Genomic DNA, 72,089 nt, shown 5'->3' with positions numbered 1-72,089 from the left:
GCGACGCCTCTCGCTTAGGACTTGGAAGTGTGCTTATGCAGGACGGAAGAGTTGTTTCGTATGCCTCACGACAACTAAAACCGCACGAATTGAATTATGCCACGCATGATTTGGAGTTAGCAGTTGTAGTGCATGCGCTCAAGACTTGGAGGCATTACCTTATTGGAAACCATTGTGATGTGTACACGGATCATAAGAGTTTGAAGTGCATTTTCACACAAAAGGAGCTGAACCTTAGGCAGAGGAGATGGTTGGAGCTTATAAAGGATTATGAGATGAAGCTTCATTATCATCCAGGCAAGGCCAATGTCGTAGCAGACGCTTTGAGCCGGAAGAGTTATGCTAACACCCTCGTAAGCACAGGATTGCCAAAGGAGTTAGCAGAGGATCTCAGGGAACTTCGATTGGAGATCGTTCCTAGAGGTTTTGTTGCAACAATGGAAGTTCAGTCTACATTGTTAGGAAAGATTCGAGAAGCTCAGAAGGCTGACAAAGAAATGTCCGAGAGAATGAGCAAAGGAAAGGCCAAAGGTTTTCGTGAGGATGAGCACGACACCTTATGGTTTGAGGACCGTGTTTATGTGCCCAATAACACAGAGATCAGGAAGTTAATACTTCAGGAGGCCCATGACTCACCGTACTCGATACACCCCGGAAACACCAAGATGTATTTCGATTTGAAGGAACATTTCTGGTGGACTGGTATGAAGAAGGATATTGCCGAGTATGTAGCCGTATGTGATGTATGTCAGAGAGTGAAGGTGGAACATCAAAAGCCAGCCGGATTGCTACAGCCTATGCCGATACCCGAATGGAAGTGGGATAAGCTTGGCATGGATTTCATCACCGTTTACCCAGGACCAAATCAGGATATGATTCTATATGGGTAGTAGATGATCGCTTGACCAAAGTGGCTCACTTTATCCCAGTGAAAACCACCTATACAAGTGCGAAGTTGGCCAAGATATACATGACCAGGATCGTATGTCTGCATGGAGTTCCGAGGACCATCGTATCAGATAGAGGAACACAGTTTACCTCTAAGTTTTGGCATTAGCTGCACCAGACTTTTGGTACAAGGCTAGAGTTCAGTACAGCATTCCATCCGCAGACCGATGGACAGACCGAGAGAGTCAACCAGATTCTGGAGGATATGTTGAGGGCTTGTGCACTAGATTATGGATCTAGTTGGGATGACAATTTACCCTACGCGTAGTTCTCATACAACAATAGCTACCAAGCCAGTTTCAAGATGGCACCGTTCGAAGCCCTGTATGGACGAAGGTGCAGAACACCGTTGATCTGGGATGAAGTTGGAGACCGACAGTTGTTTGGACCAGATTTGATCAAGGAGTCTGAAGAGAAGGTTAAGTTGATTCGTGATAGACTGAAGGTAGCTCAGTCCAGGCAGAAGAGTTATGCAGATTCGAAATGCAAGGAAGTAACCTATGAAATTGGAGATAGAGCATATCTGCGAGTGTCACCTCTGCGAGGAGTGAAACGTTTTGGAGTTAAGGGAAAGTTAGCCCCGAGATTTGTAGGACCGTACCGTGTTTTGGAACGTATGGGAGAGGTTGCCTACAAGTTGGAGTTACCTGAAGGACTGTCAGGAGTTCATGATGTGTTTCATGTTTCACAGTTGAAGAAGTGTCATGCGGAGATGGCCGATATTCCACTTAGAGATACAGTGCCCTTGGAAGCGATTCAATTGGACAGTGATCTGACCTATGAGGAGAAGCCAGTCAGGATTCTTGAATTTGCCAGCCGAGTCACCCACAGCAAGGTTATCAAGTTTTTCAAAGTTCAATGGAGCCACCATACCGAGGATGAAGCCACCTGGGAACGAGAGGATGATCTTCGCAAAGACCACCCACACCTATTTTCTAGCCAACCCGAATCTCGAGGGCGAGATTCATCTTAAGGGGGGTAGGTTTATAACATCCCAAATTTTCAATTTGGAATGTTATACATAGATCACTCATGCATAGCATATTTTATTTGCATTTCGTTTCGCAATCCTCAAAATTCTAAGCAACTCAAGGACCCTCGGAGAGAACTGGGGATTTCACTATTTTCATATTTGAATTTTATCAAATATTGAAACAAGGATTATTTGTTTTAATTATTTTTCTCTCCAAAAATATTTGATATTAAAATACATGAGAGGAGATAATATGACTTCTTAAAAAAATGAAATATTGGAGGAAAAATATTAAAATCAAATATTTGTTTTTATTCGGATTTTATTGCTATTTTATTTGCATTAGAAAAATTGCATGTTTTCGAAATTGCATTTTAGGGCCAAGAAAATGTTCATCTTGTTCTAAATATTTTATTTAGACAGTGAAAATTTATTTTGGCATTTTTAGATATTTATTTATTTTTCTAGGATTTATTTTCGGCGGAATCTGTTTTTTTGACCCGCCGGACAGAACTGGGCCAAGGCCCAGCTCGCCCAGCCTCCCCGCGCCGCCGTCTCCCACCCGGAGACCGCGACCGCCCCGCCGCCGCTCACCGTGGCCGAGTCGGCCACGCCTCCCCGCCCCCTCCCGCAAGCCACCTCCCTCCCCCCTTTAAAAGCCGACCCGGGGCCCCCCTTGGAGCCCCAAGTCGCAGCCGCCGCCGCAAGTCGCCCGCCCCGCCGCCTTGCGCCGCCGCTTCGGCCGCCGCCCCGCGCCGCCCTCCGCCACCCCGTCATCGCCCGCAGAAGCCACCGCCGCCGATCCAATCCGGAGCCGTTTGGTTTTTTTGGTCTAGGTAAAAACCGTCGGTTATTTAAAAAAAACACTAGTTACGTTTTTTTGGTTCGCCGGTTTTCTCGGTTTAGTTTATTTTGCGGACGTTCGTCCATATGTTCGTTTTAACAAACGGTTTTCGCTCATTAGTTATAGACAACGAACGTTCGTTCGTTAGCCTGTTCGTCAGTTTTTCTTTTTCTCGGGTTTTTCGCGATTATTTTCAATCGCGATTTCTGATCCGATTTTCGTTTTAGTTTATCTTTTCGCTCGTTTATTGGAATCAGGCGATTCACGCGCCTAGATCTTCATCTCGAAACCCTCTTTCTGTTTAACCAACTTGAACAAGATTTTGGTACTGTAAAATTTGACCTTAGTCCAGATTAGTAATCAAATCTTGTTTCTTTCGCAGTTTGAGTTTCGTTGCTCCGTTTGATTTGAGTCTTTTTGCAAACCGGAGTTCTTAAGTTGAATTTTCTGGTTAATTCTTCTTATTTGAGTTTTACCGGTGCATCTATGATTGATTGCTTATGTATGCTATTGTTTGTTTGCGATAGAATTCCCGGAGTGCGAAGCGTGCTACTACGAGTCCCTAGGTTTTGCGGGTCGCCAGCAAGGCAAGTAACACATTGATCATACTCTTTTCATACCCGGTTTTATGCATTAGCTCCAACCCTCAAGCACTGCATGATTAGGATGTGATTAACTTGTGGGTATTGGGAAGTAGTTGATGAGGTAGAACCTATTGCCCTGTTATTATCAAACCCTTGGGAGTTACTTCTACGTATTGCTTATATTGCTATGCTATGCTCGTAGATGTGGTTTTGGTGAGTGAATCCATGACAGATGTGAGATTGTTAATTAATGGTCCAACTTAAGGTGGCAACTTTAATACACATCTGGGTGGATTGCTTGTCGGGCACCTGGAGAATCCAGTGTTGTCCTAGGATATCCCGGAGGACCCGTGCGATAATCCTAAGGTCCGCCACCCAGGCTCAAAGGGAACTGAGATATTTCATGCTAGAAACTTCCGTGTGCAGCCACAAGCTATTATGGGCTCTAGCATAGTTGAGTAAGTTGCATGACCTCTTCCAGTGGTAGGCTAGCAGATGTAGAGGGATGTAGGTTGGTACTGTCTACCCGGGGTTAGAGTTAATGCTTCTGAAAGACTGTGTCTCGGTCATCCGTTTCTCAAACACCATGTAGTGCGAGAAATCCAATGGAGGCGATCGAGTCTTGTGGGGAAAAGTGCGCAAACCTCTGCAGAGTGTACAATCTAATCATGGTTAGTCGTGTCCCCGGTTATGGACATCTTGAGTATCTAGTACTTGGATTATCTTAAGTATCTCATCACTCTAATTTAATATGTTGGGTTGATACTTACCTTAATTGGGATTGAGTTCGAGGAACCTTCTCAATGATGTTTCAACTACCATGATAGTTAAAATAAAATCTATTCCTTTGTTGTAGGAAAAAATTGGCTTTTCGCAAAACTATAATCGTAGAGCCTTTCCACTAGCCAAATATGCATGTAGTGATAGCATTATTCTGTTCTTGCTTTACTATGTTATATTGCCAGCATATTCCATATGCTAACCCGTTTTCGGGCTGCAACGTATTATGTTGCAGACTTTTCAGACGAGGAGTAAGGTTCGTTAGATCATTGCCGTGCAGCTCAGCTATGCCGTTGGAGTTGATGGACTCACTTTATCTTCCAAGCCTTCCGCTGTTACTGTATTAGATGGCCTTAAGCCATATTTATTGTAATAGGTTCTCTTTTGAGACATTCGATGTAATAAGTGTGTGATTGCTACTCTGTTATAAATCCTTCGAGTATTGTGTGTGTCAGCATTACCGATCCAGGGATGACACTGAAGCACAGAGACTTGACCGTTTGAGGTCGGGTCTCTACAATATTGATCTGAATGAAGCTCAAGACCAGCCTGCCACTGTGATGGGTACTCTTCTTGTTAATTCAGTACCAGCTGTTGTTTTATTCGATACAGGAGCATCACATTCTTTCATATCTCAAGATTTTGCATTCATGCATGGCATTAATTACGAAGAGATGCACATTCCACTAGTGGTAAAAAGCCCTGCGGGCCAATGCCAAACCTCCATGGTTAGCCACAACGTCTCAGTTGAAATCAAAGGGTTGGAATTTTTTGCCTCCCCCATTATTCTGAAGTCTTCCAATATTGACCTCATTCTGGGAATGGATTGGTTGAAAGCACATACGGCTTCTATCGTTTGCGCCACTAAAACCGTCCACCTTCTACACCCTTCAGATGAGATAGTAAGCTACCATGCTCAGATTGTTCAAAACGCTGAAGCACGACCTTATGTCTTGAATGCGTTGAACGCAGCACCTCTTGAGGTAATTGAAAAGATTCCAGTAGTTTGCGACTTCCAAGACGTCTTTCCAGAAGAACTTCCAGGAATACCCCCTGCTCGGGCTGTCGAGTTCGTCATCGACTTGAAACCAGGCACCGTTCCTATTGAAAAAACGACCCTACAAGATGCCACCTCATGAACTCCTTGAGCTTAAGGAAGAAATTGACAAATCTCTTCGCAAGGGTTTCATTCGTCCAAGTTCCTCTGCTTGGGGAGCACCTTCTCTCTTCGTCAAGAAGAAGGACGGAATGAACCGTTTGGTCCAAGACTATCGTCCTATCAACCAAGCTACAATTCAGAACAAATATCCCCTTCCTCGGATCAATGATCTGTATGATCAACTGGCTGGTTCATCGATATTCCCTAAACTCGACTTGAGGTTGGGTTACCACCAGATCCGTGTTCGTGAAGAGGATATTCCAAAGACCGCATTCGTCACTCGTTATGGTTCTTACGAGTACACAGTTATGTCTTTTGGTTTGACCAATGCTCCAGCCACATTCTCTCGTCTGATGAACTACATATTCATGGATTACCTCGACAAGTTCGTCGTAGTCTATCTGGATGATATTCTGGTATATTCGAAGAATAAAGAAGAACATGCTGAACATCTTCGTCTTGTTCTGGAAAAGCTTCGAGAGCATCAACTTTATGCCAAGTATTCCAAGTGCGAATTCTGGTTACCTGAAGTCACCTACCTTGGTCATGTCATCTCCAAGGATGGTATTGCCTCAACCCAGAGTGCGTTCAGGCTATTCTTGACTGGACCCCTCCGAAGACTGTCAAGCAAGTCAGAAGCTTTCTCGGACTAGCCAGCTATTGTCGTCGCTTTGTCGAGAACTTCTCCAAGATCGCCAAGCCCCTGACTAATCTGCTTCACAAGGGCGTTAAGTTCGATTGGGCAGACAAATGTCAGGAAAGTTTCCAGACACTCAAGGACAAGCTGACTTCTGCCCCAGTGGTTGCTCCCCCTGATTCTCGCGAGGACTTTGTCATCTATTGCGACGCTTCACAACAAGGATTAGGCTGTGTCCTAATGCAAGAGCGCAAAGTGATTGCTTATGCCTCCTGTCAAGTGCGTCCTCATGAAGAGAACTATCCAGTTCATGACCTCGAGCTTGTTGTGGTTATCATTGCACTAAAGCTATGGCGATAGTACCTTCTCGGTAATCGTTGTGAGATCTTCACCGATCATCAGGGTCTGAAGTACCTATTTACTCAGCCAGATCTGAACCTCCGTCAGCAGCGAAGGATGGAAGCCATTGCTGACTACAACTGCGGTATATCCTATACCCGTGGCAACGCTAATGTAATGGCTGATGCCCTGAGCCGTAAGTCTTATTGCAACAATCACATGGTTTTCAAAGCTCAACCCTGCCTTTATGAAGAGCTATGCAAGCTGAACCTCCAACTAGTTCCACAGGGTTCTCTGAATAACCTTGTCCTGGAACCAACTCTGCTGAAAGCAATTAAGTCTGCTCAAGCCAAAGATGCTCACGTGGATTTGATGAAAAAGGATCTTGCCTTAGAGAAATCCAGAGATTTCTCACTTGGTGAAGATGGAACCTTATACTTCAGAGATCGCATTGTAGTACCCCGGTTCGAGCTTATGACAGAAAAGGTGATGAAAGAAGCACATGACACCCCTCTCTCTATTCATCCGGGAAGCACCAAGATGTATCTAGACATCCGTCAGAAGTGCTGGTGGTCTAAGATGAAGCAAGACATTGCTCGATATATTGAAGAATGTGACGTTTGCCGTCACGTCAAAGCAGAACATCAGAAACCGGCTGGACTTCTACAACTGCTTCCGATTCCTGAATGGAAGTGGGATAAGATCCAAATGGACTTCGTCACTGGCCTTCCCAAGTCTCAGAAAGGTAACGATGCTATCTTTGTCGTCATCGACCAATTCTCGAAGGGTGCTCACTTTCTGCCAGTCAAGGAGACAATCACTGCTAGTCAATTAGCAAACTTGTATATCTCCAGAATTGCGTCACTCCACGGCATTCTGAAGGAGATCAGTTCAGATCACGACAGTTTATTCACTTCAAAGTTCTGGGATAGTTTCCAAGAGGCAATGGGAACTCATATTACCTGGAGCACTGCTTATCATCCCCAATCCCAAGGCCAAGTCGAGCGAGTTAATCAAATTCTTGAAGACATGCTTCGAGCTTGTGTTATTTCTTTCGGCAAGAAGTGGGAAGAATCTCTCCCTTATGCGGAGTTCTCTTATGACAATAGCTATCAAGCCAGCTTGAAAATGGCACCCTTCGAAGTGCTTTATGGACGTAAGTGCCGAACCCCTCTGAATTGGTCACAAACTAGGGAACGGACGCTCATTGGTCCAAACATTATTCAACAAGCTGAAGAGCAGGTTCGCATTGTCCGGGATAATCTCAAGGCGGCCCAGTCCCGCCAGAAGAGCAACTATGACCAGAAACACTAGGGTTCAACTTATCAACCTGGTGAACAAGCTTATCTGCGTGTCACTCCTTTGAGGGGCACTCATCGGTTCGGAGTCAAGGGCAAGCTAGCTCCGCGCTACATTGGTCCTTTCCGCATTCTCTCCCGTCGTGGACTGGTGGCTTATCAATTGGAGTTGCCACCTCAGTTCTCTCATGTTCATGACGTCTTCCACGTGTCGCAACTTCGTCGATGCTTCAAGGATCCGGAACGTGAAGTGGATCCGGAACTGATTGAAGTGCAAGATGTTCTCACATACAAAGAGCATCCGATCTGCATTCTTGAAGAAGCTGAACGTCGAACACGCCAGAAGGTTACCAAGTTCCTCAAGGTGCAATGGTCAAATAATTCTAAAGATGAATCCACTTGGGAATGCGAGGATAACCTCCGTGCTAAATACCCTGACCTGTTCCCTTCTACCTCTTAATTATCGGGACAAGAATTTCTTTTAGAGGAGGAGAGTTGTAACACCCCGGTGTAATGATGCTACAATAATCCCTGAGATCAAGCTAATCATTTTGCTATAACAGTGCTTGGTCACTTTGATCAATATTCCATTTCAAATTCCAGTTGAATTCAATTTGAATTTATGTGTGAAATTCAAAAATGCTCAGACATGAAAACTAAAATGTTCATCATGTGGAACATATTCTTCTGGTAATATTGGTGGTGAACCAACATTTTTGCAAAATGTCTAAGTGGCCTAAAATAGCTAAAATAGAAAAGCTTTAAAAAAGAAAAAGGGAAAGCAAGGAGAAAAAGAAGAAGGAGAAGCCCCCTGCCTCCATGGGCCTTAGCCCATTGCCCTGACCGGCCCACCTAACCCCCCTGTCCCCCTGGACCTCAACCAGCCTGGCCGGCCCAGTCGGCCCAGCTCCCCGCACCGCACCCCCCTTCCTGTTCCTCGGTCGCGCGCCGCTATAGGGCGCGGTCGCCACTGAACCCACCTCGCCGGCGCTGCCCCGAGGGGATAAGGGTGACGCCTCGGGCGCCTCTCCCACTCACCTCACCACTTGCCCTGCTCTGCCTCTCCCTCTCCCCACCAGATTCCTCCTCGCCTCCCCCTCGTTCCCCGTCCACCTCCGAGCGCAGTGCCGCCGCCCTCCATCATTGTCGCGGCCACCGGCGGCCCCGCGCCCGCTGACCCTGTCGGTGAGCTCTGCCGGGGTCGACTCCTTCGACTAGCACCCTCCGCTGGAACCGGAAAGCACCGCAGCCGCCGTTCGTCCTCGTCCCCATCTCCGGCTGCCGTCGATCTTCTTCATCTCCGGCGCCATCTCTGCTGCTACTAAACCTCCGAGGGCCACCGTGCGTGCCGCAAGGTGAGCCCCTATTCCTCTCACATCTCTCTGTTCCCTCTCACGCGCCCTCTAGCTCCCCCTACCGCTACGGCCGAACCCACTGCTGCGCGAGCTCATTGCCGGCATGGCCGCGGTGACCTTTTGGTCCCGTGCGTGCCCCCGTTGCATTCGCTGCATGGTGTAGACGCTGTAGACGCCTCACGCTACTCGTTTAGCGCACCGTAACTCCGAACCCGACGACGACCAAACACCGGCGTCCGCCTCGCTGCTCGCCGCCGTCATTTTAGTCCATCGCCGGTCGTGCTAGTGCCACCGCTGGATGCGCCGTCTCGTGCGCGTTCGAACGCGGCCATCCACGTCCAAAATGATGGCCTATGGCCATCTTCCGGTGGATCCCGAGCCGCGCCGCCGCAGGAAATGGCCGCCAGTGTTGCTCCGGCCGCCACGCTCACCTGGCGCCGGTGGGTCCCGCCCAGTGCCGCTGACAGTGGGCCCTTGCGCCTCTGTCCACAGACTAATGGAGCCCACACCCCTAATTAGGTTAGTCAAATGTTTTTAAAAATAAACTTAATTAGTTAAACCTAATCAGTCACTGACGTGTGGGGCCCAGCTTCTAATTAGCCTTAGTTTAGTTAAATTTAAACTTCTGTTAGTCCACTGTCTCTGACAGGTGGGACCCACTGGTCAGTTCGACCTGGTCAGCCGTCCTGTTGACTGCTGACGTCACAGTGATGTCATGCTGATGTAGTATTTCTTTTCTGATAATTTATTTAATTCCAGAAAATGTTTAAACCTTTAGAAATTCATAGTAATTAAACCGTAACTCCGATGAAAATGTTTTCTACATGAAAGTTGCTCAGAAAAATCCAACGAATCCGGATACGCGGTCCGTTTACCTGTCAGATGCCTCTAACTATCTGAACCTGGAACATTCCCCCTCCGGTCATCTGTCTAACACAGGTCCGGAACCGGGAAAACATTCCCGGTTGACTTCCCCCTTCGCCGGTATCGTGTAGCACCACGTCAGAACACGTCTACCTCTGCCTGTTGTCCTGTTATGCACTTGCTTGCTATGTATTTACTGTTTCTCCCCCCTCTTCTCTTCGGTAGACCCCGTGACGATGCTGATGCCCCTGTTATCGACTACGTCACCGACGACCCCTCCTTCTCGTTTGAGCAACCAGGCAAGCCCCCCCCTTTGATCATCCCGATATCGGCCATTCCATTCTCTCATGCTTGCATTAGATTTTGCTACTGTTATTGTTTGCTCCTATTCGGATGCATAGCCTGCTTTTGTAACCTGCTCATTGTTACCTACCTGCTTATCCTAAACTGCTCAGTATAGGTTGGTTAGTGACCCCCACCTTGTCCTTGTTGCCCCTGCTTCATCATTGAAGACCCGATCAACGGGATCGAAGACCAGGCCCCGGCACCGCACATCACTTTCCCCTTAGTTGCTCGACACTATTGGGTTACTATCGAGTGCCGAGGGTGAGACCTCTACAGCACTTCTGATGTTAACCCTATAGTGTAGCTATTCGGTCGTGGTCATCGGGGGTGATTCCGCCTTAACCACTTCCGATACGACTCTGTCGTGCAACCCCTCAAGTGTGATCCTCGGGGGTAGTTCCTCTTACGTTCACCTTGATGATTACATCGAGTGGAATTCACCACAGGTGATGAAGGAAATATGCCCTAGAGGCAATAATAAAGTTATTATTTATTTCCTTATATCATGATAAATGTTTATTATTCATGCTAGAATTGTATTAACCGGAAACATAATACTTGTGTGAATACATAGACAAACAGAGTGTCACTAGTATGCCTCTACTTGACTAGGTCGTTGATCAAAGATGGTTATGTTTCCTAGCCATAGACATGAGTTGTCATTTGATTAAAGGGATCACATCATTAGGAGAATGATGTGATTGACTTGACCCATTCTGTTAGCTTAGCACTCGATCGTTTAGTATGTTGCTATTGCTTTCTTCATGACTTATACATGTTCCTATGACTATGAGATTATGCAACTCCCGTTTACCGGAGGAACACTTTGTGTGCTACCAAACGTCACAACGTAAATGCGTGATTATAAAGGTGCTCTACAGGTGTCTCCAAAGGTACTTGTTGGGTTGGCGTATTTCGAGATTAGGATTTGTCACTCCGATTGTCGGAGAGGTATCTCTGGGCCCACTCGGTAATGCACATCACTATAAGCCTTGCAAGCATTGTGACTAATGAGTTAGTTGCAGGATGATGTGTGATGGAACGAGTAAAGAGACTTGCCGGTAATGAGATTGAACTAGGTATCGAGATACCAACGATCAAATCTCGGGCAAGTAACATACCGGTGACAAAGGGAACAACGTATGTTGTTATGCGGTCTGACCGATAAAGATCTTCGTAGAATATGTGGGAGCCAATATGGGCATCCAGGTCCCGCTATTGGTTATTGACCAGAGACGTGTCTCGGTCATGTCTACATAGTTCTCGAACCCGTAGGGTCCGCACGCTTAAAGTTACGATGACAGTTTTATTATGAGTTTATGTATGTTGATGTACCGAAGGAGTTCGGAGTCCCGGATGAGATCGGGGACATGACGAGGAGTCTCGAAATGGTCGAGACGTAAAGATCGATATATTGGACGACTATATTCGGACTTCGGAAAGGTTCCGAGTGATTCGGGTATTTTTCGGAGTACCGGAGAGTTACGGGAATACGTATTGGGCCTTATTGGGCCATACGGGAAAGAAGGAAAAGGGCCTCAAGGGTGGCCGCACCCCTCCCCTTGGTCTGGTCCGAATTGGACTAGGGAAGGGGGCGCCCCCTTCCTTCCTTCTCTTTTTCCCTTCCTCTTTTCCTATTCCTTATGGGAGGTGGAATCCTACTAGGACTAGGGAGTCCTAGTAGGAGTCCACACTTGGTGCGCCCCCTCCTAGGGCCGGCCTCCTCCTCCCTTGCTCCTTTATATACGGGGGGCAGGGGGGCACCCCAGAGACACAACAATTGATCCTTGAGATCTCTTAGCCGTGTGCGGTGGCCCCCTCCACCATATTACACCTCGATAATACCGTTGCGGAGCTTAGGCGAAGCCCTGCGTCGGTGGAACATCATCATCGTCACCACGCCGTCGTGCTGACGAAACTCTCCCTCAACACTCGGCTGGATCGGAGTTCGAGGGACGTCATCGAGCTGAACGTGTGTAGAACTCGGAGGTGCCGTACGTTCGGTACTTGATCGGTCGGATCGTGAAGACGTACGACTACATCAACCGCGTTGTGATAACGCTTCCACTGTCGGTCTACGAGGGTACGTGGACAACACTCTCGCCTCTCGTTGCTATGCATCACCATGATCTTGCGTGTACGTAGGAAATTTTTTGAAATTACTACGTTCCCCAACAGTGGCATCCGAGCCTGGTTTTATGCGTTGATGCTAGGCACGAGTAGAACACAAGTGAGTTGTGGGCGATATAAGTCATACTGCTTACCAGCATGTCATACTTTGGTTCAGCAGTATTGTGAGATGAAGCGGCCCGGACCGACATTACGCGTACGCTTACGCGAGACTGGTTTCACCGTTGCGAGCACTCGTTGCTTAAAGGTGACTGGCGGGTGTCTGTCTCTCTCACTTTAGTTGAACCGAGTGTGGCTACGCCCGGTCCTTGCGAAGGTTAAAACAACACCAACTTGACAAACTATCGTTGTGGTTTTGATGCGTAGGTAAGAACGGTTCTTGCTAAGCCCGTAGCAGCCACGTAAAACTTGCAACAACAAAGTAGAGGACGTCTAACTTGTTTTTGCAGGGCATGTTGTGATGTGATATGGTCAAGACATGATGTGATATAATTTGTTGTATGAGATGATCATGTTTTGTAACCGAGTTATCGGCAACTGGCAGGAGCCATATGGTTGTCGCTTTATTGTATGAAATGCAATCACCATGTAATAGTTTTACTTTATCACTAAGCGGTAGCGATAGTCGTAAAAGCAATAAGTTGGCGAGACGACAACGATACTACGATGGAGATCAAGGTGTCGTGCCGGTGACGATGGTGATCATGATGGTGCTTCGGAGATGGAGATCACGAGCACGGTGCTTCGAAGATGGAGATCACAAGCACAAGATGATGATGGCCATATCATATCACTTATATTGATTGCATGTGATGTTAATCCTTTATGCATCTTATCTTGCTTTGATTGACGGTAGCATTATAAGATGATCTCTCACTAAAATTTCAAGATAAAAGTGTTCTCCCTGAGTATGCACCGTTGCGAAAGTTCTTCGTGCTGAGACACCACGTGATGATCGGGTGTGATAGGCTCTACGTTCAAATACAACGGGTGCAAAACAGTTGCACACGCGGAATACTCAGCTTAAACTTGACGAGCCTAGCATATGCAGATATGGCCTCGGAACACGGAGACCAAAAGGTCGAGCGTGAATCATATAGTAGATATGATCAACATAGTGATGTTAACCATTGAAACTACTTCATCTCATGAGATGATCGAACATGGTTTAGTTGATTTGGATCACGTAATCACTTAGATGATTAGAGGGATATCTATCTAAGTGGGAGTTCTTAAGTAATATGATTAATTGAACTTGAATTTATCATGAACTTAGTCCTGATAGTATTTTGCAAATTATGTAGATCAATAGCTTGCGTTGTTGCTTCCCTGTGTTTATTTTTGATATGTTCCTAGAGAAAAATTATGTTGAAAGATGTTAGTAGCAAAGATGCGGATTGGATCCGTGATCTGAGGATTATCCTCATTGCTGCACAGAAAAACTATGTCCTTGATGCACCGCTAGGTGACAGACCTATTGCAGGAGCAGATGCAGACGTTATGAATGTTTGGCTAGCTCAATATGATGACTACTTGATAGTTTAGTGCACCATGCTTAACGGCTTAGAATCGGGACTTCAAAGACGTTTTGAACGTCATGGACCATATGAGATGTTCCAGGAGTTGAAGTTAATATTTCAAGAAAATACCCGAGTTGAGAGATATGAACTCTCCAACAAGTTCTATAGCTAAAAGATGGAGGAGAATCGCTCAACTAGTGAGCATGTGCTCAGATTGTCTGGGTACTACAATCGCTTGAATCAAGTGGGAGTTAATCTTCCAGATAAAATAGTGATTGACAGAATTCTCTAGTCACCATCACCAAGTTAGTAGAACTTCATGATGAACTATAGTATGCAAGGGATGACGAAAGTAATTCCTGAGCTCTTCGTGATGCTGAAATCGACGAAGGTAGAAATCAAGAAAAACATCAAGTGTTGATGGTTGATGAGACCACTAGTTTCAAGAAAAGGGCAAAGGTAAGAAGGGGAACTTCAAGAAGAACGGCAAGCAAGTTGCTGCTCAAGTGAAGAAGCCTAAGTCTGGTCCTAAGCCTGAGACTAAGTGCTTCTACTGCAAAGGGACTGGTCACTGGAAGCGGAACTACCCCAACTATTTGGTGGATAAGAAGGATGGCAAAGTGAACAAAGGTATATTGGATATACATGTTATTGATGTGTACTTTACTAGTGTTTATAGCAACCCCTCGGTATTTGATACTGGTTCAGTTGCTAAGAGTAGTAACTCGAAACGGGAGTTGCAAAATAAACAGAGACTAGTAAAAAGGCGAGGTGACGATGTGTGTTGGAAGTAGTTCCAAGATTGATATGATCATCATCGCACACTCCCTGTACTTTCGGGATTAGTGTTGAAACTAAATAAGTGTTATTTGGTGTTTGCGTTGAGCATGAATATGATTTGATCATGTTTATTGCAATACGGTTATTCATTTAAGTTAGAGAACAATTGTTGTTCTGTTTACATGAATAAAAACCTTCTATGGTCATACACACCAACGAAAATGGTTTGTTGGATCTCGATCGTAGTGATACACATATTCATAATATTGAAGCCAGAAGATGCAAAGTTAATAATGATAGTGCAACTTATTTGTGGCACTGCCGTTTAGGTCATATTGGTGTAAAGCGCATGAAGAAACTCCATACTGATGGGATTTTGGAATCACTTGATTATGAATCACTTGATGCTTGCGAACCGTGCCTCATGGGCAAGATGACTAAAACGCCATTCTCCGGAACTATGGAGAGAGCAACAGATTTGTTGGAAATCATACATACAGATGTATGTGGTCCGATGAATATTGAGGCTCGTAGCAGGTATCATTATTTTCTAACCTTCACAGATGATTTGAGCAGATATGGGTATATCCACTTGATGAAACACAAGTCTGAAACATTTGAAAAGTTCCAAGAATTTCAGAGTGAAGTGGAGAATCATCGTAACAAGAAAATAAAGTTTCAACGATCTGATCGTGGAGAAGAGTTTTTGAGTTACGAGTTTGGCCTTCAGTTAAAACAATGTGAAATAGTTTCACTACTCACGCCACCTGGAACACCACGGTGTAATGGTGTGTCCGAACGTCATAATCGTACTTTATTAGATATGGTGCGATATATGATGTATCTTACCGATCTACCACTATCGTTTTGGGGTTATGCATTAGAGACAGCTGCATTCACGTTAAATAGGGCACCATCAAAATCCGTTGAGACGACGCCTTATGAACTGTGGTTTGGCAAGAAACCAAAGTTGTCGTTTCTTAAAATTTTGGGGTTGCGATGCTTATGTGAAAAAATTTCATCCTGATAAGCTCAAACCCAAATCGGAGAAATGTGTCTTCATAGGATACCCAAAGGAGACATTTGGGTACACCTTCTATCACAGATCCGAAGGCAAGACATTCGTTGCTTAGTATGGATCCTTTCTAGAGAAGGAGTTTCTCTCGAAAGAAGTGAGTGGGAGGAAAGTAGAACTTGATGAGGTAACTGTACCTGCTCCCTTATTGGAAAGTAGTTCATCACAGAAATCTGTTCCTGTGACTCCTACACCAATTAGTGAGGAAGTTAATGATGATGATCATGTAAACTTCAGATCAAGTTACTACCAAACCTCGTAGGTAAACCAGAGTGAGATCCACACCAGAGTGGTATGGTAATCCTGTTCTGGAGGTCATGTTATTTGACCATGACGAACCTACGAACTATGAGGAAGCGATGATGAGCCCAGATTCCGCAAAATGGCTTGAGGCCATGAAATCTGAGATGATATCCATATATGAAAACAAAGTATGGACTTTGATTGACTTGCCCAATGATCGGCGAGCCATTGAGATTAAATGGATCTTCAAGAGGAAGACGGACGCTGATAGTAGTGTCACTATCTACAGAGCTAGAATTGTCGCAAAAAGGTTTTCGACAAGTTCAAGATGTTGACTACAATGAGAGTTTCTCACTCGTATCTATGCTTAAGTCTGTCCGAATCATGTTAGCAATTGCCGCATTTTATGAAATCTGGCAAAGGGATAAACAAAACTGCATTCCTTAATGGATTTATTAAAGAAGAGTTGTATATGATGCAACCAGAAGGGTTTGTCAATCCTAAAGGTGCTAACAAAATATGCAAGCTCCAGCGATCCATCAATGGACTGGTGCAAGCATCTCGGAGTTGGAATATACGCTTTGATAAGTTGATCAAAGCATATAGTTGTATACAGACTTGCGGTGAAGCCTGTATTTACAAGAAAGTGAGTGGGGGCACTACAGCATTTCTGATAAGTACATGTGAATGACATATTGTTAATCAGAAATAATGTAGAATTATTCTGCAAAGCATAAAGGAGTGTTTGAAAGGAGTTTTTCAAAGATAGACCTCGGTGAAGCTGCTTACATATTGAGCATCAAGATCTATAGAGATAGATGAAGACGCTTGATAAGTTTTTCAATGAGTACATACCTTAACAAGATTTTGAAATAGTTCAAAATAGAACAGTCAAAGAAAGAGTTCTTGCCTGTGTTACAAGGTGTGAAATTGAGTAAAAGACTCAAAGCCCGACCACGGCAGAAGATAGAAAAAGAATGAAAGTCATTCCCTATGCCTCGGCCATAGGTTCTATAAAGTATGCCATGCTGTGTACCAGATCTATTGTATACCCTACACTGATTTTGGCAAGGGAGTACAATAGTGATCTAGGAGTAGATCACTGGACAACGGTCAAAATTATCCTTAGTGGAATAAGGATATGTTTCTCGATTATGGAAGTGACAAAAGGTTCATCGTAAAAGGTTACGTCAATGCAAGTTTTGACACTAATCTAGATGACTCTATGTCTCAGTCTAGATACATATTGAAAGTGGGAGCAATTAGCTAGAGTAGCTCCGTGCAGAGTATTGTAGACATAGAATATTTGCAAAATACATACGGCTCTGAATGTGGCAGACCCGTTGACTAAACTTCTCTCACAAGCAAACCATGATCACACCTTAGTACTCTTTGGGTTTTAATCACATAGCAATGTGAACTAGATTATTGACTCTAGTAAACCCTTTGGGTGTTGGTCACATGACGATGTGAACTATGGGTGTTAATCACATGGTGATGTGAACTATTGGTGTTAAATCACATGGCGATGTGAACTAGATTAGTGACTCTAGTGCATGTGGGAGACTGAAGGAAATATGCCCTAGAGGCAATAATAAATTTATTATTTATTTCCTTATATCATGATAAATGTTTATTATTCATGCTAGAATTGTATTAACCGGAAACATAATACTTGTGTGAATACATAGACAAACAGAGTGTCACTAGTATGCCTCTACTTGACTAGGTCGTTGATCAAAGATGGTTATGTTTCCTAGCCATAGACATGAGTTGTCATTTGATTAACGGGATCACATCATTAGGAGAATGATGTGATTGACTTGACCCATTCCGTTATCTTAGCACTCGATCGTTTAGTATGTTGCTATTGCTTTCTTCATGACTTATACATGTTCCTATGACTATGAGATTATGCAACTCCCGTTTACCGGAGGAACACTTTGTGTGCTACCAAACGTCACAACGTAAATGGGTGATTATAAAGGTGCTCTACAGGTGTCTCCAAAGGTACTTGTTGGGTTGGCGTATTTCGCGATTAGGATTTGTCACTCCAATTGTCGGAGAGGTATCTCTGGGCCCACTCGGTAATGCACATCACTATAAGCCTTGCAAGCACTGTGACTAATGAGTTAGTTGCAGGATGATGTGTTACGGAACGAGTAAAGAGACTTGCCGGTAATGAGATTGAACTAGGTATCGAGATACCGACGATCAAATCTCGGGCAAGTAACATACCGGTGACAAAGGGAACAACGTATGTTGTTATGCGGTCTGACCGATAAAGATCTTCGTAGAATATGTGGGAGCCAATATGCGCATCCAGGTCCCGCTATTGGTTATTGACCAGAGACGTGTCTCGGTCATGTCTACATAGTTCTCGAACCCGTAGGGTCCGCACGCTTAAAGTTACGATGACAGTTTTATTATGAGTTTATGTATGTTGATGTACCGAAGGAGTTCGGAGTCCCGGATGAGATCGGGGACATGACGAGGAGTCTCGAAATGGTCGAGACGTAAAGATCGATATATTGGACGACTATATTCGGACTTCAGAAAGGTTCCGAGTGATTCGGGTATTTTTCGGAGTACCGGAGAGTTACGGGAATACGTATTGGGCCTTATTGGGCCATACGGGAAAGAAGGAAAAGGGCCTCAAGGGTGGCCGCACCCCTCCCTTGGTCTGGTCCGAATTGGACTAGGGAAGGGGGGCGCCCCCTTCCTTCCTTCTCTTTTTCCCTTCCTCTTTTCCTATTCCTTATGGGAGGTGGAATCCTACTAGGACTAGGGAGTCCTAGTAGGAGTCCACACTTGGTGCGCCCCCTCCTAGGGCCGGCCTCCTCCTCCCTTGCTCCTTTATATACGGGGGCAGGGGGCACCCCAGAGACACAACAATTGATCCTTGAGATCTCTTAGCCGTGTGCGGTGCCCCCCTCCACCATATTACACCTCGATAATACCGTTGCGGAGCTTAGGCGAAGCCCTGCGTCGGTGGAACATCATCATCATCACCACGCCGTCGTGCTGACGAAACTCTCCCTCAGCACTCGGCTGGATCGGAGTTCGAGGGACGTCATCGAGCTGAACGTGTGTAGAACTCGGAGGTGCCGTACGTTCGGTACTTGATCGGTCGGATCGTGAAGACGTACGACTACATCAACCGCGTTGTGATAACGCTTCCGCTGTCGGTCTATGAGGGTACGTGGACAACACTCTCCCCTCTCGTTGCTATGCGTCACCATGATCTTGCGTGTACGTAGGAAATTTTTTGAAATTACTACGTTCCCCAACAGGTGATTCCTCGGGTTTTCCCCTTGATGTTTGGACACACAGATACTTGGTCTTTACAGCTGTTTCTTGGAAAGGCGGGTCGACCCTGAGGGGTGCCCGCGAGTGATGTGGAGTCGGGTTGACCTGGAAGGTGCCCGCGAGATACTTACGAGGCGTGGCCGGATATTCTTAGCCCTTGCCGCAAGTCCTCGAGACGGGGCAACGGGGTCACATCTTTCCTGAGTCTCTGCTTGTTACCGCGCGTTCCTAATCCACTATGATTTGGATATTTGATCCGAGGGGCCTCTAGTCTGATAGCACTAACCATCACGTGGGCATTGTATGGGCGTTCTGTGTCGTATACATCAGTCGAAGCTTAATAGACGTCAGCGACTGAGCGGGGCGCGTCGGGTTGGACTACGTAAGCACCTGCCTTTTTGAAGGAGGTAGCTAGGTCTGCTCACCGGCCGCCCTCGCAACGTGCAGGAGTTCCCGAGGTGATGGCCCATGACCCCTGGGGGCATAGGTTAGGTCCGGCGTGCTGACCTCTCTATTAAGCCTAGGTCGGGTTGCGGCGTATTGTTTGGCCGAGGCCGGGCATGACCCAGGAAAGTGTGTCTGGCCGGAGTTAATCGAGTGTGGTGGGTAAGTTGGTGCACCCCTGCAGGGATGAAAAAAATCTATCGATAGCCTATCCTACGGTAACGGACACTTGGAGTTGTATCACGATCGATACAACTAGAACTGGATACTTGAGATGAGACATGGATATGAGAAATGGATAGTATGGCTCTGGGATTGCTTTCTCGCAGGGAGTCGAGAAAGGATCTCTGGCTAAGGTTGATAACACTTCTACTACTTTACTTTATGCTACTCTACTCCCTCCTGTTGCTGCAAGATGGTGGTTTCCAGAAGATGCTAGTCTTCGATAGGCTAGGCTTTCCCCTTCTCTTCTGGCATTCTGCAGTCCAGTCCACAGATACAACCCTTTTCATTGATACCGATGCATATGTAGTGTAGATCCTTGCTTGCGAGTAATTTGGATGAGTACTCACGGTTGCTTTGCTCCCCTTTTTCCACCTTTCTTCTTCTTTTTGGTTGTCGCAACCAGATGTCAGAGCCCAGGAGCCAGATGCCATCGTCGATGCCTACTACTACGTGGAGACCGCCGACGACCAGGCGTAGTTAGGAGGCACCCAGGCAGGAGGCCTTGCCTTTTCGATCGTAGATGCTCTTGTGCTGGCCTTCTTAAGGCAATCTTGTTTAACTCATGTCTGTACTCAGATATTGTTGCTTCCGTTGACTCTTGTGTTTTCGAGCTTATGTATTCGAGCCCTCGAGGCCCATGGCTTGTAATATAAAGCTTCTATTATTTTATTTTGTGTCTAGAGTTGTGTTGTGATATCTTCCCATGAGTCCTTGATCTTGATCGTACACATTTGCGTGTATGATTAGTGTACGATTGAATCGAGGGCGTCACATGACGTTTCATAGCACACAAGGTATTCCTCTGTTATTCGGGAGTTGCATAATCTCATAGTCAAAGGAATATATATAAGTCATGAAGAAAGCAATAGCAATAAAACTTAACGATCATTATGCTAAGCTAACGGATGGGTCTTGTCCATCGCATCATGCTCCTAATGATGTGATCCCATTCATCAAATGACAACACATATCTATGGTTAGGAAACTTAACCATCTTTGATTAACGAGCTAGTCAAGTAGAGGCATACTAGGGACACTTTGATTTGTCTATGTATTCACACATGTATCAAGTTTCCGGTTAATACAATTCTAGCATGAATAATAAACATTTATCGTGATACAAGGAAATATAAGTAACAACTTTATTATTGCCTCTAGGGCATATTTCCTTCATCCACGTACCCTCGTAGACCGAAAGCGGAAGCGTTTGACAACGTGGTTGATGTAGTCGAAATTCTTCTCATTTCGACTGATCAAGCACCAAACGTACGGCACCTTCGAGTTCTGCACACGTTCAGCTCGATGACGTCCCTCAAACTCTTGATCCATCTAAGTGTCGAGGGAGAGTTCCGTCAGCACGATGGCATGGTGATGGTGATGGTGAAGTAATCCGCGCAGGGCTTCGCCTAACCACTACGTGAATATGACCAGAGGCGTAAACTGTGGAGGGGGGCGCCGCACACGGCTAACAATTGCTGGTGTGTGTTCTAGCGGTGCCCCCCCCCCCTCATATATATAGGTTGGAGAGGAGGAGAGGCAGCCAAGGGGCGCCCCAAGTAGGAGGAATCCTACTTGGGCACCCCCCAATTCGGCCTCCCCCTTTCCTATTCCTATTCGGAGTAGGAAGGGAAGAGGGGGAAGAGGGAATCCTATTCCCTTTTTCCTTTCCTCCTTCCCCTTTCCTTCTCAATTTTGGCCAGCCCATACGGGGGCGCACCAACCCCTTTGTGGCTGGTGTGTTTCCCCCCTTGGCCCATAAGGCCCATATCTTTTGACGTGGTGCCCGGAACCCCTTCCAGTGACCCGATAAGAACCCGGTGCTTCCCGGAACACTTCCAGTGTCCGAATACTATCGTCTTATATATGAATCTTTACCTCTTGACCATTTCGAGACTCCTCATCATGTCCGTGATCTCATCCAGGACTCCGAACAACATTCAGTCACCAAATCACATAACTCATATAATACAAAATCGTCATCGAACGTTAAGCGTGCGGACCCTATGGGTTCGAGAACTATGTAGACATGACCGAGACACTTCTTCAGTCAATAACCAACAGCGGAACCTGGATTCTCATATTGGTTCCCACATATTCTACGAAGATCTTTATCGGTCATACCATAATGACAATATACGTTATTCCCTTTGTCATTGGTATGTTACTTGCCCGAGATTCGATCGTCGGTATCTTCATACCTTGTTCAATCTCGTTACTGGCAAGTCTCTTTACTCATTCCATAACCCATCATCCTACAACTAACTCATTAGTCACATTGCTTGCAAGGCTTATTATGATGTGCATTACCGAGAGGGCCCAGGGATACCTCTCTGATACTCTGAGTGACAAATCCTAATCTCAATCTATGCCAACCCAACAAACACCTTCGGAGATACCTGTAGAGCATCTTTTTAATCATCCAATTACATTGTGACGTTTGATAGCACACAAGGCATTCCTCGGGTATCCGGGAGTTGCATAATCTCATAGTCAAAGGAATATGTATATGATATGAAGAAAGCTATAGCAATAAAACTGAACGATCATTATACTAAGCTAATGCATGGGTCTTATCCATCAAATCATTCTCCTAATGATGTGATCCCATTCATCAAATGACAACACATGTCTATGGTTAGGAAACTTAACCATCTTTGATTAACAAGCTAGTCTAGTAGAGGCTTACTAGGGACACGGTGTTTTGTCTATGTATCTGATACGTCCATTTTGCATCATGCTTTTATATCGATATTTATTGCATTTATGGGCTGTTATTACACATGATGTCACAATACTTATGCCTTTCCTCTCTTATTTTACAAGGTTTACATGAAGAGGGAGAATGCCGGCAGCTGGAATTCTGGGCTGGAAAGGGAGCAAATATTAGAGACCTATTCTGCACAACTCCAAAAGTCCTGAAACTCCACGAAAGACAATTTTGGAATATATTAAAAATATTGGGCGAAGAAAGCACCAGAGGGAGGCCACCCACTGTCCACGAGGGTGGAGGGCACGCCCTACCCCCCTGGGCGCGCCCTCCTGCCTCGTGGGCCACCTGGAAGCCCCCCGATGCCCATCTTCTGGTATAAGGTGTCTTTTGCCCTGGAAAAAATAAGCAGGAAGCTTTTGGGACGGAGCGCCGCCATCTCGAGGCGGAACCTTGGCGGAATCAATCTAGGGCTTCGGCGGAGCTGTTCTGCCGGGGAAACATCCCTCCGGGAGGGGGAAATCGTCACCATTGTCAGCACCATCGATCCTCTCATCGGGAGGGGGTCAATTTCCATCAACATCTTCACCAGCACCATCTCCTCTCAAACCCTAGTTCATCTCTTGTATCAGATCTTTGTCTCAAAATCTCATATTGGTACCTGTGGGTTGCTAGTAGTGTTGATTACTCCTTGTAGTTGATGCTAGTTGGTTTATTCGGTGGAAGATCATATGTTCAGATCCTTTATGCCTATTAATACCCCTCTTATTATGAACATGAATATGATTTGTGAGTAGTTATGGTTGTTCCTGAGGACATGGGAGAAGTTTTGTTATAATTAGTCATGTGAATTTGGTATTCGTTCGATATTTTGATGAGATGTATGTTATCTTTCCTCTAGTGGTGTTATGTGAACATCGACTACATGACACTTCACCATTGTGTGGGCCTAGGGGAAGGCATTGGGAAGTAATAAGTATATGATGGGTTGCTAGAGTGACAGAATCTTAAACCCTAGTTTGTGTGTTGCTTCGTAAGGGGCTGATTTGGACCCACATGTTTCATGCTATGGTTAGGTTTACCTTAATTCTTCTTTCGTAGTTGCGGATGCTTGCGAGAGGGGTTAATCATAAGTGGGATGCTTGTCCGAGGAAGGGCAGTACCCAAGCACCGGTCCACCCACATATCAAATTATCAAAGTAACGAATGCGAATCATATGAGCATGATGAAAACTAGCTTGATGATAATTCCCATGTGTCCCCGGGAGCGCTTTCCTTTATATAAGAGTTTGTCCAAGCTTGTCCTTTGCTACAAAAAGGATTGGGCCACCTTGCTGCACCTTGTTTACTTTTGTTAGTTGTTACCCGTTACGAATTACCTTATCATAAAACTATTTGTTACCGATAATTTCAGTGCTTGTAGAGAATACTTTGCTGAAAACCGCTTGTCATTTCCTTTTGCTCCTCGTTGGGTTTGACACTCTTACTTATCGAAAGTACTACCATAGATCCCCTATACTTGTGGGACATCAAGACTCTTTTCTAGCGCCGTTGCCGGGGAGTGAAGTGCCTTTGGTAGGTGGAATTTGGTAAGGAAAATTGTATATAGTGTGCTGAAATTTACAGTCACTTGTTACTATGGAAAATAATCCTTTGAGGGGTTTGTTCAGGGTATCTTCACCCCGACCAGTAGAGAAAAGAGTTGCTCCTCAACCTACTGAACCTACTGAAAATGTTTACTTTGAAATTCCTTCGGGTATGATAGAGAAACTGCTAGCTAATCCTTTTACAGGAGATGGAACATTACATCCCGATATGCACCTAATCTATGTGGATGAAGTTTGTGGATTATTTAAGCTTGCAGGTATACCCGAGGATGTTATCTAGAAGAAGGTCTTCCCTTTATCTTTGAAGGTAAAGGCATTGACATGGTTTAGGCTATCTGATGATATTGGATCATGGAACTACAACCGATTGAAATTGGAATTTCATCAGAAGTTTTATCCTATGCATCTGGTTCATCGTGATCGTAATTATATATATAATTTTTGGCCTCGCGAAGGAGAAAGTATGGCTCAAGCTTGGGGGAGGCTTAAGTCAATGTTATATTCATGCCCCAATCATGAGCTCTCAAGAGAAATTATTATTCAAAAAAATTATGCTTGGCTCGATACTTCTTGTACTGGTTCCTTTATGATGAAGACTATTGAATTCAGATGGGATTTATTGGAAAGAATTAAATGCAACTCTGAAGATTGGGAACTTGACGAAGGTAAGGAGTCGGTATAACACCTAAGTTTGATTGTTTTAAATCTTTTATGGATACCGATGTTTTTCATGAATTTAGCACTAAATATGGACTTGGCTCTGAGATAGTAGCTTCTTTCTGTGAATCATTTGCTACTCATGTTGATCTCCCTAAGGAGAAGTGGTTTAAATATCATCCTCCCCTTGAAGTAAAAGTAGTTGAACCTGTTAAAGTTGAAGAAAAGACTATCACTTATAATTTTGATCCTATTGTTCCTACCGCTTATATTGAGAAACCACCTTTCCCTGTTAGAATAAAGGATCATGTTGAAGCTTCAACTGTGGTTCGTAAGAGTAATGTTAGAACACCCACACCCCCTGAGCAGATTAAAGTTGAACCTAGTATTGCTATGGTTAAGGATCTCTTGGTCGATAATATTGATGGGCATGTTATTTACTTCTGTAATGAAGTTGCTAGAATTGCTAGACCTGATACTAAAAATAAAAATAGACCTGTTGTCGGCATGCCTGTTGTTTCTGTTAAAATAGGAGACCATTTTTATCATGGCTTATGTGATATGGGTGCTAGTGCGAGTGCAATACCCCATTCCTTATACAAAGAAATTATGCATGATATTGCACCTGCTGAGATAGAAGATATTGATGTTACAATTAAGCTTGCCAATAGGGATACTATTTCATCAGTTGGGATTGTTAGAGATGTTGAAGTCTTGTGTGGGAAGTTAAATATCCTACTGATTTTCTTGTTCTTGGTTCCCCACAAGATGTCTTTTGTCCCATTATATTTGGTAGACCCTTCTTGAATACTGTTAATGCTAGGATAGATTGCGAAAAGGATATTGTTACTGTTGGTTTAGGGGATATGTCTCATGGTTTTAATTTTGCTAAATTTCGTAGAAAACCCCATGATAAAGAATTGCCTAGTAAAGATGAAATTATTGGTCTTGCTTCTATTACCGTGCCTCCTCATGACCCTTTAGAAAAATATTTGCTAGACCATGAAAATGATATGTTTATGAATGAAAGAAGGGAAATAGATGAAGTATTCTTTAAACATGGACCTATTTTGAAACACAACTTGCCTGTTGAAATTCTAGGGGATCCTCCTCCACCCAAGGGTGATCCCGTGTCTGAGCTTAAACCATTACCTGATACTCTTAAATATGCTTATCTTGATGAGAAGAAGATATATCCTGTTATTATTAGTGCTAACCTTTCAGAGCAGGAAGAAGAGAGATTATTGAAAACTCTGAAGAAGCACCGTGCTGCTATTGGATATACTCTTGATGATCTTAAGGGCATTAGTCCCACTCTATGCCAGCACAAAATAAAATTGGAGAAAGACACTAAACCGGTTGTTGATCACCAACGATGATTAAATACTAAGATGAAAGAAGTGGTAAGAAATGAAATACTAAAGCTTCTGGAGGCAGGTATAATTTATCCTGTTGCTGATAGTCAGTGGGTAAGTCCTGTCCATTGTGTCCCTAAGAAGGGAGGTATTGCTGTTGTTCCTAATGATAAAGATGAATTGATCCCACAAAGAATTGTTACAGGTTATAGAATGGTAATTGATTTCTTCAAATTAAATAAAGCTACTAGAAAAGATCATGACCCTTTACCTTTTATTGATCAAAATTCTAGAAAGATATCTAAACATACACATTTTTGCTACCTAGATGGTTATTCTGGTTTCTCTCAAATACCTGTGTCAAAAGAGGATCAGGATAAGACCACTTTTACTTGCCCTTTCGGTACCTTTGCTTATAGACATATGCCTTTTGGTTTATGTAATGCACCTGCTACCTTTCAAAGAAGTATGACTGCTATATTCTCTGACTTTTGTGAAAAGATTGTTGAGGTTTTCATGAATGATTTCTCCATGCATGGAACTTCTTTTGATGATTGCTTAAGCTACCTTGATTGAGTTTTGCAGAGATGCGAAGAAACTAATCTTGTCTTGAATTGGGAGAAGTGCCACTTTATGGTTAATGAAGGTATTTGTTGGGGAACGTAGTAATTTCAAAACATTACCTACACACACGCAAGATCATGGTGATGCATAGCAACGAGAGGGGAGAGTGTCGTCCACGTACCCTCGTAGACAGTAAGCGCAAGCGTTATGACAATGCGGTTGATGTAGTCGTACGTCTTCACGATCCGACCGATCCAAGTACCGAACACACGGCACCTCCGAGTTCAGCACACTTTCAGCTCGGTGACGTCCCACGAACTCACGATCCAGCAGAGCTTCAAGGGAGAGTTCCGTCAGCATGACAGCGTGATGACAGTGATGATGATGCTACCAACGCAGGGCTTCGCCTAAGCACTGCTACGATATGACTGAGGTGGATTATGGTGGAGGGGGGCACCGCACATGGCTAAAAGATCAATGATCAACTTGTGTGTCCATGGGGTACCCCCCTGCCCCCGTATATAAAGGAGCAAGGGGGAGGCCGGCCGGCCCTAGGAGGGCGCGCCAAGAGGAGGAGTCCTCCTCCTAGTGGGAGTAGGACTCCCCTTTCCTAGTTCCACTAAGAGGGGGAAGGAAGGAGTGGGAGAGGGGAATGGCAAGGGGGGCGCCGCCCCCACCCCCCTTCCTTGTCCTATTCGGACCCAAGGGGAGGGGCGCGAGGCCTGCCTTGGCCGGCCCCTCTCTCTCTCCACTAGGGCCCATCAAGGCCCATTAGCCCCCGGGGGGTTCCGGTAACCCCCCCCGGCACTTCGGTAAAATCCCGATTTCACCCAGAACTATTCTGATGTCCAAATATAGGCTTCCAATATATCGATCTTTATGTCTCGACCATTTTGAGACTCCTCGTCATCTCCGTGATCATATCCGGGACTCCGAACTACCTTCGTTTCATCAAAACACATAAACTCATATTACCGATCGTCACCGAACGTTAAGCGTGCGGACCCTACGGGTTCGAGAACTACGTAGACATGACCGAGACACGTCTCTGGTCAATAACCAATAGCGGGACCTAGATGCCCATATTGGCTCCCACATATTCTATGAAGATCTTTATCGGTCAAACCGCATAACAACATACGTTGTTCCCTTTGTCATCGGTATGTTACTTGCCCGAGATTCGATCGTCGGTATCCCAATACCTAGTACAATATCGTTACCGGCAAGTCTCTTTACTCGTTTCGTAATACATCATCCCGCAACTAACTCATTAGTTGCATTGCTTGTAAGGCTTATAGTGATGTGCATTACCGAGAGGGCCCAGAGATACCTCTCCGACAATCGGAGTGACAAATCCGAATCTTGATCTATGCCAACTCAACAAGTACCATCGGAGACACCTGTAGAGCACCTTTCTAATCACCCAGTTACGTTGTGATGTTTGGTAGCACACAAAGTGTTCCTCCGGTATTCGGGAGTTGCATAATCTCATAGTGATAGGAACATGTATAAGTCATGAAGAAAGCAATAGCAATATACTAAATGATCAAATGCTAAGCTAACGGAATGGGTCAAGTCAATCACATCATTCTCTAATGATGTGATCCAGTTAATCAAATGATAACTCATGTCTATGGCTAGGAAACTTAACCATCTTTGATTCAACGAGCTAGTCAAGTAGAGGCACACTAGTGACACTTCGTTTGTCTATGTATTCACACATGTACTAAGTTTCCGGTTAATACAATTCTAGCATGAATAATAAACATGTATCATGATTTAAGGAAATATAAATAACAACTTTATTATTGCCTCTAGGGCATATTTCCTTCTGTCTCCCACTTGCACTAGAGTCAAAAATCTAGATTACACAGTAATGATTCTAACACCCATGGAGTCTTGGTGCTGATCATGTTTTGCTCATGAGAGAGGCTTAGTCAATGGGTCTGCAACATTCAAATCCGTATGTATCTTGCAAATCTCTATGTCTCCCTCCTTGACTTGGTCGCGGATGGAATTGAAGCGTCTCTTGATGTGCTTGGTTCTCTTGTGAAATCTGGATTCCTTTGCCAAGGCAATTGCACCAGTATTGTCACAAAATATTTTCATTGGACCCGATGCACTAGGGATGACACCTAGATCGGATATGAACTACTTCATCTAGACTACTTCATTTGCTGCTTCCGAAGCAGCTATGTACTCCGCTTCACACGTAGATCCATCCACGACGCTTTGCTTAGAACTGCACCAACTGATAGATCCACCGTTCAATATAAACACGTATCCGATTTGTGACTTAGAGTCATCCGGATCAGTGTCAAAGCTTGCATCGACGTAACCGTTTACGATGAGCTCTTTGTCACCTACATATACGAGAAGCATATCCTTAGTCCTTTTCAGGTATTTCAGGATGTTCTTGACCGCTGTCCAGTGATCCACTCCTGGATTACTTTGGTACCTCCCTGCTAAGCTAATAGCAAGGCACACATCAAGTCTGGTACACAGCATTGCATACATGATAGAGCCTATGGCTGAAGCATAGGGAACATCTTTCATTTTCTCTCTATCTTCTGCAGTGGTCGGGCATTGAGTCTGACTCAACTTCACACCTTGTAACACAAGCAAGAACCCTTTCTTTGCTTGATCCATTTTGAACTTCTTCAAAACTTTATCAAGGTATGTGCTTTGTGAAAGTCCAATTAGGCATCTTGATCTATCTCTATAGATCTTGATGCCCAATATATAAGCAGCTTCACCGAGGTTTTTCATTGAAAAACTCTTATTCAAGTATCCTTTTATGCTATCCAGAAATTCTATATCATTTCCAATCAACAATATGTCATCCACATATAATATTAGAAATGCTACAGAGCTCCCACTCACTTTCTTGTAAATACAGGCTTCTCCAAAAGTCTGTATAAAACCATATGCTTTGATCACACTATCAAAGCGTATATTCCAACTCTGAGATGCTTGCACCAGTCCATAGATGGATCGCTGGAGCTTACACACTTTGTTAGCATCCTTTGGATCGACAAAACCTTCAGGTTGCATCATATACAACTCTTCTTCCAGAAATCCATTCAGGAATACAATTTTTACATCCATTTGCCAAATTTCATAATTATAAAATGCGGCAATTGCTAACATGATTCGGACGGACATAAGCATCGCTACGGGTGAGAAAGTTTCATCGTAGTCAACTCCTGGAACTTGTCGAAAACCCTTCGCAACAAGTCGAGCTTTGTAGACAGTAACATTACCGTTAGCGTCAATCTTCTTCTTGAAGATCCATTTATTCTTGATGGCTTGCCGATCATCGGGCAAGTCAACCAAAGTCCACACTTTGTTCTCATACATGGATCCCATCTCAGATTTCATGGCCTCAAGCCATTTTGCGGAATCCGGACTCATCATTGCTTCCTCATAGTTCGTAGGTTCGTCATGGTCAAGTAACATGACCTCCAGAACAGGATTACCGTACCACTCTGGTGTGGATCTTACTCTGGTTGACCTATGAGGTTCGGTAGTAACTTGATCTGAAGTTACATGATCATCATAATTAGCTTCCTCACTAATTGGTCTAGGAGTCACAGAAACAGATTTCTGTGATGAACTACTTTCCAATAAGGGAGTAGGTACAGTTACCTCATCAAGTTCTACTTTCCTCCCACTCACTTATTTCGAGAGAAAATCCTTCTCTAGAAAGGATCCATTCTTAGTAACGAATGTCTTGCCTTCGGATCTGTGATAGAAGGTGTACCCAACTGTCTCCTTTGGGTATCCTATGAAGACACATTTCTCCGATTTGGGTTCGAGCTTATCAGGTTAAAGCTTTTTCACATAAGCATCACAGCCCCAAACTTTAAGAAACGACAACTTTGGTTTCTTGCCAAACCACAGTTCATAAGGCGTCGTCTCAACGGATTTGGATGGTGCCCTATTTAACGTGAATGCAGCCGTCTCTAAAGCATAACCCCAAAACGATAGCGGTAAATCAGTAAGAGACATCATAGATCGTACCATATCTAGTAAAGTACGATTACGACGTTCGGACACACCATTACGCTGTGGTGTTTCGGGTGGCGTGAGTTGCGAAACTATTCCGCATTGTTTCAAATGAAGACCAAACTCATAACTCAAATATTCTCCTTGACGATCAGATCATAGAAACTTTATTTTCTAGTTACGATGATTTTCCACTTCACTCTGAATTTTTTTTGAACTTTTCAAATGTTTCAGACTTATGTTTCATCAAGTAGATATACCCATATCTGCTCAAATCATCTGTGTAGGTGAGAAAATGATGATACCCGTCGCGAGCCTCAACATTCATCAGACCACATACATCAGTATGTATGATTTCCAATAAATCTGTTGCTCGCTCCATTGTTCCGGAGAACGGCGTTTTAGTCATCTTGCCCATGAGGCATGGTTAGCAAGTACCAAGTGACTCATAATCAAGTGATTCCAAAAGTCCATCAGAATGGAGTTTCTTCATGCGCTTTACACCAATATGACCTAAACGGCAGTGCCACAAATAAGTTGCACTATCATTATCAACTATGCATCTTTTGGCTTCAATATTATGAATATGGGTATCACTACTATCGAGATTCATCAAAAACAGACCACTGTTCAAAGGTGCATGACCATAAAAGATATTACTCATGTAAATAGAACAACCATTATTCTCAGATTTAAATGAATAATCGTCTCGCATCAAACAAGATCCAGATATAATGTTCATGCTCAACGCTGGCACCAAATAACAATTATTCGGGTCTAAAACTAATCCCGAAGGTAGATGTAGAGGTAGCGTGCTGACTGCGATCACATCAACTTTGGAACCATTTCCCATGTGCATCGTCACCTCGTCCTTAGCCAATCTTCGCTTAATCCGTAGTCCCTATTTTGAGTTGCAAATATTGGCAACAGAACCAGTATCAAATACCCAGGTGCTACTGCGAGCATTGGTAAGGTACACATCAATAACATGTATATCACATATACCTTTGTTCACTTTGCCATCCTTCTTATCCGCCAAATACTTGGGGCAGTTCCGCTTCCAGTGACCAGTCCCTTTGCAGTAGAAGCACTCAGTCTCAGGCTTAGGTCCAGACTTGGGCTTCTTCACTTGAGTAGCAACTTGCTTGCCGTTCTTCTTGAAGTTCCCCTTCTTCCCTTTACCCCTTTTCTTGAAACTGGTGGTCTTGTTGACCATCAATACTTGATGTTCCTTCTTGATTTCTACCTCCGCAGCCTTTAGCATTGCGAAGAGCTCAGGAATTGTCTTATCCATCCCTTGCATGTTATAGTTCATCATGAAGCTCTTGTAGCTTGGTGGCAGTGATTGAAGAATTCTGTCAATGACACTATCATCAGGAAGATTAACTCCCAGTTGAATCAAGTGATTGTAGTACCCAGACATTTTGAGTATATGTTCACTGACAGAACTATTCTCCTCCATTTTACAGTTGTAGAACTTATTGGAGACATCATATCTCTCAATCCGGGCATTTGCTTGAAATATTAACTTCAACTCCTGGAACATCTCATATGCTCCATGACATTCAAAACATCGTTGAAGTCCCGGTTCTAAGCCGTAAAGCATGGCACACTAAACTATCGAGTAGTTATCAACACGCGACTCAGGCATTCACAATGTCTGCAGTTGCCGGCGCGGGTGGTACACCTAGCGGTGCTTCCAGGACGTAATTCTTCTGTGCAGCAATGAGGATAATCCTCAAGTTACGGTCCCAGTCCGTGTAGTTGCTACCATCATCTTTCAACTTAGCTATCTCTAGGAACGCATTAAAATTCAACGGAACAACAGCACGGGCCATCTATCTACAACAACATAGACATGCAAAATACTATCAGGTACTAAGTACATGATAAATTAAAGTTCAATTAATCAAATTACTTAAGAACTCCCACTTAGACAGACATCCCTCTAATCATCTAAGTGATCACGTGATCCAAATCAACTAAACCATGTCCGATCATCATGTGAGATGGAGTAGTTTTCAATGGTGAACACCACTATGTTGATCATATCTACTATATGATGCATGCTCGACCTTTCGGTCTCAGTATTCTGAGGCCATATCTGCATATGCTAGGCTCGTGAAGTTTAACCCGATTATTCTGCGTGTGCAAAACTGGCTTGCACCAGTTGTATGTGAACGTAGAGCTTATCACACCCGATCATCACGTGGTGTCTCGGCACGACGAACTTTCTCAACGGTGCATACTCAGGGAGAACACTTATACCTTGAAATTTAGTGAGAGATCATCTTATAATGCTACCGTTGATCTAAGCAAAATAAGATGCATAAAAGATAAACATCACATGCAATCAATATAAGTGATATGATATGGCCATCATCATCTTGTACCTTTGATCTCCATCTCCAAAGTACCGTCATGATCACCATCGTCACCGGCGTGACACCTTGATCTCCATCGTAGCATCGTTGTCGTCTCGCCAACTATTGCTTCTACGTCTATCGCTACCGCTTAGTGATAAAGTAAAGCAATTACATGGCGATTGCATTTCATACAATAAAGCGACAACCATATGGCTCCTGCCAGTTGCCGATAACTCTGTTACAAAACATGATCATCTCATACAATAAAATTTAGCATCATGTCTTGACCATATCACATCACAACATGCCCTGCAAAAACAAGTTAGACGTCCTCTACTTTGTTTTTGCAAGTTTTACGTGGCTGCTACGGGCTGAGCAAAAACCGTTCTTACCTACGCATCAAAACCACAACGATATTTCGTCAAGTATGTGCTGTTTTAACCTTCACAAGGACCGGGCGTAGCCACACTCTATTCAACTAAAGCAGGAGAAACTGACACCCGCCAGCCACCTGTGTGCGAAGCACATCGGTAGAATCAGTCTCGCGTAAGCGTACACGTAATGTCAGTCCGGGCCGCTTCATCCAACAATACCACCGAATCAAAGTATGACATGCTGGTAAGCAGTATGACTTGTATTGCCCACAACTCACTTGTGTTCTACTCATGCATATAACATCTACGCATAAACCTGGCTCGGATGCCACTGTTGGGGAATGTAGTAATTTCAAACAAATTCCTACGCACACGCAAGATCATGGTGATGCATAGCAATGAGAGGGGAGAGTGTCGTCCACGTACCCTTGTAGACCGTAAGCGGAAGCGTTATGACAACGCGGTTGATGTAGTCATACATCTTCACAATCCGACCGATCCAAGTACCGAACACACGGCACCTCCGAGTTCAGCACACGTTCAGCTCGGTGACGTCCCACGAACTCACGATCCAGCAGATCTTCGAGGGAGAGTTCCGTCAGCACGATGGCATGGTGACAGTGATGATGATGCTACCGACGCAGGGCTTCGCCTAAGCACCGCTACGATATGACCGAGGTGGATTATGGTGGAGGGGGCACCGCACACGGCTAAAAGATCAATGATCAACTTGTGTGTCCATGGGGTGCCCCCTGCCCCCATATATAAGCAAGGGGGAGGCCGGCCGGCCCTAGGAGGGCGCGCCAAGAGGAGGAGTCCTCCTCCTAGTGGGAGTAGGACTCCCCTTTCCTAGTCCCACTAGGAGGGGGAAGGAAGGAGTGGGAGAGGGGAAAGGCCAGCGGGGCGCCGCCCCCCCTTCCTTGTCCTATTCGGACTCAAGGGGAGGGGGCCTGCGGCCTGCCCTGGCCGGCCCCTCTCTCTCTCCACTAGGGCCCATTAGCCCCCAAGGGGTTCCGGTAACCCCCCCGGCACTCCGGTAAAATCCCTATTTCACCCGGAACTATTCTGATGTCCAAATATAAGCTTCCAATATATCGATCTTTATGTCTTGACCATTTCGAGACTCCTCGTCATGTCCGTGATCATATCCGGGACTCCGAACTACTTTCGGTTCATCAAAACACATAAACTCATATTACCGATCATCACCGAATGTTAAGCGTGCGGACCCTACGGGTTCGAGAACTATGTAGACATCACCGAGACATGTCTCCGATCAATAACCAATAGCAGAACCTGGATGCTCATCTTGGCTCCTACATATTCTACGAAGATCTTTATCGGTCAAACCGCATAACAACATACGTTGTTCCCTTTGTCATCGATATGTTACTTGCCCGAGATTCGATCGTCGGTATCCCAATACCTATTTCAATCTCGTTACCGGCAAGTCTCTTTACTCGTTCCGTAATACGTCATCCGGCAACTAACTCATTAGTTGCATTGCTTGCAAGGCTTATAGTGATGTGCATTACCGAGAGGGCCCAGAGATACCTCTCCGACAATCGGATTGACAAATCCTAATCTTGATCTATGCCAACTCAACAAGTACCATCGGAGACACCTGTAGAGCACCTTTAAAATCACCTAGTTACATTGTGACGTTTGGTAGCACACAAAGTGTTCCTCCGGTATTCGGGAGTTGCATAATCTCATAGTCATAGGAACATGTATAAGTCATGAAGAAAGCAACAGCAATATACTAAACGATCAAATGCTAAGCTAACGGAATGGGTCAAGTCAATCACATCATTCTCTAATGATGTGATCCCGTTAATCAAATGACAATCATGTCTATGGCTAGGAAACTTAACCATCTTTGATTCAACGAGCTAGTCAAGTAGAGGCACACTGGTGACACTTTGTTTGTCTATGTATTCACACATGTACTAAGTTTCTAGTTAATACAATTCTAGCATGAATAATAAACATTTATCATGATACAAGGAAATATAAATAACAACTTTATTATTGCCTCTAGGGCATATTTCCTTCAGTATTGTCTTGGGGCATAAAATTTCTGAAAGAGGTATTGAAGTTGATAAAGCTAAAGTTGATGCTATTGAAAAGATGCCGTGTCCTAAGGACCTTAAAGGTGTAAGAAGTTAGCTTGGTCATGCCGGTTTTTATAGGAGGTTCTTTAAAGACTTCTCTAAAATTTCTAGGCCTCTGACTAATCTCTTACCAAAAGATGTTCCTTTTGTCTTTGATGATGAATGTGTAGAAGCATTTGAAATACTTAAGAAAGCCTTGATTTCTGCACCTATTGTTCAGCCACCTGATTGGAATTTACCCTTTGGAATTATGTGTGATGCTAGTGATTATGTGTTATGCTTTGGACAAAGAGTTGATAAGAAATCAAATGTTATCCAATATGCTAGTAAAACTCTAGACAGTGCCCAGAGAAATTATGCCACTACTGAAAAAGAATTTTTGGCAGTTGTATCTGCTTGTGATAAGTTCAGACCTTATATTGTTGATTCCAAAGTAACTGTTCACACTGATCATGCTGTTATTAAATATCTTATGGAAAAGAAAGATGCTAAACCTAGACTTATTAGATGGGTTCTCTTGCTACAAGAATTTGATTTGCATATTATTGATAGAAAGGGAGTTGAGAACCCCGTTGCAGACAACTTGTCTAGGTTATAGAATGTTCTTGATGACCCACTACCTATTGATGATAGTTTTCCTGATGAACAATTAGCTCTCATAAATGCTTCTCGTACTGCTCCATGGTATGCTGATTATGCTAATTACATTGTTGCTAAATATATACCACCTAGTTTCACATACCAGCAAAAGAAAAAGTTTTTCTGTGATTTAAGACATTACTTCTAGGATGACCCACACCTTTATAAAGAAGGAGTAGATGGTGTTATTAGACGTTGTGTACCTAAGCATGAACAGGAACAGATCCTACGCAAGTGTCACTCCGAGGCTTATGGAGGACACCACGCTGGAGATAGAACTGCACATAAGGTATTGCAATCCGGTTTTTATTGGCCTACTCTTTTCAAAGATGCCCGTAAGTTTGTCTTGTCTTGTGATGAATGTCAAAGAATCGGTAATATTAGTAGACGTCAAGAAATGCCTATGAACTATTCACTTGTTATTGAACCATTTGATGTTTGGGGCTTTGATTATATGGGACCTTTTCCTTCCTCTAATGGGTATACACATATTTTAGTTGCTGTTGATTACGTTACTAAGTGGGTAGAAGCTGTTCCAACTAGTAGTGTTGATCATAACACCTCTATTAAGATGCTTAAATAAGTTATTTTTCCGAGGTTTGGAGTCCCTAGATACTTAATGACTAATGGTGGTTCACATTTTATTCATGGTGCTTTTCGTAAAATGCTTGCTAAGTATGATGTTAATCATAGAATTGCATCTCCATACCACCCACAGTCTAGTGGTCAAGTAGAACTGAGTAATAGAGAGATTAAATTAATTTTGCAAAAGAGTGTTAATAGATCTAGAAAGAAATGGTCCAAGAAACTTGACGATGCATTATGGGTCTATAGAACTGCATATAAAAATCCTATGGGTATGTCTCCGTTTAAAATGGTTTATAGAAAAGCATGTCATTTACCTCTCGAACTAGAACATAAGGCATATTGGGCCATTAAAGAGCTCAATTATGACTTCAAACTTGATAGTGAGAAGAGAATATTTGACATTATCTCACTTGATGAGTGGAGAACCCAGGCCTATGAGAATGCCAAACTGTTTAAAAAAAAGTTAAAAGATGGCACGACAAAAGGATACAAAAGCGTGAGTTTAATGTAGGTGATTATGTTTTGTTATACAACTCTCGTTTAAGATTTTTTGCAGGAAAACTTCTCTCTAAATGGGAAGGTCCTTACGTTATCCAGGAGGTTTATCGTTTCGGTACCATAAAAAACAACAACTTCGAAGGCACAAATCCAAAGGTTGTGAACGGTCAAAGAATCAAACATTATATCTCAGGTAATCCCATAAATGTTGAAACTAATGTTATTGACATCGTAACCCCGGGGGAGTACATAAGGGACACTTTCCAGAACGTTTTAGACTCCGAAAAGGAATAGGTATGTGGTACGGTAAGTAAACCGACTCCAAAACAGTTCTAATAGCAATTTTTCTCCATTTCGGAATATTTAAGAAAATAGGAAAGTAAGAAGTAGTCCGGGAAGGACACAAGGCATCCACAAGGGTGGAGGGCGCACCCTACCCCCCTAGGCGCGCCCCCTGCCTCGTGGGCACCTCGTGTGCCCTCCGGACTCCGTTTTCTTATACGATACTTCTTTTGGTCGGTAAAAATTTATTATATAATCTCCCGAAGGTTTTGACCATCGTACCACGCAAATATCCTCTATTTTTGTTTCGAGTTGTTTCTGGAGCAGATTTAGAGCAAGATGTCTTCTCAAGAGTCAGTCGGGGAGAGTCGGGCGTCTCATCCGACACCGGGGCCAGGAGCAAACAGCGATGCTGACCACTTTGGGCCATCAACGCAGGAAGAGATGGAGGCCGACTTGAAAAGGATAGATGCCATGGAGGAGGATCAAGAAGTTAACTCTCGTCTCCAAGCCAGATTCGCGATGGAGGAACTTCAGAGCTCAGCAATTCCAAACTCGGTCATCCCTCCCAATGCTAGGTTTCTTTCTTATGAAAATTTGAAAAAGAGTGTTACTTGTTCTCCCGCATCTATGCAACATCCATGGGTGGTAGGAGCATTAGCCGTCACGGGTAAGCTCCGTAAGGAAATAATGGATCTCAAGCAGCAAGTCAATAAGCTCGAGGAAGAGAATCATATCCGAAGGGGCATCATCGCCAATAATATCACATCACCACTTCCGAAGAAAGAGACATAATCACATGGGTATGGGCACTCCCCTTGGAAACTGCCAAGCTTGGGGGAGGTGCCCCGGTATCGTATCACCATCACACTCCTACCTTTACCTTTTTCTTAGTTTGATCCTTTTGGTTATATCTTGATCTAGTAGAATAAAGTTTAGTATGATCTAGCTTTGAGTTTTTGTGTTGATCCTTATCTATGTAATCGAGTCCGTGAGCTATATAAAATAAATATTAGTCTTGAGTCGAGGGCTTGGTTATCTTGCTATGATCTTGAGGGAAAAAATAGAAAAAAGAAAGAATAAAAATAAATAAAGGGATCATATTGATCTTATGGAGAGTAATGACTTCACATATAAAGAGTATGATGAATAAAAGTTGTTGAGAGTTGACAAACTTAGGTTTGGTCATCGTTGCAATTAATAGGAAGTAATAAAGAAAGAGAGGTTTTCACATATAAATATACTATCTTGGACATCTTTCATGATTGTGAGCACTCATTAAAATATGACTTGCTAAAAAGTTGATGTTAGACAAGGAAGGCAACGTAATGGGTTATGTTTTCTTATATCTGAAATAAATTATATTGTCATTGATCATCCAACATGTTGAGCTTTCCTTTCTCCCTCATGCTAGCCAAATTCTTTGCACCAAGTAGAGATACTACTTGTGCTTCCAACTACCCTTAAACCCAGTTTTTCCATGAGAGTCCACCATATCTACCTATGGATTGAGTAAGATCCTTCAGGTAAGTTGTCATTGTTGCAAGCAATAAAAATTGCTATCTAAATATGTATGATCTATTAGTGTGGAGAAACTAAGCTTTATACGAGCTTGTGATATGGAAGAAATAAAAGCGACGGACTGCATAATAAAGGTCCCTATCACAAGTGGCAATATGAAGTGACGTTCTTTTGCATTAAGATTTTGTGCATCCAACCATAAAAGCACATGACAACCTCTTCTTCCCTCTGCGAAGGGCCTATCTTTTATTTTTGTCTTATACCTTATACAAGAGTCATGGTGATCTTCACCTTTCCTTTTTACACTTTATCTTTTGGCAAGATCTATGTGTTGGAAAGATCCTGATATATATATCCAATTGGATGTGGGTTTTCATAAAGCATTATTGTTGATGTTACCCTTGAGGTAGAAGGTTGGGAGGCAAAACTATAAGCCCCTATATTTCTCTGTGTCCGATTAAAACTTCATACCCATAAGTATTGCATGAGTGTTAGCAATTGTGAAAGACTAAATGATAGTTGAGTATGTGGACTTGCTGAAAAGCTCTTATATTGACTCTTTCTGATGTTATGATAAATTGCAATTGCTTCAATGACTGAGGTTATAGTTTGTTAGTTTTCAATGAAGTTTCTGATTCATACTTTACATTGTGAATAGATTGTTACTTTAGCATAAGAAATCATATGACAATATATATATATATGCTGCTGTTTTAAGAATGATCATGATGCCCTCATGTCCGTATTTTAATTTATCAACACCTCTATCTCTAAACATGTGGACATATTTTTCTATATCGGCTTCCGCTTGAGGACAAGCAAGGTCTAAGCTTGGGGGAGTTGATACGTCCATTTTGCATCATGCTTTTATATCGATATTTATTGCATTATGGGCTGTTATTACACATTATGTCACAATACTTATGCCTTTTCTCTCTTATTTTACAAGGTTTACATGAAGAGGGAGAATGCCGGCAGCTGGAATTCTGGGCTGGAAAGGGAGCAAATATTAGAGACCTATTCTGCACAACTCCAAAAGTCCTGAAACTCCACGAAAGTCAGTTTTGGAATATATTAAAAATCACTGGTGCGCGTTGGTCCTAAACAAACTTTTTTTACCCCTTTCCGCGATGGCATTTGGAACCGTCGCCAAGTGAGTTTGGGCGATAGGGGGGTCCTTCCCACACGACCCAGAAACCGTTGGGGATATGCCCTCCTGGCACACACGCTCGGCAAAATGAGGTCGTATGCAACCAGCAAGCACTCAAATACAGAAATACATACAGTAGTGCTCAAAAAATACAATTATACAGGCAAAATCATTTCTGGTCGTAAGTACATCCCACACAGTCAGTCACCACTAAACGTTTTCGTTCGTATATACATCCCACACAGTCACTACAAGGAAAACGTTTGCGCAAGGTGGCGTAACGCAAACAGTTTTGAAGAGAATGTCGTGTGTGATTGTTCATTGATCCAACATGGTTTATTCCTAGAAACTGTGTGCGTTTCCTTAGGTCATCGCCCACAGTGTTTTCTCATTAACCGTTTGCAATAGGAAAACCCAATTATCAAGCTGATTGGCCAATTAGCAGGCTAATTGCCCTATTATTAATAATCCATTTACTAATCTAATTGACATTCATATTAAGCACATAATATATTCCATTTCCATATTAAGGAAGCAGGATTTCATAATTGAAATACATCAGAGCACAATATGATATAGCTTCAGCACTCAGCTACCCCATTACACAACTGCACCAGCAGCAAGTTTCACATGCAACATCTAGAACCTTTCGAAATTAGCATCATAGACGGTACATAGAGAGATGCATCTCATCTGGAAAACTGCTGAAGCGGAAGGCGAATATTGAGCCTTCATTCATGTTGAAGGTCTTTGCAACTTTAGGCCAGTGCCTATGGATGATTGACTCGTCCATCCTTCGACCTCTTTAGGAACACTTCAATATTGAACTGTGGGTGTTGTATGAAAACTTTACTCGCCTCCTGACCACAGAGGTGGTTCGAGAGGTAATCATTAGTGAAGCTTGAAAACAAGGATGTGCATAAATATCTTCTCTATATTGGAAATGGGGCAAAGGAATACAAAAAGGCAAGGTATAATAGTTAGTACCATCTTGTAAACCTCAGTGCTTCCCATTGTTTCCCTGCAACACATATAAGGTAGTTAGTCATCAGGTTAAGTAAGGGTTCGCATGCTATCAGTAAAATATGTTGATGATAAATAAGCACATTGCAGATTGATCAGATTAATTCAAGCCACATGGAAAACCCATTTATCCAAACCAAGCATGATTAAGAACTAGGAAATATAGCACTTGTATATGTTTCTCATGTATTAAGTGCAGCCAAATTCGATTTATTCCTCACATGGTATACAATAACAGAATGCAGCCACAACAATTGAACATTGCATTGCAGAATTGAACCAAGCAGTTAACTAAACACCACAACAAATGAACCAAACGTTAACTAAGCACCACATTGCAAAATATAACATACTCCTAATAGAAGATCAGACAGTTAACCAAACCAAGCAGGCTTAACAACTTGGCAATAGAGCAATTGTATTTGTTTCTCATGTATTTAGTACAGCCAAATTCGATTTATTCCACACGTGGTATACAATAAGAGAATGCAGCCACAGCAATTGAACATCGCATTGCAGAAATGAACCAAACAGTTAACTAAACACCACAACAAATGAACCAAACGTTAACTGAGCACCACATTGCAAAATATAACATACTCCTAATAGAAGATCAGATAGTTAACCAAACCAAGCATGCTTAACAACTTGGCAATAGAGCAATTGTATTTGTTTCTCATGTATTTAGTACAGCCAAATTCGATTTATTCCTCACGTGGTATACAATAAGAGAATGCAGCCACAACAATTGAACATCGCATTGCAGAATTGAACCAAACAGTTAACTAAACACCACAACAAATGAACCAAACGTTAACTGAGCACCACATTGCACAATATAACATACTCCTAATAGAAGATCAGATAGTTAACCAAACAAAGCATGCTTAACAACTTGGAAATATAGCAATTGTATTTGTTTCTCATGTATTTAGTACAGCCAAATTCGATTTATTCCTCACATGGTATACAATAACAGAATGCAGCCACAACAATTGAACATCGCATTGTCAAATTGAACCAAGCAGTTAACTAAACACCACAACAAGTGAACCAAGCCACAACAAATGAACCAAGCAGTTAAGTAAACACCAATTGAACAATATAACATACTCCTAATTGAAGATCAGACAGTTAACCAAACCAAGCATGCTTAACAACTTGGAAATATTGCACCCTGAAGAATTGAACATCACATTTGCATAATTGAACCAAGCAGTTAATTGAACACCACATTGCACGACATATAGAACATATACACTATAGGAGAAGATCGCATGGTGAAAGTAGATAGCACAATTCACTAGAATTTGTTAAGGAAAGGCAGTAGCTAGCAAACTGAACGTGGGTCCTTATAGTGAGCTAATAAGACAAGCTACTCCTCATTGTCGGAGATATCGATGATGATTGGCTCCTTGGACATGGAAGAGGGCGAGGCCTCCGCATCATGGATGCTGATACGTCTCCAACGTATCTATAACTTTTGATTGTTCCATGCTATTATATTATCTGTTTTGGATGTTTAATGGGCTTTATTATGCTCTTTTATATTATTTTTGGGACTAACCTATTAACCTAGAGCCTAGTGCCAGTTTCTGTTTTTTCCTTGTTTTTGAGTATCGCAGAAAAGGAAAACCAAACGGAGTACAATTGACCTGAAAATTGACGGAGATTAATTTTGGACCAAAAGAAGCCCACGAAGTATCGGAGATGGGTCAGAAGAGTCCTGAGGCACCCATGAGGGTGGGGGCGCCCTACCCCCCTGGGCGCGCCCCCCTACCTCGTGGCTGCCTCGGAGACCCCCCTGACTTGTTCCCAATGCCAACACCTCTTATATATACCCAAACTTCCAGAACATAACCTAGATCGGGAGTTCCGCCGCCGCAAGCCTCTGTAGCCACCAAAAACCAATCGGGACCCTGTTCCGGCACCCTGCCGGACGGGGAATCCCTCATCGGTGGCCATCTTCATCATCCCGACGCTCTCCATGACGAGGAGGGAGTAGTTCACCCTTGGGGCTGAGGGTATGTACCAGTAGCTATGTGTTTGATCTCACTCTCTCTCTCTCTCTCTCTCTCTCTCTCTCTCGTGTTCTTGATTCGGCATGATCTTGATGTATCGCAAGCTTTGCTATTATAGTTGGATCTTATGATGTTTCTCCCCCTCTACTCTCTTGTAATGGATTGAGTTTTCCCTTTGAAGTTATCTTATCGGATTGAGTGTTTAAGGATTTGAGAACACTTGATGTATGTCTTGCGTGGGATACCCGTGGTGACAATGGGGTATTCTATTGATTCACTTGATGTATGTTTTGGTGATCAACTTGCAGGTTCCGTGACCTTGGCAATCTATGCATAGGGGTTGGCACACGTTTTTGTCTTGACTCTCCGGTAGAAACTTTGGGGCACTCTTTGAAGTACTTTGTGTTGGTTTGAATAGATGAATATGAGATTGTGTGATGCATATCGTATAATCATACCCGTGGATACTTGTGGTGACATTGGATTATCTAGGTGACATTAGGGTTTTGGTTGATTTGTATCTTCAGGTGTTATTCTAGTACGAACTCTTGAATAGATCGATCAGAAAGGATAACTTTGAGGTGGTTTCGTACCCTACAATAATCTCTTCCTTTGTTCTCCGCTATTACTGACTTTGGAGTGACTCTTTGTTGCATGTTGTGGGATTGTTATATGATCTAATTATGTTATTATTGTTGAGAGAACTTACACTAGTGAAAGTATGAACCATAGGCCTTATTTCGAAGCATTGCAATACCGTTTATGCTCACTTTTATCATTAGTTACCTTGCTGTTTTTATATTTTCAGATTACAAAAACCTATATCTACCATCCATAGTGCACCTATAAAATTTACCATTGTATTGGGTGTGTTGGGGACACAAGAGACTCTTTGTTATTTGTTTGCAGGGTTGTTTGAGAGAGACCATCTTCATCCTACGCCTCCCATGGATTGATAAACCTTAGGTCATCCGATTGAGGGAAATTTGCTACTGTCCTACAAACCTCTGCACTTGGAGGCCCAACAACGTCTACAAGAAGAAGGTTGTGTAGTAGAGATCAAGCAATTTCTAGCGCCGTTTGACGGTGTCCTGGACTATGGGGTACTCACCACGTCGTCTCCCGATCAGTTAGATTGGGCCGAGGACCCCATGGCCGCATCCTCATGGGCCAGCTCGAACAACCCCTGCCGCATACAAGGAAGACTCCGCAAGACTTGGCGCCCAAGACAAGGACTCTCCTAAACCCTAGGCCTCCGGTGTCTTATATAAACCGAGGCCAGGCTAGTCAATAGATATCTCATATTCATTACTACAATCTCGTGGTAGATACGTGTACTCTGTACTACACCCATATGAATACAATCAAAAGCAGCATGTAGGGTATTATCTCATCAAGAGAGCCCGAAGCTGGTTAAAACCCCGTATCCATGTTACCATCGCTCCAAGACGCCTAGCTTAGGACCCCTACTACGAGATACGCCGGATATTGAACCGACATTGGTGCTTTCATTGAGAGCCTGCTGGGTGATCGCCACGGATCGGTGGGACGATCAGGTGATATTTTTTCAGTTCAATCTGTTCCATGCAAATTATGTTTTTTACAAATTACTGCTACTGTTGTGTTCTGGTTTGTTCGCAGAACGATTTGAGTCTCGCTGTAGAACGGGATTCGAAGGAATATTTTAATGTCGTACGGGACATGGACGATGTCAAAACGTCAGATCACGTATGGGAATTGTCCGGACACGGCTGCTCGAGGATCCTGCGGCCGTACACAATACGGAAGTAAATCCGGTCTCCAGCAACGGGGCCGCCCAGGAAGTCTTTTTTCCCCTTTATCAAATTAAGTGCTATGGCGTGAGCCATTACCTTCTATGTATTAAATATGATTAGGGCATGCAGCCCCATACTAATAATACTAACCTTGAACGTGGTTTTCAAGGATCGGTTGGTGGACAGTGCGGATAGTTTCAGAAAAAAAAATCACGGCGCAATCATCGTCGGACCACCGAATTCTTCATCCTGTGGATTCCTATCCATGTCAAAATTGATCCTCGTGGTTTGACCGGATCTTGACTGACGGCACAAGTCATATATATACCTTTTCTTTGAGAATTATTACCCTTGTCTAGCATAATTTTGTTAGCAGATAGGACAAAAGAAAGGTTGTGCAATATTCCGTACGCGGACGATCTGTAAAATTCAGCAATCGATCGGGGACCTTGGTAAAATCCATCAAGGGCGCGCCGGCGAAGCAGCAACAAACTAGAAGCAAGGCCAGTGATCGATCCTCAGACTGTCTACGCGTCCGCAACCACGGCCGCCCCATCCAGAAATAAAGGCACATGAGGAGATAATCCACGTGCAAGTCCCGTACCCGACCTAGCAAAGTAAAAGCGTGAGCATGGATATACTAGCGAGGGAAGTACTAGTGCCAAATTGGGCACGTTTGCCATACCTAATTGATAGATATTCTGCCTTTTTGTTTGGTTTTACTAATCCATCTTGAATTACTTATTTAGTATTCCTTTTTTTCGCTCATCGTTGTTGCGATCACGCTATGGTCTAGTTGGACCCGGCTCAACGACCTCTCAGCGGCACACGTGCAACAGTGCATACATGATGCGGCGGCAGGTCCCGAACGACCATGTCGAGAAGAGGACCTCCAAGCACAACATCAGGGAGATTGCTTTTCTTTCTCCTCCTTTTTTTTCTTCAGCTCCTAGTCGTTGGTCCTCTACTACTTTTTTGTTGACAAGTACGTAGACCTATAACCCAATTGACTATTAATTTTGTAGCACGGCACCTCAGATTTGGTAAGTGGATTCTAGTAATTCAAGTACAACTACTCCACGTAAAGATCAAAATCAATATATTCTTGATATTTGGTAGTACCAGTTCTGTAGATATGGTTTCTTTTTTGCCTTGGTCTGTTACAACCTTAGCTGTCAACTATATTTTATTTCATCAGGCTATTTGTTTGGCTCATCAAATTATTGCACACAGAGTTTTTTCTCTCTGTTGGTTTGTACTATATTATTTTTTGCAGAGATATTTTGTCAACACTTGTACCTAGCGTCGGTCCGGCCAACTCCTCCCTGTCACCTGGGAAGGCTGACCCTCGTCGACATCGCCGTGCCACAAAGCCATCGCCGTGCCTCAGCGCTCGTGCCATATTTACCAAACTTTTTCACTTCGCATAAATTAATTATGCACCTTTTTTCATTATTATTATTATTTCTCGGTTGCACTACTTTGTGCGTGCAGGCAATCTATTTAGTTTGGGCCGCGCTAACACTTCGGCAAGCCGACGTCGTCGTCCCAAATGGCATAAATCGGCTCGCGTGATCATCTTGTTGGTCGAATTGCCTTACCGACATGTCCGGTTGCCCCGGGGACTTCGGCATCGTTGAAAGAGCTCTACCTCATCGAGTGTTCGGCACACGGGCCATATTTCTTTTATTACTCACTTTGCATAAATTATTGATTATGCAATGAATTTTTAATTTATTATTATTATTATCTCCAGCTGGCACTATTTTCTGTGCACAGGTAAATGATCCGGGTCGGGCAGCGCTGTCACTTCGGTGCACCGACGTGTTGACATTGCGTTCCCGTCGTCGCCTTACCGACCTACCTCGTCACCCCGGCTGGACCGGGGGCTTTGCCATTTCTTCATCAAACCTCCTCCGGGGACTCCGGCATCATCAGCCGACCAGCTTCGTCAGCTCAGCTGGACCGGGGGCTGCTCTCAACACGCTAACCGCGCTATGTCGCCACTTCGTCAAGCCAAGCTCTTTTCTCGGACACTTCGGAACTGGCTTGGGAGCTGGGACCTCGGCCATGTCGAGGACTGCGAACCTTGTTGGATCTGTCACTGATCAATGGGCGTCTTCGTCCCGCCACAAGCCCGAATCACGTAATCAACACCGAGCACATTAACCAGCTAAGTCACTTTCATGCTCAAAGACTTTCAGTTTTAAATTTTGTTCGGTTCGACCAAGCATTATACCTTTTTGGCAAAAAGTTTCTTGTGAAAAACTTCCTCGTCAAAACTTTGTTTGTGACACACAAATTCAAATACCCCATTTACTTGGGGGCTTCCTTCGTGAAGCATTTCCTCTTGCAAATGATTATACTTGTATGCCTTCGTTCCTTGTTCGTGTATTACGCCACAATATGCACCATGTTGACTTAAGCAATTTGCAAGCTGGGTTGCCTTGTTCCTATGTTTAGCCCTACGTTCCTGATTGTTCGGCTAGGGAGTAAAGGGAGCACCTTTGCGATTGTCACGATCGGGTCATCTGAGCCGGACCTCAGACTGGGTGAAGCCGAAAGCTAGCGCTCTTATTGTTTTCAATTATGGTCGGCACACAACAGAACTCATGAGTACAAAAAATCTATTGCACAAGTCTCATAGTAACAATGAGCACCGAAGAAAGGTATCGGTGGGGGTACTATTTTCTTCGAAGATGCTTCTTACACTTCGTCAGTAATATAGCATAAGTTCCCTGAGCGCGCTTTGTCTGTTACAGCCTTATGGCCTGATTGCCCGGTTATCAGAAACACCGTCGATATTCTCGACAGGTGGAGTACATAACACTTTTCGGCCCTTGACCGAAGAGGGAGAAGTCGACGGTCGGCTAAGACGCGTATAAAGTTCGGGTGAACACAGATATGATATAAGTACTTTGGTACATACAATCATTATACATAAAATTCTTTTACCCAAGTCACTTGGGGGCTCTTAAATTTGCATGAGCCGTTTTACAATAAATTTTTCTTCTCAGTCGCTGCAAATTCTTTTTCTATCACTCCTTTTTCGACGCGAGTGTGTGGTCAATAGCCGGGTAGCCTGATTTTTTTCTCTCAAACCGCTCGAGTTTTAGTTCGCTGAACTGGCCTAACGAGAAACACCCCGCGTTCGGGATAGGAAGGTTGAAGCCGAAGGCTGACCCGCTTGACGTCTTGAGACAGGACACGTCATGTTAAAGCATGACAGAAGCACTTTTTTCTCTAAGACCAATTTTTTGGATTGGCACCGAACACTTGATATAGTTCGGACGTCAAGTTTTTCCTGAGGTTTTTTGGTTTTCCAAGCCTATGGCACTTTTAAAAAATTTGTGTGTTTCCAGCATAAGTCTCACAGTGCAACGCCGGACACCTTTAGAGATTTGGCAAAAACATTCTCGGATATTGCTATATATGCATTGGTTTCGAATTGTGTCTTCGGTCAACAGTTGGGTTGCCCGGCTCCTGTGCTTGCCGCCTACGTTCTGCTTTGTTCGGCTAGGTGTGCAAAAGGAGAACCACTGCGATTGTGCTTCCAGCTCACATGGTTAAGCACCTCAGTGGAGAAAGCCGAAAACTGAGTGTCACAATAAGTGTAAACTGGTCAGCGATCCGATGACTGTGTTAAATGACGGGCCATTCATAACATTGGCCAAAGTGTTTACGGCTTGACCTAGGGTGTCGCCGAACACTAACCGGGGGCTAGTAATTGGCCTCCCAACTTGAAGCTCCTATGACTAAGTGAAAGTTATAAAGCCCGCATATCTGATTGCCTCGTTTCCGCTAACACAACCGCCTTCGGGCACCGAGACGTTGGCTAAGGGCTGTCTTGTTATTGCGGAAACACCCTGAGTAGTATCTACAAAGGGGTAGAAGCCGATGATGGGCCACTTTCAACTGATAAACGGTCGCAACGGAGTCAAAATAAACATATCATCGGCGTTTGTATTTAATATACGAGGGCTGCCATCCGTAATCATCGTTATAAAGCCATCAATTTGACTTAAGATTTTGGCCAAGCTGGGTTGCCTGGCTCCTGTGCTTACCCCTACGTTCCCGATTGTTCGGCTAGGCGGTAAAGGGAGCACCTCTGTGATCGTTACTGCCGGGTCATCCAAGTTATTACCTCGGACTGGGTGAAGCCGAAAGCTAGCAATCTTAAAGTATCACATTGGTCGGCAACGACGCAAGTGAAATTTTTTGGTTCATTAATACCATAGAATTCAGGAACTTTCACCGAACTAAATCCTCAATATTTTTCTCCTGCATTGATCGGAGGTGAGGTTCCATGATCATGGTTGGCATGACAACCCAAAGGAAGGAACCGATAGCGGGACTATTTTCTTTGGAAGATGTTTCTTACATTAAACAGTAATACAACATATCTCTCTACGTACCTTTGTTTATAAAACCGTATGGCCGGATTGCCTTGTTTGTCGTAAATCTTTGCCCTTGTAAAGGCTTTATAAAGTAGGACAAACACTCCTCGGCTACTGGCCAAGGAGGTGGAAGCCGATGGTTGGTCAACAAAGTTTTGTACAATGCGGATCCGAGCATTGATGATGAAAAGTATTTGGATACATTGAATCATTACACATAATTTGTGATTTTACTTTGGATATCGATCCTTAATTCGGCCACCCGTGCCCACATTAAGGCTCGGGGGCTACTGGGCTTCGTGCTTATTATTTACAAATATTAAAGGGGTACATCGATCCCCTGATCTGGTGTTGCCACCTGACCAGTGTCTCGGGGGCTACTGCATTGACAATCCAATGCAGAAAATTTAAAGTGCAATATAGTTTTCGAGGAGATTATTATCCTCAGGTTGGTCGGCCGCACCCAACCTGAGTCTCGAGGACTTTGCACACCGCATTTCTATTCCTAAATATGCTGCCAAGCTGGGAATTGATCCTCAGGCTGATTTTATGAATCGACCTGACTCTCAGGGGCTACTAGGGTCAGCGGTTTGATTTTTTTCCTTCAGGTGCATCCCGGATATTAGGCCAACACACACCTTGAGGGCTACTGGCTATACATCTCAGCAGAGATTACATTGCACAATTCGAGATTAAATTCATAAAAATCAGCCCATGGACGAGGTGGTGTACTACCTCGGATACAGTCCGGCATTGGTGCTCGACTACAATAGACACCCCGGAAGTAGTCCGGCATAAAGCTCGGACGCCAGTGGTTGGCTCCGTAGAGGGCATTTCTGGCATTAAGCTCAGCTAACCTCCTTCGACTTTTTTGAGCCAAGGTGATCTATGACACCTCGGATATAGTCCGGCGTTGGAGCTCGGATACTCTCCGGCGTTGGAGTTTGGATTCAGTCCGGCGTTAGAGCTCGGATACAGTCCGGCGTTGGTGCTCGGCTGCAAAAGATACCTCAAATGCAGTCCAGCGTTGGAGCTCGGATGCAAGAGGACACCGCTGCACGGGGACAACTTCAAACCCGAGGTGGGCGTGAAAATAACAAGGCATTGATAAAGGCCGGAAACTTAAAGGGGCTCCTCGGATACTCGACGTGTAAACTCTTCGGATGCACTTTGGCGATCCTCAAGATCGAAGATGGGAAGATTTGTTGAACCAGTTTTCAAGACCGACGACCGAAGATGAAGAACAGTTCGGAAGAATCGAGGAGCGTCCCCAACTTGAAGACCGGTTCAGGGGGCTACTGACGGTGTCCTGGACTAGGGGGTACTCACCACGTCATCTCCCGATCAGTTAGATTGGGCCGAGGACCCCATGGCCGCATACTCATGGGCCAGCTCGGACAACCCCTGCCGCATACAAGGAAGACTCCCCAAGACTTGGCGCCCAAGACTAGGACTCTCCTAAACCCTAGGCCTCCGGTGTCTTATATAAACCGAGGCCAGGCTAGTCAATAGATATCTCATATTCATTACTACAATCTCGTGGTAGATACGTGTACTCTGTACTACACCCATATGAATACAATCAAAAGCAGCATGTAGGGTATTATCTCAGCAAGAGAGCCCGAAGCTGGGTAAAACCCCGTGTCCATGTTACCATCGCTCCAAGACGCCTAGCTTAGGACCCCTACTACGAGATACGCCGGATATTGAACCGACACCGTTGCCGGGGAGGTGAGTGCTTGAAGGTATATCTTTAGATCTTGCAATCGAATCTTCTTGTTTCTTGTTTTATCACTAGTTTATTCTATCAAAGAAAACTACAAAAAAATGGAATTAAGGTTGCCTCATATGCTTCATCTTTTTAATGTCTTTCGTGAAAATGATTGGAAGGAAAATTGTGTTCAAGTACTAGAAGAAGAATTACATAGAATGCTTGGCATAAAATATGTGAATGATGAGCATGATTGCAATGTTGTTTGTATGAATTCTTTGAATACCCATGATGCTAATGATATGCAAAGCCACAAGCTTGGGGATGCTATGTTTGATGAAGATGATATGTTTTGTCCCCCAAGTTTTGATGAGCAAATTTATTATGATGATAGCATGCCTCCTATTTATGATGATTATATTGATGAAAGTGGGTTTGGAAGAGTGTCAACTTTAGGACGTAATGATCCCACTATTTTGGAGGATGTTGAATCTTATTGTGATAATTATGAAAGTGGATTTGGAGAGGTCATGACTTTATTTAGTGATGATTCCACTATTTCGGAAGAGGTTCCAATTGATTATGAGAACAAAGTTGCTATCTGTGATGATTATTGTGATGACATGTATGCTATAAATAATAATGATAACCATGAAACTTGTCATATTGATTTTAATTTTCAATTGGATTATGCTTCACATGATAGTTATTTTGTTGAGTTTGCTCCCACTACTATTAATGAGAAGAATTTTGCTTATGTGGAGAGTAGTAAATTTTCTATGCTTGTAGATCATGAAAAGAATGCTTTATGTGATGGTTATATTGTTGAATTCATTCATGATGCTACTGAAAATTATTATGAGGGAGGAACATATGCTTGTAGGAATTGCAATAATATCAAGTTTCCTCTCTATGTGCTTAAAGTTTGAAGTTAAGCTTGTTTTGCCTTCCTATGCTAGTTGATTATTGTTCCCATAAGTTGTTTGCTCACAAAATCCCTATGCATAGGAAGTGGGTTAGACTTAAATGTGCTAGTAATATTCTTCATGATGCTCTCTTTATGCTTCAATTTTTATCTTTTATGTGAGCATCATTGAAATCACCATGCCTAGCTAGGGGCGTTAAACGTTAGCGCTTGTTGGGAGGCAACCCAATTTTATTTTTGTTCTTTACTTTTTGCTCCTGTTTAGTAATAAATAATCTATCTAGCCTCTGGTTAGATGTGGTTTTATGTTTTAATTAGTGTTTGTGCCAAGTAGAACCAATAGGATCTTCTTGGGTGATAGTTGTTTGATCTTGCTGAAAAAGACAGAAACTTTGTGCTCACGAAAATAATTGTTAAAATTCACCAGAACGTGATAAAATGCTAATTATTTTTGCAGAAGATCAATATACAAATTATCCAGGTTGTTCTAGTTTTTCAGAATTTTTGGAGTTCCATAAGTATTCAAACAAATCAGATTGCTACAGACTATTCTGTTTTTTGACAGATTCTGTTTTCTATGTGTTGTTTGCTTATTTTGATGAATCTATGAGTAGTATCGGAGGGTATGAACCATACAGAAGTTGGAATACAGTATATATTACACCAATATAAATAAACAATGAGTTCACAACAGTACCTAAGTGGTGGTTTCATTTTCTTATACTAACGGAGCTTACGAGTTTTCTGTTGAGTTTTGTGTTGTGAAGTTTTCAAGTTTTGGGCAAGAGCCTAAGCTTGGGGATGCCCAAGGTTCCCCAAGGTAATATTCAAGGACAACCAATAGCCTAAGCTTGGGGATGCCCCGGATGGCATCCCCTCTTTCGTCTTCATTCATCGGTAACTTTACTTGGAGCTATATTTTATTCACCACATGATATCTGTTTTGCTTGGAGCGTCATTTTATTTTATTTTGTTTTGCTTGCTGTTTGAATAAAATACCAAGATCTGAAATTCTTGAATGTTAGAGAGTCTTAACATAGTTGCATAATTATTCAACTACTCATTGATCTTCACTTATATCTTTCGGAGTAGTTTGTCATTTGCTCTAGTGCTTCACTTATATCTTCTTAGAGCATGGCGGTAGTTTTATTTTATAGAAATTATTGATCTCTCATGCTTCACTTATATTATTTTGAGAGTCTTTTAGAACAGCATGGTAATTTTCTTTGGCTATAAAATTAGTCCTAATATGATAGGCATCCAAGATGGGTATAATAAAAACTTTCATATAGAGTGCATTAAATACTATGATAAGTTTGATACTTGATAGTTGTTTTCAGATATAAAGGTGGTAATGTTAGAGTCATGCTAGTTGGGTTATTGTGGAATTGAGAAATACTCGTGTTGAGGTTTGCAAGTCCCGTAGCATGCACGTATGGTAAAAGTTGTGTGACAAATTTGAAGCATGGGGTGTTCTTTGATTGCTTTCCTTATGAGTGGCGGTCGGGGACGAGCGATGGTCTTTTCCTACCAATCTATCCCTCTAGGAGCATGCGCGTAGTGCTTAGTTTTGATGACTTGTAGATTTTTGCAATAAGTATGTGAGTTCTTTATGACTAATGTTGAATTCATGGATTATACGCACTCTCACCCTTCCATCGTTCCTAGCCTCTTCGGTACCGTGCATTGCCCTTTCTCACCTTGAGAGTTGGTGCAAACTTCGCCGGTGCATCCAAATGCCGTGATACGATACGCTCTATCACACATAAGCCTCCTTATATCTTCCTCAAAACAGCCACCATACCTACCTATTATGGCATTTCCATAGCCATTCCGAGATATATTGCCATGCAACTTACCACCATTCCATTTATTATGACACGCTCCATCATTGTCATATTGCTTTGCATGATCATGTAGTTGACATCGTATTTGTGGGAAAGCCACCTTCATAATTCTTTCATACATGTCGCTCTTGATTCATTGCACATCCCAGTACACCGCCGGAGGCATTCACATAGAGTCATATTTTGTTCTAAGTATCGAGTTGTAAGTAAATAAAAGTGTGATGATCTTCATTATTAGAGCATTGACCCATGTGAGGAAAGGATGATGGAGACTATGATTCCCCCACAATTCGGGATGAGACTCCGGACGATAAATAAAAAAATAAAATAAAAAAGAGGCCAAAGAAGCCCAAAAAAATAAGAGGCCAAAGAAGCCCAAACAAAAAAATGAGAGAAAAAGAGAGAAGGGACAATGTTACTATCCTTTTTCCACACTTGTGCTTCAAAATAGCACCATGATCTTCATGATAGAGAGTTTATTATTTTGTCACTTTCATATACTAGTGGGAGTTTTTCATTATAGAACTTGGCTTGTATATTCCAATGATGCGCTTCCTCAAAATGCCTTAGGTCTTCGTGAGCAAGCAAGTTGGATGCACACCCACTTAGTTTCTTTTGATGAGCTTTCATATATTTATAGCTCTAGTGCATCCATTGCATGGCAATCCCTACTCCTCGCATTGACATCAATTGATGGGCATCTCCATAGCCCGTTGATTAGCCGCGTCAATGTGAGACTTTCTCCTTTTTTGTCTTCTCACATAACCCCCATCATCATACACTACTGCAGGATGGTCCAAACGCGACACTACGATCAGAGACCCTTCGACGAAACTGTGTGCGATGCCATAATCGCAAACGGTGGTGTAAAAACCGTCAAAAAAGGTGCAAAATGTTTGCGATGGCAGATGCATCAAACACGGTTCAGAATTTAGTTGCGTGTGCGATGCAGGGCATACAGTTCAGCTCAATGAACTGTTTGTGATGAGGACGCACAAAAGAAACGGGCAGCCAGATGAAGGCGTGTGCGATATACAGCATACGGTTCACTGGGATGAACTGTGTGTGATTAGGAAACACGATGGAAACGGTTCAACTGAACAAGATGTATGTGATGCGCGGCAAACAGGTCCGTAATCTGAAATGTGTGCGAAGACCAATAATAACACAGACGATTGCTGCTAATAAGCCATGTGAATTGCTCTATCTACAGTAGAATAACATGTACATATATATAACTGAAATAAACATCCAATTACATAAGTGACTATACATATCATTCGCACACACCTCAATAAACAATTGCATGCATTCTAAAGTAGGAGAAACGATCGTCTAGTCATCTACTTCTTGTGACGCTCTCGCCACTGCTATGTGGCTCGATCCCTCGTCTGGGTTAGGAAGAAGACAGTTTCTCATGTCAACGATCTGCCTATACATCTCGTAGCTTGTGTACGCGTCCATGGCCGCATACTTGACATGTTGTTCATCCAGTCTCTTATGCCACACACTGTGCCAGGCGTTCTTGTCCTTATTTCTCTCTTGCTTCATCTTTGCGTAGTAGGGGTTGATGATGGCCGAGGCGAGGTCAACCAGGGAGTTCAGTTTGCTTTCGTCGGTGCCCCAGACCTTGTAGTGGTGCTGGATGTTGACAAGATTCGGGCATTTCAAGTCCGAAACCTTGAGCGCTTTTAGATCGTTGGTGGTGTCCACCGTAGCGAAACTGTAGTCGGAGCTCTTGATAAACCAGGAGAAACGCTCGCAAGGCCTTGTGGCAAGGTGGGAGTGGTAGACGAGGACGTCATGTCACACGCACAACTGGGCGATGGCAACCTTCTGATCGTGCCCGGCACGACCGATGGTGTACTCGAGGTCAAAGCCGACCACTCGGTACTTGTCCTCGGCAAGGAACTGCTCCATAGTTTGGATGGAGCTCTCCACCGAGACCGGATCGTTCGTGTACACCACTGAGAGGGCCTTCCCCCTCACGTGGGTGTCCACTACGTGATGCGTGGTGAACTGCCCGCCGTTGTCGTCGTCGGCCGCTGGGAGCGCCATTGGAGCCACGGGGAGCGCCATTGGAACCGCTGGATGTCCTCTCTGTATGTGTCCTCGTGGGTGTGCTTATTGTGAGGTGTGAGACGAGAGATGAAGGTAAATGGCTGCAGGAATAAAAGGGGGTCGGGCGGCGTGGATTCTCGGCGCGTCCACATGGCAGTTTTTGCAGCAGGTAACTGCATCGTCGCGCCGCGCCCGGCGCAACCGCTTGCACGCAAACGTGTGTGATCGTGCGCCGGCCCAAAACACTGGCAGCTGATAACCCACAAGTATAGGGGATCAATTGTAGCCTCTTTCAATAAGTAAGAGTGTCGAACCCAACAAGGAGCTAAAGGTAGAACAAATATTCCTTCAAGTTCTGTCGACCACCGATACAACTCTACGCACGCTTAACGTTCGCTTTACCTAGAACAAGTATGAAACTAGAAGTACTTTGTAGGTGTTTTTGGATAGGTTTGCAAGAATATAAAGAGCACGTAAATAAAGAGTAGGGGCTGTTTAGATAAAGACACAACTAAATTAGTTTTAGTAGAGAGCTTTTTGTCACGAGAAAGTTATCTGTCCCTAGGCAATCGATAACTAGAACGGTAATCGTTATTGCAATTTTATTTGAGGGAGAGGCATAAGCTAACATACTTTCTCTACTTGGATGATATGCACTTATGATTGGAACTCTAGAAAGCATCCGCAACTACTAAAGATCATTAAGGTAAAACCCAACCATAGCATTAAAGTATCAAGTCCTCTTTATTCCCATACGCAAACAACCTACTTACTCGGGTATATGCTTCTGTCACTCACGCCACCCACCATAAGAAAATCATGAACATATTGCAAACCCTACAGCAGGGATCCCTCACTGTCAGTGTACAAAAAGAGGGGTGCGTTTTCGTACCCCTATACCTGTGCATGGGCAGTCGGAGCCACGCCTACGGTTACGCCAAGCAGAACAGTGGAGGTGAGCCAAGGTAAGACCAAAGCCCAAGATAACAAGAGCAACGTCAAGGCCAAGGCCACAAAGAGCAGAGGGATGAAGCAGGCTCCCCCGGCAAGACCCTTGCCGGGGCAGCCTCAGCAGCCCCGGCAAGATCCTTGCCGGGGCAGCTCGCCCCACACCAATAGAGTGAGCCACCCTTGAGCCCACGGTCTCCAACGCCATCATCCACGTGGGGCCAGGGCTCGGGAAGGCACCTCTGTGGTGGCATGCAGATCTTTGTGAAGACATATTCAAGATCAGATGAGGATTAGAAGACGACGATCCTCGGCAAGATCCTTGCCGAGGAAGACCACCAGACCCCCGGCAAGGCCCTTGCCGGGGACGACAGCGCGCCACGGCAAGACCCTTGCCGGGCCACCCGGCAAGGCCCAAACCAAGGACGCCAGCAGGGCCACCTCCAGGCCCACATCAACCAAGCTTCCATCGCCGTTCACACGCAGCTGCCAGCCCAACCAGCTGGGTGGGCACCTGCGTGGCAACATGCAGCTCCCAGGCCAACTCATCGAACGCCTGCATGGCGGCATGCAGATCTTCGTGAAGGCTCCACCACCGCGCCACCTCAGCTGCCTGCCTGCCTACATGGCACCGCACGCATCACTGGCCGAGGCGCGTGTCGAAGCGAGGAGGAGCGGCGACGGACGGGGCGGGCCTCGCCCCCGTCCCCGATAAAGCAAGGGGACACCTAAGCTACGCATTAAATGTGTCTTGTCCTGTAATACGGGCGATAAGCCCAGGGCACTGTACGCCTTTCCACCTCCTGTGTGCCACTGTGGCAGCCCCTTCTGACTATAAAAGGAGGCCCATGGCATACTGGAGGAGGATTCGGCTCTTTCGAACCACGCACTGATCACAGCTAGTTCGAGAGCTCAAGTACTCTTTGAAATACACCCACCAAAGCAGGACTAGGGTTTTACGCATCCTCGCGGCCCGAACCTGGGTAAACGATCCTTGTGTTGTCTCCTCGCCCTGCTCTTCTCGCAACCCCGCGGCCCGGCAACCGTAGTAGGGATTCTTGTGATCCCATAGGTGTCGTTCCACACCGACATCTTTGGCGCGCCAGGTAGGGGGCGCAATTGTGAGAATCTGGTCTAGTAGTTAGCTTAGTAGTTCTTCGTCGCCATGGCTCCTAAGAAGAAGACGGCCACGGCGATCCGCTCGTTGGGAGCCGAACGGCCCGTGCCGGTGTGGACGAGCAGTGGACCGGTCGCGGATAGGACCCGGGCCGTGCTCCGCGAGCACCAGCATCGCCCAGGCAGTCAGATCCTGGCGAGGGGCGTCGTTCGCGCGCCAGACGACCGGCCGCACGCCGCCAGATCCAAAGACAGAGCCGGGCCCCCCGCAGGCGGAGCGGGGCCCTCCAGGGGTGCGTTGTGCCACCTCCGGACGGCGCAGCGACCTCCAAGACGCTCACACCGGCGACCACCGCACGCTCTTCCCATGATGTGCACGCCGAGCAGTGTCACCACGTTGGTGACCCTGGGCACCGCCGTGGGAAGAGCCCTGTGCATCACCCGCAAGATGAAGGGGGTCAGCACGCTCACCGAAGCGCTGGCGCAAATGGCACGCAGCCACTGGGTCATAACGGAACTCCTTCTAACGTAGTTAGAAGTCGAAGCGCGTCGCCATCCACGCAGCTGTCGCCGCAGCCCACGCCAGCGGAAGCTTTGGCACGCGCACAGCTGCTCCTCAACTTCCCTCCTGCTGCGGAGAAGCTCGACGAGTGGAGGGCCACCATCCAGAGCCTCGTCGCCGTCGCAAACAAAGACGATCCACGACCGGCGGGGCCCTCGGGTCGGCGCTCCACCAAGCCACCACATGCTGGCGCTGGGAGGACCGGGGGAGCTGCGGCCACTGTGCACTCTCCTCCTCCTCGCCAGCCGCCGCGGGCGTCGGCCTGTCGCGACGACGCTTGTGATAAAATCTCCATAGCGGCGTCCGACCCGCGGACCCTCCGCGACCAGCGCCAGGTCCTCCGGGAGCGAGCTCACGAAGACGCTCGAACCACCGTCGAGTACCGGCGTGAAACGCGCCCCTAGTCGGACAAGCGGGCGGGACCCGCTATGGACCACCTGGCACCGGGGGGCTCCGGCGGCCTACCTTACGAGGTGGGCTGCCCGGCCTTTACCCGTGAGCTACGACAGTTCCAGTGGCCGTCCCACCGCACGTTCAAGCCCGACGTCGGCGAGAAGTACAAAGGCAAGACCCATCCGTCCGAGTTCCTCAGCATCTACACCATCGCGATGCAGGCTGCTGGAGCTCGCGACAACAAGGTGCTCGCCGACTATTTCCCGCTGGCGCTCAAGCCCAATGTTATGTCTTGGTTGATGCACTTGCCGGTGGATTCCATTTCTTCTTGGTCGGATCTGTGCCATGAGTTTGTTGGCGCCTTCACAGGAGGCCACCAAGCTCATGGCCAGGCCAGTGATCTGCATATCGTACCCCAGAAGGAAGGGGAGACCCTGCGCAAGTACATCCAGAGATTCAGCCGGGTGCAATACAACATCCCCGACGTTCTGGCCGATAGGTGCACCCGGGTTGAAGAGGGAAGGAAGTACCCCGGCGAAGACGCCGCCGCGGAAACGGACTCTACCGATGAAGACGCCGCCACCCCGACGAAGAAGTGCCGGTGTCGCAGCAGGAAACGCAAAGGCAAGGCCGTGCTTGCCGTTGAGGGATCTGACGATACCGGTGCCACCAAGAAGGTAAGGGCAGACGCCCCCGGCAAGGAGATTGCCGGGTGCGCCGCTTGCCGGGCCTTGGCGGCTACCGACAAGCCAGGAAGCTCCGGCAAGCAATACTGCAAGATCCACAGCACCAAGGGCCACGACCTCCAGAACTGCCGACAAGTCGAGCTGCTTGCTGAGAAGCAAAGAGCTGAGTACGAGAGGCGGGACAAGGAGAAGGACCAGGACGATGCTGAGGGATCCGGCAAGAAGCGTGGCGGCCAAGGAGGCCGCCCCGGCAAGGACAACCAGCAAGAGAGGCCCGCCCGGGGCCACGACAAGAAATAAGAAGATGATGATCACGACGAGGACGATGAGTCTAGTGGGCAAGGGTTCCAGAAGGCTACGGAGGCCATGTGCGTCGATGGCGGCGCCTCGCTGCATACCTCTCACCGCCAGCTCAAGCAGTGGGCGCGTGAGATAATAGCAGCAGAGCCGTCGTTCGACGCTCAGAAGCCGCTGAAGTGGTCCAGCACGCCCCTCATCTTTGACGCCGAGGACCACCCTGACCGCACTACCGTGGTCAGGTGTTTGCCATTGTTGGTCTCACCAATGATACACAACCTCAGGGTGAACAAGATGTTGGTTGACGGCGGGGCCGGCCTGAACCTGATCTCGCCTGTCGTGATCAAAAGGTTGCAAATCCCTGATGGAGACCTCGAGGAAACGGGCACGTTCCAAGGGGTCAATCCGGGGAGGAGACAGCCGAAGGGAAAGGTTACACTGCCCGTGACATTTGGAGGAGAGTTGAACTACAGGACGGAGAGGATCGTCTTCGACGTGGCCGAGATCCCCTTGCCCTACAACGGGATCCTCGGCCGCCCGGCACTAGCCAAGTTCATGGCGGCGTCACACTACGCCTACAACATGCTAAAGATGCCCGGGCCGTTGACCATCATCTCCGTCCCCTCTGACAAGAAGGACGCGCTGATCTACGCCGACCAACTCTACCGGGAAGCAGTTGCCGTCAAGGCACCTGCTCCTGCCGCTAAAGGCCCGGGAGGGAAGAAGAAGCCCGGCAAGACCTCTCGCACCCACTCCGGCAAGCGCACCTCCTCGGAGTGTTGTGCTACCGTCAAGGACGTGCCAGAGAGCTCTACCGACAAGAGCAAGAGATCCAGAGCCGAGCCGCCGCAGACCAAGAAGGTGCCCGTCAGGGAGGATGGCACGGGAGGGGCCTTCACCATAGGCTCCGCCCTCGACAGCAAATAGGAAAGCGCGCTCGTCACCTTCTTGCGGGCGAATGTCGACGTGTTTGCATGGCAAGCATTCGACATCCCCGGTGTTCCTAGGGAGGTGATTGAGCACCACCTAGCTGTGTGCCCCCACGCGCGGCCCGTCAAACAGAAGGTCAGAAAGCAGGCTCTGAAGAGGCAGGAGTTCATCACAGAGGAGATCAGGAAATTGGAAGCGGCAGGTTTGGTGAGAGGAGTGCTCCACCCGACATGGTTGGCCAATCCGGTAGTGGTGCGCAAGGCGAATGGGAAGTGGAGGCTGTGTATTGATTACACAGATATTAATAAGGTTTGTCCTAAGGACCCCTTCCCGTTGCCGCGCATCGACCATATTGTTAACTCCACAGCTGGGTGTGATCTGTTATCATTCCTCGACGCCTACTCAGGCTACCACCAGATCTTCATGACAAGAGAGGATGAAGAGAAGACAGCATTCATCACCCCATGTGGTACGTATTGCTTTTTACGGATGCCTTTCGGGTTGAAGAGTGCCGGCTCAATGTTTGCAAGAGCAGTCCAAATTGGTTTTGAACCTCAGCTCCATAGAAATATGGAGGCATACATGGATGACATAGTGGTCAAAACCAAGGACGGGCCAACTCTTGTGCAAGATCTGGAAGAGACATTTGCCAACCTACGCAAGATCAACCTCAAGCTGAACCCTGAGAAGTGTGTCTTCGGCGTTCCATCCGGCAAGCTTCTCGGGTTCTTTGTGTCGCAGCGCGGGATCGAGGCAAACCCAGACAAGATCAAGGCTATTGAGCAGATTGAGGCGCCCAAGTAGATCAAAGATGTGCGTCGGCTCACCGGCTGCGTCGCCGCCATGAGCCGATTCATCTCCAAGTCCACTGAGCGCGCCCTTCCTTTCTTCAAAGTCTTGAAGAAGGCGGGCCCAATGGAGTGGAGCCCAGAAGCTGAGGCAGCATTGCAGAATCTGAAGAAATACCTTTCCTCCATGCCAATACTGGTTGCGCCTAAACCACAAGAGCCGTTGCTGCTATATCTGGCGGCGACGAATCAAGTGGTCAGCGCCGCACTGGTGGCACAAAGGGAGGTCGATGAGGAGGCAGTGACGGCGGTAGAACCAGCGGTTGGCAAGCCAAAGATTCCCCCGGCAGGGCCTGGTGCCGGCAAGGCGCGGCCTCCGGCAGAGTCTGATGCCACCAAGGCAGTGCCCGCGCAGTCGAGTGAACTGGTGCAGAAGAAGAAAATGATGCAGCACCTGGTTTACTTTGTCAGCTCCCTCTTGCAGGGGGCTAGGTCGAGGTATTCTGGTGTGCAAAAATTGCTCTTCGGCCTCCTTATGGCCTCGAGGAAGCTGCGTCATTACTTCCAATCCCACGAGATCAATGTCGTCACCCGCCTCCCGTTGCAACGGATACTGCATAACCCAGATGCAACCGGAAGGATTGTGGAATGGGCCTTGGAGCTATCAAGTTTCGGTTTGAAGTTTGAAAGTACCTCGACAATCCAGAGCAGAGTCTTGGCGGAGTTCATTGCAGAATGGACTTCAACGCCTGATGAAGAAATCCAGGAGACCACTCTCCCTGGCAAGGAAGCAAACCGTGACTGGATCATGTACTTTGATGGGGCTTTCTCGCTGCAAGGCGCCGGTGCCGGTGTGCTGCTCGTCGCACCCACCGGAGAACACCTCAAGTACGTGATCCAGATGCACTTCCCCGGGGAGATGTCCACCAACAACACTGCTGAGTATGAGGGGTTGCTTGCCGGTCTCAGGATCGCGGCAGACCTCGAGGTTAAGAAGCTCATCGTCAGGGGTGACTCGCAGCTCGTTGTCAGACAGGTCAAAAAGGATTATCAGAGCCCATTGATGGAAGCTTACGTAGATGAGGTGAGGAAGCTAGAGGAACGCTTTGACGGTATCCAGGCGGAGCACATCCCTCGAGTGGAGAACGACATCGCCGATTACCTGTCAAAGCGTGCTGCATTCAAGCTACCTGTGGAACCAGGTACCTTTTTGCTCCGGCTAACTCAACCATCCGTCGAGCCATCAATGGGGAAGAACAAGCGGAGGAAGTCAGGTCCAGGCAAGTACTTTCCTACCGAGCCCCCTGGGGCCGCCGGCAAGGGTGCTGCCGTGGACGCTAAGCCTGCCCAAGAGCAACTGGCTCCGGCAGGGCGTCAAGCCCTTGCCGTAGAGACAGCCGCTCCCATGGCGGAAGAAATGCCTTTGGTCCTTGCCGTCGAGCCCCAGGCTCCGGCATGGGCGCAGCATACCGTCCATTTCCTCCAAACAGGGGAGCTTCCTAAGGAGCAGGAAGAAGCGGAAAAAGTAGCCCGTCGGTCCGCCCTGTACCAGTTCGTCGATGACGTCCTGTACAGGAGAAGGCCAAACAGTGTGAAATTGAAGTGCATCCCCCGGGAGGAAGGACTGGAGCTGTTGGCGGAGATACACTGAGGCATATGTGGCTCCCACGTAGGGTCGAGGGCCCTTGCCGGGAAGGCGTTCCGGCAAAATTTCTTCTGGCCCACCGCCCTCCAGGATGCGACGGCACTAGTAACCAAGTGTGAAGCGTGCCAGTTCCATTCAAAGAAGCTTCATCAACCAGCTCAAGCCCTTCAAACAATCCCTCTCTCCTGGCCATTCTCGGTCTGGGGGCTCGATATACTGGGCCCTTTCCCCCGCGCTGTCGGCGGCTTTGAGTACTTGTACGTTGCAATCGACAAGTTCACAAAATGGCCGGAAGTGGAAGCAGTGAGAAAGGTTACTGCTCAGTCTGCCATCAAGTTCTTCAAGGGAGTGGTCTGCCGTTTTGGTGTGCCAAACAGAGTCATCACCGACAACGGCACGCAGTTCACAAGCCACACCTTCATGCAATACATTCAAGACCTCGGTAGCAAGGTCTGTTTTGCTTCCGTGGCACACCCACGGAGCAACGGCCAAGCGGAGAGGGCAAATGCTGAAGTGTTGCGAGGCTTGAGAACGAAGACCTTTGACAAGCTGCGCAAGAGCGGAAGGCGCTGGATTGATGAGTTGCTGGCGGTTCTTTGGTCGATCAGGACGACGCCAAATCGAGCCACCAGCCAGACACCTTTTGCCCTGGTCTACGGGGCAGAAGCAGTTCTCCCCATGGAACTCATATACGGGTCACCTCGAGTGATTGCTTATGATGAGCTTGAGCAAGAGCAGTTGCGCCAAGATGACGCGACGCTCCTTGAGGAAGATCGTCTTCGGGCGGCTGTGAGAGCAGCGCACTACCAGCAAGCCTTGCGCCGCTACCATAGCCACAAGGTTCATGCCCGAAGCTTTTAGGAAGGCGACCTTGTTCTTCGGCGCGTTCAGTCGGCCAAGAATTCCAACAAGTTGACGCCGAAGTGGGAGGGCCCTTATCGGGTAATACGAGTCACCAGGCCTGGCGCAGTCCGCTTGGAGACCGAAGATGCCGTCCCAGTGAGCAACTCCTGGAACATCGAGCATCTTCGCAAGTTTTACCCATAAGGCGCGGCTTGCCGGGCCTCCTGGCAAGCCACCTTTTGTACAAGCTTTGCCGGCAAGGCATGTGACCCTTTGTACAAAGCCAGGCGCAGACCCTAAGCATAAATATATGAAGCGCTGGCGCCCTAAGTTATAGCATGCATGCTAGGTCGAGTCTCTTCCTTGGTTAGGGTTGATAGTGCTCAGCAGCGACTAACCCCTAGCTTAGAGGTCGAGTGCGCGTCTATCTGTTTCTCTTCTGTCCTCTTTTGGTTCGCAGGGCACATGAGCACTTCTGCTGAGCTATTTGGAAGAAAAGAAACGGCCGGCGTCCCGACCCCGGCAAACCAGACTTGCCGGGGGCTGCAAGCACAAGGATCCAACCGCGGCAAGATGAGATTGCCGGGGGGCTGCAGATCCAGATAAGTCTTCTATCCTCTGTCATGCATTTCGGAATAGAACTGGGGCATGTGAAACCTCGTTTTTATCTCTAGGCTGTCGTGCTCCCCTTTTTCCTATACCTAAGGATTATTTCCTGGGTCCGGATTTGGTTGTAGCCGCGACGGCAAGTAGGTAGAACGAGGAGCCTAAAGCCCACTTCATCCCTGCCTCCGCCAAGGGCGCGACAACGGTCGAGTGGAGTGGGGGGACGGCAAGGCCTGTTGCCGGGTGAAAAACGTTTATCTTAAAAAATAACAAGGATTCACTCCTTGTCGCGGGGTTTACCCATGAACAAAAAACCCGGCAAGCATCCCTTTTTCATTAAAAACATCCCAAATAGGTACAGTTCGTACGGAATGAAAAACATGAGCAGGGGGATTACAAGTTCTAAATTTAACGAAGGTCTGCAGGCTTACAAACTAAAAAAGAGATAAGATGCCCGTAATCCCTTTCTTGTCCCTCTCCTCAGGAGGCAGGTCAAGGAGGCGAAAGGGCAAAAGGGGTGCATAGGCGAGCTACGAGCAGCAGAAAGCACCAAGAGAACACCTTGGTGGCCGCCCACGGGTGGACCGGTGATGACGGTGCCGGGACAGGAGCTGGAAGACGAGGCGGCAGGACCGGCAATACGCGATGAAGGCGTCGGTGCCCGTGTACTCCGAGTTGACGGCCTTGCCACCCGCCCTCTTCCTCTTCCGCAGCCTCCTGACGCCAGCCACCCAAGGAGACGGCCCCGAGAAGTTCAAGGAGCTGGCCCCGCCCCCGGCAAACCTCTGCTGGAGGAGCGGCCAGGTGCAGATGTTGCTGCTGCCGCACCCGCCCAGGCGCGGGGCGTCCGACGCCTAGTCGGACTCGTCCCCGTGATCTGCCCCGCTGTCCTCCTCATCACTTTCGCTCGAGGAAAAGCTTCCATCGTCGGAATCTCCATCAGAGGAGCTCTCCACGCAACACTTCAGGCAAGTTCCGAACTCTCCGAAGACCTTGACAGAGAGTAGGCCATCCTCCATTAATTTGAAGTAGAGGACGAGCCCCGCCGTCAGTCTGTGGATGCGAGCGAACGTCTTCCACCGACGACGGAGGTACATGAACCGAGGAGCCGGGAAGTCGACGTCGACCCGCGTGCCCCCGTTCCCACAACCCCTCATGTGCAATCTGAGGGATTGGGGCCGGTCACGTTCCATCTCCCGAGCAAACAGGGCGGGAAGACAGAGACGGCGACGCGGAGGCCGGCGCAGCCTGATGAAGAACTCGCGGGGCTGGTCTCCGACATGGCCTTCCAATGGGAAAGGCACCATTGGCAGGGGCGAGACCGGCGCGCCACCCCGTCCTCCTCTTCCCCGAGCACTACGACCTCTGCCCCGGCCTCGCCCCCTCCCCCTTCCCCTCGCGGCCGGTTCCACCACCACAGGCTCAGGAGGAGGAGGGACGCGTTGTCAAGCGGCGACCCTCGCCGCCACCGTCGAGGGACCGGGATTCCCCTTCTCCATGGCAGGTGAGAGGAAGAAGCAGAAGAAGGAGGAGATAGATGACAGAAGAATGTGGGACGCCATCCTCCCTTTCCCCTCTTTATAAAGGGGCGGGGTCGGGGCTCGGCTGCCCCGCTCGGCCAATCCAGCCACCGGGGGCGCAGGGAATCAGGACCGACCCGCTGCCCCAACCAGCGACGGCCCGGTTTCCCGCCTCCACTGCCTGCCACCCCAGGCGCATGAAGGACGCGTGGCGGACGTGCAGAACTAAGAGGACGGGTGAAGCGACATCTCCCCACCCTGTGATCGTGGGGAGTGGACGCCTTGAAGACTGCGGCCCGGCCCCATTCAGTAAATGAGCCGCGCCTCCACGCCTCCCTCTTTTTACGGGGAAGGCGCGAGCCGCCTCTTTACTGCGATGTGACGCATGCGTGCGGGAACCGCCCCACGCATGCCGCCCACGTCACGCACACCCCTCCATGCCGTGCCGCACGCGCGGGTCGTGGGAAGCAAAGTGCACGAAAAGTCATACCGCGGTAAAAACCGCCCCGCCTGCCCGCGCACCGTTTTGGGCCTGACCCAACAACGTGTCGCGCTTATGTGTGGCCCAGGCCCGGGGGCTCCTGTCAGTGTACAAAAAGAGGGGTGCGTTTTTGTACCCCTATACCTGTGCACGGGCAGTCGGAGCCGCACCTACGGTTACGCCAAGCAGAACAAGGGAGGTGAGCCAAGGTAAGACCAAAGCCTAAGATAACAAGAGCAACGCCAAGGCCAATACCACAAAGAGCAGAGGGACGAAGCAGGTTCCCCCGGCAAGACCCTTGCCGGGGAAGCCTCAGCAGCCCCGGCAAGATCCTTGCCGGGGCAGCTCGCCCCACACCAACAGAGCGAGCCACCCTTGAGCCCACGGTCCCCAACGCCATCATCCACGTGGGGCCAGGGCTCGGGAAGGCACCTCTGTGGTGGCATGCAGATCTTTGTGAAGACATATTCAAGATCAGATGAGGATTAGAAGACAATGATCCTCGGCAAGATCCTTGCCGAGGAAGACCACCAGACCCCCGGCAAGGGCCTTGCCGGGGACGACAGCGTGCCACGGCAAGACCCTTGCCAGGCCACACGGCAAGAACCTTGCCGGGCCACCCGGCAAGACCCTCACCAAGGACGCCGGCAGTGCCACCTCCAGGCCCACGTCAACCAAGCTTCCACCGCCGTTCACACGCAGCTGCCAGCCCAACCAGCTGGGCGGGCACCTGCGTGGCAACATGCAGCTCCCAGGCCAACTCATCGAACGCCTGCGTGGCGGCATGCAGATCTTCGTGAAGGCTCCACAACCGCGCCACCTCAGCTGCCTGCCTACCTACATGGCACCGCACGCATCACAGGCCGAGGCGCGTGTCGAAGCGAGGAGGAGCGGCGACGGACGGGACGGGCCTCGCCCCGTCCCCGATAAAGCAAGGGGACACCTAAGCTACACATTAAATGTGTCTTGTCCTGTAATACGGGCGATAAGCCCAGGGCACTGTACGCCTTTCCACCTCCTGTGTGCCACTGTGGCAGCCCCTTTTGACTATAAAAGGAGGCCCATGGCATACTGGAGGAGGATTCGTCTCTTTTGAACCACACACTGATCACAGCTAGTTCGAGAGCTCAAGAACTTTCTGAAACGCACCCACCAAAGCAGGACTAGGGTTTTACGCATCCTCGCGGCCCGAACCTTGGTAAACGATCCTTGTGTTGTCTACTAGCCCTGCTCTTCTCGCAACCCCGCGCCCTGGCAACCGTAGTAGGGATTCTTGTGATCCCATAGGTGTCGTTCCACACCGACACTCACGCTTGCGCGACACGGAGAGCACCATAGGACAGCACCAATAATAAAACATGCAACTCAAACCAATCACGATCATCAATTAACCCATAGGACAAAACGGATCTACTCAAACATCATAGGATAGCCATACATCATTGGGAAATAATATATAGCGTTGAGCACCATGTTTAAGTAGAGATTACTGCGGGTAAAAGAGGGGTTACACCGCTGCATAGAGGGGGGAAGAGTTGGTGATGATGGCGGTGAAGTTGTTGGTGAAGATTGCGGTGATGATGATAGCCCCCGGTGGCACTCCGGCGCCACCGGAAGCGAGGGGGAGAGAGCCCCCCTCCTTCTTCTTCTTCCTTGACCTCCTCCCTAGATGGGAGAAGGGTTTCCCCTCTGGTCCATGGTCTCCATGGAATGGGAGGGGCGAGAGCCCCTCCGAGATTGTTGTCTCTCTGTCTCTCTCTGTTTCTGCGCTCCAGATTCTGGCCCTTCACCGTTTCTCAAATTCCCGAAGATCCGTAACTCCGATTGGGCTGAATTTTGGACATGATCTCTATCCGGATATTAGCTTTCTTGCGGCAAAAGAAGGGCGCCAACTGCCTTATGGGGTGGCCACAAGGGGCCCAGGGCATGCCTGGCCCCCTGGGGGGCGCCCCTGCCTCGTGGCCCCCTCGGGCATCGTCTCGCGATGATTCCACTTCCCAAAATTCATAAATATTCCAAAAAAATCTCCGTCAGTTTTTATTCCATTTGGACTCCGGTTGATATGGGTTTTCTGCGAAACGAAAAACATGCAACAAACAGGAACTGGCACTGGGCACTGGATCAATATGTTAGTCCCGAAAATAGTATAAAAAGTTGCCAAAATGTATATGAAAGTTGTAGAATATTGGCATGGAACAATCAAAAATTATATATACGACGGAGACGTATCAGCAGCGCGCGTGGAGGGGCGAGAGCAGAGCACCCAGAGGGACGCGAGAGCAGAGCGCGTCGCAGCCGCCTGAACCGCAAGCAACCACACGCATGGAGAAGTTGAACACGTAGCAAATGGTAGCCTACAAGTCGGCCGACAGTTGCCTCACTGCGTAGAGAGCAGCCGTGTGGTACCACCTCCGTCTAGTCTATACTCTCCTTTATATTCCGTGCCATACTTTGCCCTCAAATTTAACCAACAAAATGTTAATGCATGTTTTAAAAATTATATAATTGGAAACTATGTTCAAATACAAATCCAACTATGTAATCTTTGGCGACATGCATTCGTATTTTATTAGTTAAATCATACTTATACACCAGGACGGTGGTATAGTAGGTAATTAAATCACAAACGTTCTTTTTATTAACCGTATGTGTACGTGGCCTTTCGTCCTCCTCTCGCACGTCTTGTCACCCCGCTGCCGCAGACGGCCTATATCGCAAGCTTGCGCAGCGCGCGGGGGCATTCTTTTTGCCAAACGATGGCGCCAATGAATCGTCGGTGAGCCCGTTCCCGCGCAACCTCGCAGGTTCCCACGCAAGCTTCCCGCCCGACTCGGTGAAATCCCCCAAAATCCCAATGCTTACTGGCCTGCTATAAAAACCCTCACGGCCGGTGAGTCCTGTGTCGCATTTTCCCCTCCATCCCGGTAGCTTATCTCATCTGCTTCTCCCACTTTCGCCAATGGCACCGGTCCGTCATCGTCGCTCAGCCACTCTGCCGTCAGAGGACAGCTCCAGCTGGGAGGCTACACCGCGGCGGCGGCACAGTCCCCGGCGTAGTGTAGTGCGCGTGGCGTCCCTGTTGGGTGTGCGTGGAACACCCACCACACGCTCCGTCGCCGGTGCCCGTCGGCAACTGTTGTCGGCCGCCGTTGCCGCCACACCACCGTCGAAAGCCAGGGCCATCGCCCGCTCCGCTGTCGCGGCCCGAAGGCGGGAGATGGTCGTCATGGCCGCCACCCCACTGCCGGCCGCTGTGGCCATCACCCGCTCCGCCACCACGGCCCGAAGGCGGGAGGTGGTGGTCGTGGCCGCCACCCCGTCGTCGGCCGCCGTTGCCGCCAACCCACCGTCGACCGCCGGGGTCATCACCCGCTCCGCCACCGCCGCCCGAAGGCGGGAGGCGGAGGTGGATGCCCGCACGTGCGACAGCGACCTTGCGCGCTACACCGAGTTCCTGTGGGAGGAGGAGGAGCGCCTCGTCGAGCACGCAAAGAGCCTTACCGCCGCAGTGGCAGCGGCACACGCCGCCTCAAAGGCAAGGAATCAGGAGATCTACCAGGAGAACCACCACTTCGAGAGGGGTCGACTGGAGCAGCAGAGGGCGTTCAAGGCGAGCGTCGCTGAAGCTGCATTAGCGGCAGGCACCGCATTGCAGTTGCCCAGCTCATCGGTAGGCTCCTCCTCCTCCGCCTCTTAGTGAGCGCGCTCGGCAGAGGAGAGGCAGACGAAAGTAGTACAAAGCCCCTCCGCAGTAGTAGTATTTAGGGGCTATTTTGTTCAGTTCATCTGACTATAGATGTGGTGGAACTGTACAACGTACTTAAAATTAGCTGGTAGATATAGTTGAACTAGCTATTTTGGTACGTGGTTGGCAACAATTGGGGAAAAGTTCGGTCGGTTCAGCTGTCGAGTTGAACTGTTTGTATAAATTAAGAACGACTGCTTAATTTATGAATGAAATCTATGCTTAATTACTGAATTTTAGTTGCAAAAATTAGATACTGCTAGTGATTTTTAGCTTCATATTTTGACAAATCGCAGTGTTACAAGGATTGACAAATCTTACCAAATTGTTTGTACGTGGTTCCACACGGGTCATCCAAAACAACCATTTGCGTTGAAGGGATGCACAAATCCTGCGCTTCTCTCACTCTGCATACGGGTGTTCTATCTAAAACGTTTGCGATCAAGAGCTGCAGAAATCCTGCTCGGCACATTTTCTCTTGGCTTCCTGGGGAAGCTGTCGGTTTGCATACGGGTGTTCTAACTAAAACATTTGCGATGAGTGTCTTATATTTAAAAAGCGAATTAAACTGCGGCTTGGGCGCCATTAATGGAGAGGATGCGAGCAAGGCGGGCGGCCATGGAAGTCAAAGGGCTCGCTTCCCAGTGAGCCTACGCAGCGTACAGCTCGCACGCTTCCCGGTGAGCCTGCGCACTCCAGGATAGCTTGCACGCCTCTCGGTCAGCCTGCACACCAGACGGCGCTCGCACGCCTCCCGTTCAATCAAGGTCAAGCAGCTGTCCGCACGGCACCTCCTACAGCCATTAAAACCAAGACACGTGGCGTCACATAAATGGTTAACTTAATTTTGGATTTACTAGAATTTAAGAACCAGGCATCTCAATGTTTTGCCGGCAATCAACGGTGCCCTGTTGTTTGAAATTCATTCCCATTTCTTGCCTGGGACCTAAGCATGCACCCAAGGACACATATTTGATTTTTAACCAATTTATATGCACTGGAGCATGTGCATGTAGTTCAAATTTGAATTATGCACATAAATGCATTGAAAACTTAGTTAATGCATAAAAATGTCCAAACGAACCCTGAAAAATCACAAAAAATCACACAACACTCCTGTTGTTCTATGTTGACACGAGAAAAAAATTTGAAAGCAATAAGAGGCAATGGATATCGTTTCGTCCACAAAGCTGGGACATTCCCTACCGAAAACCATCATGCTTGTTGTGAGAAGCATATACCCACACCTGCTCCAAATGGGAGAAAATTTGTACCACGGCATGTTGATGCTGCTCCATGATAGCATGCCAGGTTTCATGAATATCAGACGAGTTCTGGATTTACTAGAATTTAAAAACCAGGCATCTCAATGTTTTGCTGGCAATCAACGATGCTCTGGTGTTTGAAATTCATTCCCATTTCTTGCATGGGACCTAAGCATGCACCCAAGGACACACATTTGATTTTTCACCCAATTTATATGCACT

Source organism: Aegilops tauschii, chromosome 3 (genome assembly GCF_002575655.3).
Source record: "Aegilops tauschii subsp. strangulata cultivar AL8/78 chromosome 3, Aet v6.0, whole genome shotgun sequence".
Taxonomy (NCBI): domain Eukaryota; kingdom Viridiplantae; phylum Streptophyta; class Magnoliopsida; order Poales; family Poaceae; genus Aegilops; species Aegilops tauschii.
The sequence above is the reverse complement of the archived record's forward strand: the minus strand, read 5'-3'. Positions refer to the sequence as shown.